This window comes from Alligator mississippiensis, chromosome 15 (genome assembly GCF_030867095.1).
Source record: "Alligator mississippiensis isolate rAllMis1 chromosome 15, rAllMis1, whole genome shotgun sequence".
Lineage (NCBI taxonomy): Eukaryota > Metazoa > Chordata > Crocodylia > Alligatoridae > Alligator > Alligator mississippiensis.
The window spans coordinates 29,756,676-29,822,764 of NC_081838.1; the positions used below are offsets into that span (position 1 = coordinate 29,756,676).

A 66,089-nucleotide genomic window follows, 5' to 3' on the forward strand; every position below is an offset into this window, starting at 1 on the left:
CTGGCTCATCATCCATCCATCCATCCATCCATCCATCCATCCATCCATCCATCCCAGCCTTCCAGCTCTCCCTCCCTTCCCTTGATCACCACTCCCATCCATCCATCTCACCCCAGTTGAGCATCACCGGTTTGGAGGCCGACTGACTCAGAGGGGAATAGGCAACAACCTATTGCATCTTAGCAGGGGTGAATGCTAGGAAGGGCTGTGTGGAAAAGGGGAAAGGATGGGGGTGATGCTTCCAAGAGATGATGAGTGGGTCCATTCAATCTGTTACCAAATTTGCCCATTACTTTGGGGTGTGCTCATTTATTAGGGATAGTTTCTAGGGTCTTGGTGATTCTGTCAATGTACTGCTTGTGTTACTATATGGAGCTGTATTTCTCCCTTCTGCAAGCCCTCACCCCCAGTGGAGCTATCTTGCAGGACTCAATCTCAATGGGACTGGGTTCCTCCAGTCACCAAATCAGTCATACACACAAACACACACAAATTAACGTGACACGCCTGATCTGGCCGGGCTGATCAGCATGGACAGGCTGACACCCTCATATGCCAAGAATCAGTTCATCAGAGCAACAATAAAATGCAGTCAGGCACAAGCACACAGGTAAACAGAATCCCTCTGAATCCGGCTGGGTGTCCAGCTGACACCCTCATGGGCCAGCATTCAGTTCATGAGGGCACGTCTGAGTCAAACTGGGTCAATCAGCCTATACAAGCTGATCCCCTTATGTGTTTCAAACTCAGCACGTCCCAATCTTTGGCCTCTTGATGAGCAGACCCCACAATAATTTAGGCTTCACAGGGATCTTTAGCATAGGTAAAAGAAGCGTTGCTGCAGAGCACAGAAGGAAAAAGAAGCAGAGAAGGAAAAATATACCCAATTACTACCAGTTTGCCTATAAAAGTTATTTATTGCTAAGCATATGAAATATATAATAGTACTAGTAGTAATAGACATGCAAAAGAAAAACAAACACAAACAATGACAATACTACCCTGGTTTCACTAAGTATTTGGGGAAACTTAGCTCAAGCTTAACTGATACAGGTCAGGTTCAGAAGTTTATGCCTAGAAAGAAGAGACAGAACGCTGGGAATCTCACCAGTCCAAGGTACTCAGGCTGCAAAGCTGACAGGCACAGTCCGTAGCACAATCCTTGAAGAGAGAGACGATCTGTTCTTCCAGCGTCCCAAGAACAACAGGGGATGGTGTCAGCACAGGAGTTTTCTTCTTCTTCTTTCTTTCTCCCTCTTTCCTCCTGCTTCTTCTTTTTCTTTCTCTTTCTCCTTCTTTTTTAAGCACACACACTTACAGATTTTTATACCCTCAGTTCAGCTGCTTTGAAGCACCCTCAGTAGTGTAAATCATTGTCTTTTCTATTGACAAGGGGTTATCTGGTTTGGACCATCTCAGGAAACTGATAGATAATCAGGAAACACTTAAGATTAGGGAGTAACCCAAATACTTGGGAGCCAGCTTGAGATTCCTATGGATGGCAGATATCCTGATGGGATATCTCGTGGTTTCTTCAGGAACAATAGATAGCTTGCAGCATCAGGATTTTGGATTTTTACTTGTTGTGCACAAGCCTGAGCTTAGCATGACTTTTCCAGATTTTACTATAGTCTTTTAACAGACTTAAAGCAATTATTGGGGTGCTCATAACCTTTTGTGGAGAGGACTCCCACCAGTCGTCTCGGGAAAGATACGACAACACCTGGGATTAGGGCTCCAGCAGGCTGGATGCTGTGATGAACCCTTAACCATTGTTCAAATGTTGCCCGTACCCCCTCGGACTCGGTCTCTTGCCTCAGCATTCCCTAACCCGGCAACCGAGTTTTAGTCAATCAAGTTTAAATAGGCCTCCCATAGTGGGACCGGGGAATGTACGGCCCGAGATGCCTATTAAACTTAGAGCTGTGTGTGTGTGTGTGTCTGGGGGGAGAAAAGTCCTTAGCAAATCCAGATTAGAACTGGTCTGATAAATGCTGAGCTGGGTGTGTGTGAACATGGGTTAATTAACATTGGAAGCACAGATTCCCCATCATGCAGCGCTCTCCTGCTTCTCTGGTCCCAGAATTCACTGCAGTCTCTGCTTCAGGCTTTCTGTTTTCCATCTCTCATGTAAATGAATGGTCATCTGGTTCCATCTCGGATGTAAATGAGACCTAGGGCAGTTGTTTCACTCTTATCACCCTTATCTGGAGAGTTTTAGGTCCGTCTCTCACTGCATCTTAATCAGTTTCGTTTATGTAGAGGAGGGGAGGGAGGGGGTGGGGGGGAGTCCTTTGTGAGTCAGACAGACTGCATCCTGTGCCAGGGTTGCCCAAGAATACAGAGCTGAGGTGTAACAATCCATGGAGATGAATGAGGTGGTTAACACCTGGAAGTGGCTCCATCATGAATCCATCACCCCTATTGAGACCACAGTTGGTACAATCCATCTTTGACATGTAAAGATGTCCGTGACCAAAACTCCCGTTAATGACCAATTGGAACACAAAAAAACCACTAAGAGGCTGGTTTGGGATAGGCACATATCAGATCATCTGCAGCACAACTTCACAGGTCCCTGGAAGCAACAGAGCTGTTGACACAACAGTTTCCCCCATATTACACCTCCCTCCATCCCCCACCTATGGCTTCATCTTCAGTGAAAGATGGAGAATCTCCACTTCCAAGGTGTCTTCTTGTAGCTCTGGGTGCCCTTTAGTAGGAGAAGGAAGAGTTTCCACCATGACTTGGGAGGGAAGATTAATGAGGCAGACTAAAAGAACTAGGATGATTGAGTGTGGAGAACAGAAGACTGAGGTGGGGGTTGGATCACAGTCCTGCAGTCCCTGGAGGACAATTACAAAGAGGCTGGAGATGGGCTTTTCTCTGTGGATGTAGAGAACAGGATACAAACAACGGAGCCTCAATCTGAAGCAGGGGAAGCTGAGGCAAGACACAAGAAACAACTTTGTGAGGATGGTCTACCAAGGTGGACCAGGCCATCTAGAGAAGTGCTGGAGTCTCCATCCTTGGAGATCCTCAAGAGCAGGTTGGACAGACATGTGCCTAGGATGGTTGAGTCAGGGATGATTCTTCCCTGATCAAGAGGCTGGACTTTATGTGGTCTCATGAGGTCCCTTGTAGCCTGACTTTGCCATGATCATAGGTCTGAGACCCATGTGACTGAGCAATATACAGCCAAGACCATGCTATAGAGATTCTGTCTTGCTTCCCCACTCCCAGTCTCCCTCCCCCTTTTCTGGGTGTTTTATAAAACTCCACTACTCAGGGAAGGAGAGGAAGCCTAGTTTGGCTTCTGAGCACTGATGGAGGGACCTGGACACCTGCATTCCTCCCTGGGTCTGCTCCAGACACCAGTAAGGAACCACCATGAGTTATGCGATTTCCATGGAAACTAGTAGCATGCCAGTCAGCTGGCCAATTACTTGAGACTCCTGATAAAAGGGAAGGACTGGGGGTCATTGGAGGCCAGCCATGACCATCCCAATTCTGCCTTTGCTGTAACTACCCTGTGGAATTCCTCTCCCCAACCGGAGGGTAGAACCCAGGAGTCCTGACTCCCAGTCTCTCACCTACTACACACCAGGTCCATCTTGGTAAGGGGTCTTCCCTTTCCCACCACACATTAGAGCCTACTCCCCTCCCAGAGCTGGGAGAGAACCCAGACATCCTCATTCACAACACTCCCCATGCTTTAACTGCCCTCAAGGTAAGGTTAGAACCCAAGCGTCCAGGCTCCCAGCCTCCCCTGTTGTAACCCATCAGACCCTGCTTCCCAGCCTCCATTTTCCTGAATGACTGGTGCCTCCCAAGACTTGGGGGGCACCATTTGTAGGCAGCAGCATCTGCAGTAAGCAGCAGGCAGGGACCCCCTACAGATGCCAATTGTGGTGTCAGTGGTGGTGAGTGGACAGTGGGGACCACCTGCAGACACCAGCAGCGGTGTTGGTGGTGGTGAGTGGTGAGCAGGGACCACCCGCAGAAGCCAGCGGTGGTGGCGGGGGGGGGTGGACGATGGGTGAGTGATGACTGCCTGTAGAAGCCACCGCTGGCTTTGGCTGTAGCCAACCTTGGGGGAGCATGTGTCCCCTCCCCCCCCCCCCATACCTACCCATGCATCTTCTATGTCCATTTCCATCTATATCACCTCTTGAGTGATATCCCTTTGCTGACCCTGACAGAAAAACCTCACTTCTATTGAACTAAATTTTCCTCATTATGGACAATTCTGCTTCTAATAACTCCATCCATCCCACCAGAGAAGGTTCTTTGTGACATCACAAGAATCCCATGGCTTCAGTCCATTCTATTTTCTTGGCTACTTGGCTCCACCAAACAGATACATCTGCAAGGAACTCATCAAAATTGGCTAATTTTGTTCCATCAGTGCTTATCAAGATTTGGTAGATCCCAAAACCATCTCAAGGAGGAAGGAAACAAGGCCTTCAAAGAGGCTCTCCAAAGATTTATCTTCCTGGTAGAAGTTGCCTGTGCTGAGACTGACCCAAGAAGGGTCATTATGGGAGAAACCATTGGCCAACAAGCTTCATGAAAGTGTATGAACAAAAACATGGTGAGTTGAAAGCAAGGGCGATTGCCAAAACACAGCTTAAAAACGTGCCACAGTTCATCCTCCTCTCCCCACACTTTCTTGTCTGAAGCTCGTCGCACCATCCCTAAAAGTTCCAGTAGCTATTTTGCAGGGGGAGAGGTGTGCATTGTATGAGAGTGTGACCGTCGGGTCTCAAGCAGCTTTACCCCATATTGTGGGTATTGTTCTCCTTGCCCGCTGTGGTTGCTGCTCGAGTAGCTGTTCTCTCCCGAGGTGGACCACCCGTATCTCTCCTGCCATGACTGAATATTCCCAGTGGGGGCTGCCTCCTCGGGGTCACTAGGTCGGGTGCGGTCTACTCGATGGTCACTTACAGGGCTCCGCCACCCCTACACCCCATCCTTACTCCTCCTCTCCGGCTAGATGGACCACATTGCTCCTCCTTGGTGGTGTCGAAGATACCAGTACAATCCCTGGTCAGGATCTATTCTTTTATGCCCACCTGAATATCCTGAGTGATTAATGCCCTCTCCTTAACTTCCCCAACCCCTTCCTTCAGGGAAAAATAATGAAACCACCACCGCCACACTACTATCCTGAGGTCTTAAGCTCCTCCTTTCCTTATAATTCTTCTCCCACTCTCCACCCCTTCGCTCGGGGAAAATCAAAACTAAACTCACAAAGGAAAAGTTAATTATCTTGTAGGCCTTCTTGGGGATCCCTAGTAGTCCCCTATCTATATTTCTGGGACTCTCACGCCCTTGAGGCTCCTCCCTTTAAACACGGCTCCACCGTCGTTCCCCACTGTCTCCTCTCTCTGGGCTGTCCTGAGCCGATTGCCTCGGGTATTCCCCACCGGGTTTTATTCCTCTTCTAACTTCAGGGCCCCTGCCCCCTTCTACCCAGGTTTTCCCTGTTGTTCCCCTCAAAGTCTTCTCCACAGGGCCAGCTCTTCCTCCTCCCTGTCATTCCTCCCCAGCTGCCACCTGGTATCCTGTGTATTGCTGTGGGCTTGCTCCTCTTTCCCTTGTTTGTAGTGCCTCTGCCATCTCCAGAGGCTGTTTTAATTTTCTTCTGTCCCTGCCAACGTGTGCTTCCCCGTCGTCAGCACATCCCTCTTCAGGAGCTTCTTCTGGCTCCCTCTCTGAAGCCCCACACTCCCTGGGCTTCTCCATGGGATTGTTTACCTCCCACACACTTCTCTCTCTCTCTCTCTCTCCTCCCTTCCTCGCTGTTGGTCACCATATTTATCTTCACTGGCTGGTGTTTGTTGCTGACATCATCAGCCGGTCTTAATTGAATAAAGATGTGGCTGATGAGCCATGCGGGTTCCCCTTCTTGCTCCCGCTCTGCTGCTGATCTCGCTGTGGGTAAGTGTTTTCCATTTATTTCCTTCTTTTGTTTTATGGTGTCCCTTCCTTGCTCCTCCCTGTGACAGAGAGGAAATACAGTAACTTCTTCACCTGTCCTGAGGCAGAACACTGTATCTCATTAAGGTAATGGATGAACTTTGTGGTAATGAAGGGGTATTTGTAGAGGCTCTATGGTCCCAGTGTCTGAGGAGTTGGTAGGGCTTAGGGTCTCCTCCATGCTGGTGGGAACTCTCCATGGTCCTGTCTTACCCTGAAGATGACTGACCATTCACCATGTGCCTCCAGGCCCCAAGGGGGAATCATAGAGTCACTGAGCTAGAAGGGGCTAGGTGCCAGAACACCTGGTCTGTCTCCTCATTTCGGGTGAGGTGTGAAGGTTGGGAGTGAGAACACAGCTGTGGCATGAAGGAGGAGGACGGGGGCAAGGGGAAGTAGAGGCCAGCTCAGCCAAACCAATTTGTGATTCCTCTTTTGTGAAGGGGGCAATGTGAATAGTTTCCCCTTTCATCCTTTGCCCTGTGAGAATAGGACCCAGGTGTCTGGGCTGCCTCACTCTAGGGATCACCTACCAGGCCTTATTCTCCTCCCAGAGCTGGGGGGGAACCCAAGCCTCTGGGCTCCCACTCTGCTCCAACTAAACAGATGCCACCTCCCTGCCCCAATATCAGAGAGAACCCAGGTGTCCGAGCACCCTGCTCTACCCCATCAGACCTGCTGCCCTCCCAGGCCCACTGCTCTAACTTCCTCCAAGATCCCACCCCCATACCTCCACCCCCCTGACCACTCGTAGAACCCAAGTATCCTGGCACCTTTAGCCCATGCAGTCCTGACCCCCTACCTGATATACGATCAAACCCCTGGGGCTCTTGTACACAGGATGGGGGTTTAGATTTCATAGATTTAATAGATTTTTAGGGTCAGAAGGGACCTCAGTAGATCATCAAGTCCGACCCTCTGCTCTGGGCAGGAAAGAGCGCTGGGGTCAGATGAATCAGCTAGGTGCTTGTCTAGTCTCCTCTTAAAGATCTCCCAAGGTAGGGAAGAGCACCACCTCCTGTGGAAGCCCATTCCAGATTTTGGCAACCCTCACCATAAAGAAAATTTTCCTAATGTCTAATCTAAATCTGCTCCCAGTCAGTTTAGTGCCATTGTTCCTAGTAACCCAAAGGGACACCCTGGTAAACAGAGTGTCCCCTATTCCTTGCTGACCCTCCCTGATGAATTTGTAGATGGCCACAAGATCCCCTCTCAGCCTTCTTTTGCAGAGGCTGAAGAGATTCAGATCCCTCAATCTCTCCTTGTAGGATTTAACCTGCAGGCCCTTAACCACACAAGTAGCCCTCCTCTGGACCCTCTTTAGGTTATCTACATCCCTCTAATCTCCTGAGCTAATTGAAGTTAGCCTTTCTGAAGTCTAGCACTTCTGCCCTACTACTTATGTTTCCCATCTTTCATCGGTCATCGGATAGTGAATTCTAACAATTGGTGGTTGCTATCCCCTAGGTTACCTTTTATCTGCAGATCATCCACCAGGCCATCCCCTGTAGCAAGCACTAGGCCCAGTAAGGCATTTCCCCAAGTGGGATCATATACCTTCTGCGTTAAGTGAAGGTCCTGTATGCTGGTTAGGAACCTACATGAATGGGCAGATCTAGCTGATTGCTCCTCCCAGCATATGTCACGGTAGTTTAGGTCACCCATGACAACCATGTCCCTTGAGTGTAATGCCTCTGAGAGCTGCCTCGAGAAATCCAGGTCTAACTCATCCTCCTGGTGTGGCAGTCTGTAATAGACCCCCAGAACTGGACACAGTACTCCAGCTGCGGTCTCACCAATACCTCATAGAGGGGAAGTATTACCTCCCTAGACCTGCTCGTGATGCACCTTCTAATGCATGAAAGAGTGCAGTTGACTTTACTTATCACTTTGTTACATTGATGTCTCATGTTCATTTTGGAGTCAACTCTCAGATCCCTTTCTGCTGCTGCGCTGCTTAGAAAGTCACCTCCCAGCCTGTAGGTATGTTGGTGATGCAGCACTTTGCACTTATCTTTGTTAAACTGCATGCTATTCTGTTCTGCCCACTTTCCCAACCTGTCCAAATCTGCCTGAATCTGTTCCCTGGCCTCCAGTGTGTTTATTTTGCCCCATAATTTGGTGTCATCCATGAGTTTGGACAGAGTGCTTTCCATGCCCAAGTCACTGATGAAGATATTGAACAGCTCTGGTCCAAGGACCAAACCTTGGGGAACTCCACTGCCCACATCTTTCCAGGTTGAAAACGACTTATCCACCACCACTCTCTGGGTGCATCCCATAAGCCAATTCTCCACCAACCTGACCGTGTAATCATCTATGTCACAATCACTTAATTTATTTGTAAGAATGGGATGCAACACTGTATCAAAGGCCTTTTTAAAATTCAAGTAGATGACATCTACCTCAACTCCTGCATCTAAGCATTTTGTGACCTGGTCATAAAAAAGAAACAAGGTTAGTCAGGCAGGACCTACCTGCTATGAAGCTATACTGGTAACCCTTCAGCATTATTTTTCCTACTGGACTCCCAAAAATGAGATCCTTAATAATTTTTCAAAGGTTTTACCACAGATAGAGGTGAGGCTAACTGGCCTATAGTTACCCAGATAATCCTTTCTCCACTTCTTGAAAATAGGGGCCACATTGACCCTTTTCCAGTCCTCTGGGACCCATTCTGAGTGCCACGAGTGCTCAAACAGCCTCACCAGTGGGTCTGCTATGACACCGGCCGATTCCTTCAGCATGCTTGGAAGAAGATCATCTGGGCCTGCTGACTTAAACACATCCAGCCCCTCCAAATGCCCCTTCATTAGGTCAGAGCTCACTGTTGGTGGGCTGGAGTCCCTTTTGTGCCTGTCTATAGCTCCTTTCAGAGATATGTCTTTATGCATGTTTAGGTATACAAATGCAAAGAACTCATGTAGGAGCTCAGCTTTGTCCCTCCTATCTGTTACCAATTGCCCTAGTCTGACCTATAGGGGCCCTATGTTACCCTGTGCCTACTTTTTGCTCCCTATATACCAAAGAAGGACTTTTTGTTGTCTTTAATTTTTGTAGCCAGCCTGAGTTCCATGTCTGCTTTGGCCTTACTAACTGATTCCCTGCAAGCGCGAGCCAAGCAAGTGAACTCCTCCTTGGTGGCTGCCCCCAGCTTCCACAGTCTGGATGTCTCCCTTTTCCCCTGCAGGCTCTCCTGGATTTCTCTGCTCAGACAAGTGGGTTTCTTGGCTCTTTTGCCTTCCTTTATGTACACTGGGATGGTTCCCTTTTGTTCCTGAAGGATCATTCCCTTGAGGAATACCCACCCTTCCTGGACTCCCATCTCACTTCCTGGACTCCTGCCCTTCAGTGCCTCACTTACTAATCTCCTGAGCTAATTGAAGTTAGCCTTTCTGAAGTCTAGCACTTCTGCCCTACTAGTTATGTTTCCCATCTTTCATCGGTCATCGGATAATGAATTCTAACAATTGGTGGTTGCTATCCCCTAGGTTACCTTTTATCTGCAGATCATCCACCAGGCCATCCCCTGTAGCAAGCACTAGGCCCAGTAAGGCATTTCCCCAAGTGGGATCATATACCTTCTGCGTTAAGTGAAGGTCCTGTATGCTGGTTAGGAACCTACATGAATGGGCAGATCTAGCTGATTGCTCCTCCCAGCATATGTCACGGTATTTTAGGTCACCCATGACAACCATGTCCCTTGAGTGTAATGCCTCTGAGAGCTGCCTCGAGAAATCCAGGTCTAACTCATCCTCCTGGTGTGGCAGTCTGTAATAGACCCCCACGACCAAGTCCTTTTCACCCCGATGCCCTTGTATTCTGACCCACTGTTCCTCAATTTGCCCCTCTTCCAATCCCATCTTGTTTATTGAAGACATGTATTGCTCCTTAACATAAAGAGCAATGCCCCCCTCCCTTTTTCCCCACTCTGTCTCATCTGTGCAGCCTATAGCCCTCATTGCCCACTGCCCAATCATGGGTAGGGTCCCACCAGGTTTCTGTTAACCCAACCAGGTCAAACTCTTTGTTTGCAAGCAGGAGCGTGAGTTCCTCCTGCTTTTTCCCTATGCTTCTGGCATTAGTTCAGAGACACCTAAGCCCTCCAAAGGGTGCCCTTGGTGCCCCCCTGTCCTGATGCCTAATGGGCTCCTTAGTGGGCTGTTCCAGCACGTGGCTCATGGATCATTGTTCCTAGGTTCACCCTGTCTTCAGCATCTCTGTCCCCCGACAAAACTAGTTTAAAGCTCTGCGTAGGAGATCAGCCAACCTGCAAGAGAACAGACGCTTATCTTTTGAAGAGAGATGTAGTCCACCACATCCCAGCATGCCCCCTAAATTGAAATGTTGTGTGTTATTTTTGTGTCAATCAATCATTCTCATGAAATGCTCAGTGCACTATTTGTAGTAAATCACTGCACGGGGTGCTGCCTTGCAATCCACTGTGCTGATCTCTTCGTACTAAATTACAGCAGAGGGCGCCACACACTACTAATCCTTGTTATAAACCATTCATATCTGTAATTTACAGCTATATTAATTAATTAATTAAATTAATTTTTATACATATTTTTATTATTTGTTTGCATTTTTTCCACCAATAGTTTTTAATCTTTGTATTCTTATTTTATTCTTATTCTTTTCATTTCTATCTTTATTTTTATTCTTGTTATTTTTTATGTTCCTATTTCTATGTCATCAAGTAAACTTATTTTCCTGTGTAAATCCACTTAAAAAAAAATTCATTCAAACATCTACCCCGATGAACAGGGCACTGAAATTCTCCACTTATAATATGCTCACCAATCTGCACCCCATGAATTTCTTATATATATCTCTGTGTGTGCATATCAGAGCGAGTCGTGTGGTCTCTGTTCACCTGCATATTGGTGTCGCGGAAACACACGCAGCATACTTTTGTGTCAGGTCAGCAGAAGCTTTTATTTAAATGAAATTACAGCTGTAGGGGGGACCCCGAAGTGACATGGATTTCCCAAGCACTTGGAAGGGGTCCCCCCCAAGAGCAAAATCAGGAGGCTTATATACTTTTTAACAAGTCGCTACAACTCACATGATCATATAGTGGAGTTTGCTAGAAAAAGCAGCTACAAACACTAGCTCATTGCTGCTTTGTTGTTATCAGGATGGGAATTACGGGGGAGACAAGGTTAGTTCACAAAGCGAGAACTAACACTCCCTTCTTGCCCCTGGAAATCAGAGTTTGTACATACTTTTTTCTGCTATCTTAAGGCCGCGGTGAGCGAAGCAGTTGCAGAGGAGTTACAAAGAACAAACACTTTCCCTTATCTGCTCTACTATGCAGAGCCAGCAATTCTCCACAAAGCGGTTATGTCATCTTATAACTCGTATGATCAAAGTTTAAGGCATTTATTTTTTTTCTGATTCCACATTGGGGTCCACATACCAAGCACATACCACATACCAAATCCACATACCAACCAGCCAAGCTCCCCCCACCCCACATTAACAAGAGATCCTGGCCTTCTGACTGGACATACCCCATCCCAGACAGGAGCAGAGAGCTGCTTCATGACCACCTCCCCTCTTTCCAAGCAGGGTGCTGAAGTTCTCCGAGCACTTATAATATATGCATGAGTCAGCACCCTGTGAATTTCTTCATTTTTCTGGGTGCTGAGTGAATGTGATCAGTGATAGGAAATGCATTTTAATATCCTTGCTGCATTACACCCCCCATAAACACAAAGCAAAGGAAAACCTGTAGACTTCAGCCCTCTCTGGCTCCTACCCCCTCCCCACCACCTGCTTGCGCCAAGGGGGTTGAATAGGTAGGGCTTTTAAATAGGGTCATTAGTATTATAACAGCCCTGCTCTTTACATTTCAATTCCTACAAACCCCAGGTTCCTGGAAACACCCTTCCTGCAAAAGCTTGGGGTTTTAGGTTTGAAATCCGTCAAGCACTCAGTGGATAAAAAGCAGGCACTGAGCAGAAGACTGAATGGACGAACCCCAAATTTCCCCTCCCTCAAACCCAATAGATCCCCCAGGAGTGTTGGTGATGCATAAGAGGTGCACGCAGGTGCATGTGCACCTCCTGAGATTGGCCACCGCTGACACTACTGGCAGCGCCTCCAGACAGTCAGTGCTCGTCACCACCCCCCCTCACCACCAGCACAGCTGTTGGCATGTGTGGGTGGTAGCCGATCACCGGTTGGCACTCACTGTCCCCCAACCCTTGCTGCCAACAACTCTGTGGCCACCTGCGGGAGCTTCCTACTCGACATGTGGTCCATATGCAGTTGCCGTGCCCCCCCAGCCTCATGAGGCCCCATGATGTTCATGCCCAGGAGCACAGCTGAGTGACTGATAGGTCAATTGATAGGTCAGACAGTGTGAGTGGGGGAAGGTGTTTGGTGGCATGTACTTGGCAGTGGTCAAGAACAAAACAACTTCAAAACCAGTCAGGTAAAAGTTTGACTAATGGTAATTGCCCCTAATGCTCCAAGCCAGCAAACCCCCCTGCCCACCAACACTGAGCTGTCTGAGCAGTTGAGACATAGCAAGTGAGGGAATGAATGGTGACAAAACTCACCCACTATTTATAAAGCAAGTGCACTTAAGGCTCATGATTGGGTTCACAGAACTCCACTCATCAGGTTCACATAAAGCCAGCGTGGAAATTAATGGTGTTGGGGGAAGAATTACTCTGCAGGCAGCTGAAAAGTGATGCTTTAGAGGTACAGGGCACAGGGCCATAGGGGTTCCTTATGGTTCTGGGTGGGAAAAGTCTGGGGACTTTTGCTGCCAGCTGTCTGGACAGCAAGGGAACGTTGGGGACCCATTAAACTCCTAATAGGTATTGAATGCTCAAAGCAGAACCCACCCAACTTGGCAGGCAGGGTCAGGCTTCTCTACACCAGGCATGGCACAGCAGCTGTGGGGGAAACACTGCTCTGCCATCCCTGCTCCTCAAAAAATCCCTGGCATGGCACAACTCCACTCACAGCACTAATCCCAAGTGAGGTGAGCAGCATTCAACAGCATGCTTCATTGTGCAGTATTTCTATAATGCTGCTGTGGTTGTCAGCGTACACCATGCACATCACTACCCTCGATAATGGAGAAGGGAGCACATACAGCAAACTCTGACTGACCTCCAGGGTCAGGGCTGGGACCCAGACACCTGGATTCTCTCCAGCTCTGGGAGAGGAGTGGGGGATGGTGTGTGAGAGCAGGGGGAGCAGGAAACCTGGACACCTGGGCTCTCTCCAGCTCTGGGAGGGGAGTGGGAGCTGGAGGCATAGGGCAGTGGGGCTGGGAGCTGGGATGCCTGGGTTCTCTCCCAGCTGGGAAATGAGTGAGTGGGTTTATAACAATGTGGAGGAGGGGAGGAGGGGGTTGGGAGCCTGAACACCTGGCTCCTTTCCCAGCACTGGGAAGTAAGGGGGTTTAGGACAGATCGGCTTGGGAGAGAGAACCCAGGTGTTTGGGATCTGAGCTAATCTTGAGATCCCGCTGACATCCTACTCCCCAACTCTGCCCTGAGCCACAGCCCCAGAGGAATCTCCTGGGTTCTCTTCTCCCAGAGCTTTGGCACGCACCCGGAGGGCATCAGCATAAAGCTCATCCACAACCTGGAAGAACCGGAAGACGGTGATGATGAAAGAGCACACGGTGAATGCTAGCATACCAATCGGACCTAACGACTTTCCAAGTATATAACTTGCTGTGTGGATCCAGGCTTGCACTATAAAGCTAAACGTTATGTCTTCAATTTTTGGTGATCTCATCACTCCCCTCAGCTCATCCACAGGCAGGTTGACCCACCTGGCTGTACGGCTCAGGGACTCTTCATCCAGGCCCAAGTGCTTGTAGAAGGCAATTGTGGAGACCAGCAGGAGCTGGATATTGCATTTCAGGGAGACACTGGAAACAGCAATGGCAATGGCACCGGCACCACCTGAGGCCAGGGCTATGAGAAAGGTCAACTTCTTCAGTTCAGCTCTCTTCTTCTTCAAGATTTCCTCAGAGAAGTTGGGCAGGCTCAGCAGCAACACCAGCCTCTTCAGATGGGGAAGATCCTGTTCTAGGGTGTCCTCAAGTTGGTGAAAATCAAACTTCTCTATTTCCCAGTTGGAGAGAAGAAAAACCTTTGGACTGGAGACCCCCAAGGCTTCCAGCTGCCTCCTGCAGTCCTCCCGGATCGTCTGGAGAGTGTCACCTTCACTGTAGGTATTACCATGGGTTTTTCTTTCATTCTCTAAATCTTGGTCGACTTTGGCCCGCACAAAATAGAACTTCTTCTTCATCCTCTGGATCTCCCGGGCCAGGTCAGCGTGGCTGGATCAAAACCGCTCTGAGCTAATAATGATGAAGAAGTCATAGGTATTGAAATTCACATTAGTCAGGTAGGTCTTTGGCTTGAAATTCATGGATCTGATACCAGGCAGGTCATAGAACGTGACGTTAGGGTAGCGGGGACAGGCATAAGGTGTGGGTTTCTTTGTTGTTTCCTTCACCCCAGTTTCAGCTGCTCCTGTCTCTCCAGGTCTCACCCCCCGGATGGCATTGATGAAAGAGGATTTCCCAGCACCAGTTTCCCCCGTGACAGCAATCCTCAGTGTGGTTTTTTCCAATGACTCCAACTCGTTTTGCGCTTGACTGGTTGCTTCTTGGAAATCCCAGGAGCAGAAAAATGACTCGACTGACTCATAGATCTTGAAAGCTGTGGCCAGCTCCTGGTCCAAGTTTAAACATTGAAACTGACTCATGGTCTGCAGGAAATCTTTCAGTAGTGTCCATTTCTGAAAGGTATCGGGACAGGAGAGCTATGGTGGGTGCATGTTTAGGGGGCAGGGAAAAAAATACCAATTACAGCACAATCTCTCCCCTCCTCTCCCCCTGGTCCTGCCCTGCCCCACACACAACATACTTGTGTTTCCTGCACAGGCTTTGTCAGGGCTCCAAGCACTGGCCAGGACAGCTGGGTTCTTCCCAGGTCCAGGTTTGAGGGAACATGGCGGGGAGTGTCTAACCTGATGCACCCCATTCCCCTCCCAAGACTGGGGAGGGAACCCAGGCATCCTGTCTCCCTGCAGCCCTGCTCTAACCACCTGCACCCCTCTCTCCTCCCACGTCTCCCTCTGGGTGCCCAGACACCTGGGTTCCATCCCTTACTCTGGGAAGGGACTGAAGTCTGGTGGATTAGATAAGGGGTCTGGGAGCCTGAACACCTGTCCCAGCTGGGAGGAAGAAGCTGTGGGCCAGGACTCCTGGGTCCTCTATGGACCCTGGGAGTGGGCCGGGGTATGGCTGATAAGAGCAGGGGGGCCTTGGAGAGGAAAAGCCACACAGAGCAGCTGTAGCTCAGCTTCACTGCTACTGCCATGGTCTCACACAACATCTCTGCATCCGAGAGGCTGAAGTTGGTTCCTTATTCCAGTTCCCAGTTTCTCTCCCAAAGCCAGTCCTTACACCATTAAAGATAGAGAGTAGTGAATGACACGGGCTAAAGAGTTCAGGAAAAATGCTTATTAATATAACAACAAATATCAAGTACAAAGCCCCCTAAGAGACCTGAAATATGCGGTATTTATGGGGTAAAATCCTTTTCAGATTGCCCCAAAATCAATGTCTACAACAGAGGGGGACACTTCTGAATAAGTCTGAGCAGGACGCTGTCCCACCTGAAGTTTGCTTTCTGCATGCCAGTCCGTGGTCGGACCCAGAAAGTGATAGTCGATGGAACCGAGTCAACGTGGCGCATGGTGACCAGTGGCATCCCTCAACGCTCAGTACTCAGACCAGTCCTCTTTAATATATTCATAAATTATCTGGATTCATGTGTCAGAAGCAGATCGGCTAAGTTTGCATACAACACCAAATTATGGGGAAGTGTGGTCACGCTAGAGGATAGGTTGGCAATTCAGGTCAACCTGGGCAGGCTTGCAAGGTGGGCAAATCAAAACCTGATGACATTCAACAAGGAGAAATGCAAGGTGCTGCACCTCGGCAGAAAGAACCTACATCACACTTAAAGGCTTAGCAGTGCTGCACTCACTAGCACCACGATCAAAAGAGACTTGGGGGTCATGGCTGATCACAAGATGAATATGAGCCACCAACGCGATGCTGCATCCAGCACAGCAAATAAAACTCTGGCTTGCATCAACCGATGCATCTCAAGCAAGACCCAAGAAGTCATCCTCGCACAGTACTTCGTCCACTCAGTCTTGGTGAGGCCGCAGCTGCAGTGCTGTATCCAATTCTGGGCTCCACGTTTTAGAAAGGATTTGAAGAAGCTTGAGAGAATCCGGGGGAGAGTCATACACATGATTAGAGGTCAAGAGAACAGGCCTTATGTGGAGAGACTGAGAGACATGGGACTCTTCAACCTGGAGAAGCAGAAGCTTAGGGGTGACTTGGTGGCAGCCTATAAGTATATAAGTGGTGTGCATGGGTAACTGGGAGAATGCCTATTCACCAGGGCAGTCCAAGGGAAGACACGGCCCAATTGTCACAAACTGCTGGAAGAACACTTTAGACATAAGGAAAAACTTCTTTACCGTCCAATTCTCCAGAGTCTGGAATAGACTCCTCCCTCGTGGGTGACTGGTGCCTCTTGAGTCGGGGGGGCACGTGTCATCAATCAGTGACTGGGGGTGGGATCCGGCAGCCAATCTTACTCACCAAAAAGCAGCGGCATTGGTTCTGGAAGTCCTGCAGCCACTTCTGGAAGAGGTGCGGCTGCTTTTGCTGGTGGCCCCGCTCCCTGGCCAGCCCTTGCAGGGTGGGCACTGGTGATCCTGCCTGCCCCCCTGCCTGCCGGCTAAACAGGGAGTGTGTCCTGATGGGGTGCACTGGTGCTTTCAGGGGGGTGCACGTCCTACATGTCACCACTGCCGCCAGTGGTGGTGTAAGCTCCTACTCTGGATACCTTTAAGAAATGCTTGGATGCATATCTTGCTGGGGTGATCTGACCCCAGGTGCCTTCCTGCTCCTTGGGCAGGGGGCTGGACCCTATGATCTCATGAGGTCCCTTCCTGCCCTGATGTCTATGAAATCTATCCCTGAGTTGGCAGCCTGGCACACAAAAACTGAGCTCCAGGTCAGGCAAGACTCTGTCAAGGCTTCTACAGAAGATTCCTCTTATGACAGAGCCATGTGTTTTGGGGGTGACCCAAAAGGATTTCCACCTGTAATTTTAGCCTAAACACAGCTCCTTATTCAGTGCTATATACTTTGCTGGGGCATGTTTGTGACCCAGGGTTAGCCGTGATGCCCCTTGGCAGTTGCAGACTCTTCTCTGGCTCAGTCTCTATCAACCCCTCCCTCCCCCCCCCTTTAATTGCTCACCCATCAAGTCCTGTTCTTACTATAGGTTGAATAAGGGAGGGTTGCTATGGGCCTTAGTCCATTTGCAGCACTACAGGGTCTCTCTTAGACTCCCAACAGCTTTGATTTGATCAGGTGAGTCTCACATTAGCCCACTGTGCCACCTCTAAGCAGCCTATCAGACTACTTGCACCCGTAAAGGAGCAGGCACCACCAGGTGCCCTGCTACCTTAGCAGATAGGCCTGGAGGCCATCAGTGGGCAGACTGGCACACAAAAACCAAGCTCTGGGTGGGGCAGCACCCTGCTGAGACTTATTCATAGATTCATAGATGTTAGGGTCGGAAGGGACCTCAACAGATCATCGAGTCCGACCCCCTGCATAAGCAGGAAAGAGTGCTGGGTCTAGATGACCCCAGCTAGATGCTTATCTAACCTCCTCTTGAAGACCCCCAGGGTAGGGGAGAGCACCACCTCCCTTGGGAGCCCGTTCCAGACCTTGGTCACTCGAACTGCGAAGAAGTTCTTCCTAATGTCCAATCTAAATCTGCTCTCTGCTAGCTTGTGGCCATTATTTCTTGTAACCCCCGGGGGTGCCTTGGTGAATAAATACTCACCAATTCCCTTCTGTGCCCCCGTGATGAACTTATAGGCAGCCACAAGGTCACCTCTCAACCTTCTCTTGCGGAGGCTGTAAAGGTCCAGTTTCTCTAGTCTCTCCTCGTAGGGCTTGGTTTGCAGGCCCTTAACCATACAAGTGGCCCTTCTCTGGACCCTCTCCAGGTTATCCGCATCCTTCTTGAAGTGCGGTGCCCAGAATTGCATGCAGTACTCCAACTGCGGTCTGACCAGCGCCCGATAGAGGGGAAGTATCACCTCCTTGGACCTATTCGTCATGCATCTGCTGATGCACGATAAAGTGCCATTGGCTTTTCTGATGGCTTCGTCACACTGCCGGCTCATGTTCATCTTGGAGTCCACTAGGACTCCAAGATCCCTTTCCACTTCCGTGCCACCCAGCAGGTCATTCCCTAGGCTGTAGGTGTGCTGGACATTTTTCCTCCCTAGGTGCAGCACTTTGCATTTCTCCTTGTTGAACTGCATACTGTTGTTTTCTGCCCACTTGTCCAACCTGTCCAGGTCTGCTTGCAGCTGTTCCCTGCCCTCCGGCGTGTCCACTTCTCCCCAGAAGTGTATCTGGTGGCACAGACGTGTGTCTTGGGGTTTCCTGAAAAGGATTGCTCCCCGTAATCCCAGCCTACTCTCAGGTCTTTTTTTCAGGGCTAGCTATGTAGTTGACACTTTACTAGTAAATCTGCATTTTGGATGAAACTCTTGAGTCCACGTCATTCATTACTGACACCCTTTAACTGTGTAAGGAATTGCTTTGGAAATGAACCTGGAATAAGGAACCAATGTCAGACACCTAAAGAAGGCTTGAATGGAGTCCCAGACCCCAGGCAGGAACCCCCAAGTCCTCTATTCACCCCCAAAGCCCTCAATCCACCCCCCTCACTTCCTTTTGCTGCTACAGACACTTCCAGCTCAGACTGGAGGCGCAAGATGCAGGCTGGAATGCAGGACAGCTCAGGACACCCCAGCCTACCTGCCCCCTCCAATCACCCCCATGCCCTCTGTCTAGGCACCTACCTTATCTCCAGCCTTTTGAGACTGGCTGTTTCCCATGGCTGCGGCAGCTGGAGGAAGTGTTTGGGGCAAAAGTCAGGCCCAGGACCTGAAATTAAAATGAATAAGATAACATGATCACTGTTAGACCCTGACTGCATGTGGCGCCCAACGGCTATGGAGACAACAGTCCAATTACCCATGGATCCTTTTACTCATTAGCCAGAGCAGAGCAGGACCAAACACCAGCACACATTGCTTGCTACAGCTTTATTCAGAATGGAGACAGCTTCGGGCCAGCTCCCTCACCGATAGAATAGAGGGAGCCGCAATGAACAATAGTTTTTTCCCATATTTATACACTTTGGTTTATACTTATTAACATTTATTCGACCTCCGTCCCACCTTTTGTTCCACCCATTACTCCTCCCATCTCAAGCTCTGCCTCTGTTTACTGTTTGCTTCATTAGCATGGCATTGCGTATGCATTTCACTCATTTACATGTCTTGCTATGTCAAAAGGTGAGCACTTATAGACCACTGAGGGTACTACTGCAACCTATGCCCATTGTGAGGGAACCATTTGCACAGGTTGCTTTAGACGTAATAGCTCCACTACCATGGAGCTCTGCAGGCCATCAGTTAATTTTAGTATCGATAGATTATGCATCCAGGTTCCTGGATGCCATACCTCTGTGGGTGGTCATGGGGCTAAGGTAGCAGAGGAGCTTATGAAATGTGTGGCAAGGGTTGGTATTCCGAAGGAGATAGTGACCGACCAAGGGTCGAATTCTATGTCTCTAGTGATAAGCACCATGTGTAAGGTTCTCCAGATCTGTCATTTAAAAACCACAGTATATCACCCTTACACAATTGGGTTAGTTGAATGGTTTAATGGGACCTTGAAGGGGATGTCATGTAGATGTACTCAAGCTGAACCCCGGAGGTGGAACCTGTTGGTACCCACCTTGCTATTTGCAATAAGAGATGCCCCACAGGCATCTTTAGGGTATTTGCCATTCAAGCTGGTATATGGGCCCAGGCCTTGAAGTGTATTTGACATGCTGAGAGAAGGATGGGAGGCAGAACCAGAGCCAGGGAAAATTGCATCAGATCATTTGAAGGACTTAAAATGTCACCTGCAGATAGGGAGGAACGTAACATGCAAAAATTTGGGGCGGGTACAGCACAAGCAGAGAGAAAGATATGATGTTAATTCAAAAGAAAGGGAACTCCAGGCGGACCAAAAGGTGTTGGTATTAGTACTGAGCTCAACTAGCAAGTTTTTGACATGTAGGCAGGGCCCTTTTGAGGTGACAAGAAGAGTAGGGCCGGTAGATTATGAGATATTGCACCCAGGGGCCAAGAAGGAAAAGCGTGGAATGAACCTGAGGGCTTGTTTATCTCCCCTGACTCAGATTCAGAGGAGTATGGGAGCCAGATGGGGGAAAGCCCTGGGGAAATAGGAACCATCAACAAGGTTCCCATGGGGAGCCAATTAGATGAGAGTCAGCAAAAACAACTCTGGCAGGTGATTAAAGACTTTGATGATGTTTTCAGCAAAAACCCAGGGAAAGCCTTAGGGGTAAAACATTAAATTATCATGCAAGAGACACAAATAACCTGGGAGAAATGGAGGAGGATTCCTCATCATCATTGTCAACTGATTAAGAAAGAATTAGAAAGGATGTTAGCTCAGGGGATTGTTACCCCGTCGCTCAGCCCATGGCGTAGCCCATTGGTCATGGTTCCTAAGCCAGATGGAACCTTACGTTTGTGTATAGGCTTTCAGAAATTGAATGTGAAGACCCAGTTTGACGCGTTCCCTATGCCTCAGGTTAGTGAACTAGTGGAACGTATAGGACAGGTGAAATTTATATCCACACTAGATTTGGCAAAAGGATACTGGCAGGAACCTCTTAGAGCAGAGGACCAACCTAAAATAGCCTTCAGGACACCCTGAGGGCTATCTGAGTTTAAAAGGATGCCATTTGGACTTAATGGGGTGGCAGCCACATTTCAAAGGTTAGTGGATTGGTTGTTAGCTCCCCATATGGGTTATGCATCGGCCTATATTGATGATATAGTAATTTATACAGAGAGCTGGGAGCAGCATTTGAGGGCGTTAAGAGCAGTCTTACAAATTTGACAGCCAACCCTAAGAAATGCATGCTGGGAAAAACTGAAACTAAATATTTAGGATTCCTGGTTGGGCAGAGATGTGTGAGGCAACTGGCGGACAAAGTTCAAGCCATTAGAAAATATCAGAAGAATATCAGAATAAGAAACAGATGAGGGCCTTTCTGGGGCTCGCCAGTTATTATAGCCATTTTATACCACATTTCGTGGAGATAGCAACACCCCTAGTTAATGCTACCAAGGGCAAGAGAGCCTACCAGATTGAATGGCATGATGTTCTTCATGAGGCCTTTGAAGACCTCAAGCAAGCATTGTGCAAGGATGTGTTACTTCATACCCCCAATTTCTTGCTACCTTTCACCTTGCAAAGAGACGCATCAGCGTTAGCTTTGAGACCTGTTTTGTCCCAGGAGGTTGACGGAGTGGAATGACCAGTGGCATACACCAGCAGGAAGCTGAGCGAGCATGAAACAGAGTACTGCACAGTTGAATGTGAGTGTCTCGCCATTCATGGGGGGGATGACTACTTCCATTACTATTTGTTGGACCGTGAATTTAAATTAATAACTGATCATGTCATTCACCCTTCAGATGGCTGAACACAACAAAGACGGACAACGCTCACATTATGCGGTGGGCATTACCACTCCAACCATTTCAGTTCTGTGTTGCGTACAGGCCAGGGAGATTGAACATGGTGGCTGACTTCCTGTCCTGATGTGAAATGTATAGCGGAAAGAAGGTGAGCGAAGAAGAGGGGAGAGCTGTCAAAAGCCCGGATGTGAACCAAGAAAGAAGAAAGATACAAGCACCTAGCAGCGTCTTGAGGAGCGGGATGAGTGAGGAAAGAGAAGAGCCCCAGAGAAGTAAAATGGACCCACCTGAGTTGCAAAGAACTCCGCAGGGCTCCTTCTTCACCCGGTGCTTCAGGAGGGGAGGAGCAGTCAGCCAGAACTCCAGGAAAAAAGGAGACCAGGGACCGGCAAAACGGTGACACCAATAACCAGAAGGGACTGACTCAGGCAGAGAGATGGCAGGGATAGCCGCAAGCACTGAGAAAGCAACAGAGACTGGGTTTAAGAGAAGCAACTCTGTGGAGGGAGCTGCCAGGGGAGGGAACCTTGAAGGAAACACCCAGAGAGAAACTGAAACTTCCCCAGGCAGTTAGAAGACACTGTAAAGATCCAAACAGCAGGGCTGAAGAAACAGGGTACCTTAAACTTGTGAATATAAGGGCAGTAGAAGTGCCAGTGTGTTTTCATTCTCCGTTTGTTATAGGGAAAGGGAAGTCATCTCAGATCGATAGTGCATTTGCAACTATCAGGACAACAGACTAGTAGAGGAACTGGCTAGGATTAATGGCAGGTCTGTGCCAGGCTCCAAGCGAGATGAAGTGCAACCAGGCCCATCGGGGCTATTGATTGGCCAGATCTAGAGATCCACAGAGCATTTTGTATAGCTTGAAGGCAGATTTCCGAAGAAACTGAACTAACACCCGGTGGGTTGGGTGAGGGTGTAGGGGCTGGTGGAGCCCTCACTACACTAAGACAGAGTGCAAGAGCGAAAGTGTCAAAATCCACACGCTCCAGCATTCTATTTACTCTCGTAACAACAAGTCGTGGCAGACGAGAGTGTGGACGTGTAGGGGAGTCCAGCAAGACGTCACGGTGGACTTTGGCCTGTTAGCCAAGGTGTAAAAACTTTCTTGGTGCAGAAGACAGAGTAAGAAAGAAAAAAAAGGAAAAAACCACTCAGACAGGCGATGAGCACCAGAGACTGACGACACATAGAATGATAGAGACAAGCCCCTACCACAGATAGGGGTGGGCTTTGGGGGTGAAAGCCCGTCATTTGACACTTATCTCGTTCCTCACTGTAGCTGGTTCACAGCACACAAACTCACACAGATTCACTTGCAGTTTTTCCCTCAGAAAATGGTTGACACAGTTAAAATGGTTACTTAGCATAAGCAAATGGCTGGCTTAGATATCATTCTGCCTTGTGGTCAGCAGCTCTGACACAGGTAAAGCCTTTGTATTCAGCTGCAAATCCAGTGCTTCTTAATAATCCAAATTATTGTCACCCTAACAATCACTTTCAAGAAATAGGAGAGGAGGAGCCCCTGGCCAGGAGCCAGGGCTGGTCAAGAGCTTTGCCTCACTACCATTTGGCTGGAATAGGCAGAGAAGTCAGAGGGGGAACTTTTGGGAGGAACCAACACAGAGGGCAGAAGTAACTCGACACCTACAAGGTTCCCTTCTATGATGGAGGAGGATGGGCTGGAAGAAATGGAATGGTTTCATTTGGAGAAGAGAAGACCAGGGAGAAGATTTGTCCCCAGTCTATTGCGACCCTTGCGGGCCTCACTCCCCTCCCAGAGCTGGAGGGAACCCAGGCATCCAGGATCCAGTCCCCTCCTCCCACTGCCTCATGGTCCACAGCCAGGAATAGAACCCAGGTATCCTCAGTGGTGTCATGCATATCATGGACCTGGAATGCATCATGTGCACTGCCTTGGGCACTGAGTGTCACAACTGGGGATGAAGGATGTTCCTGTCCATGTGATGTCCTGCAGTGGGACCAGTGGGGTGGAGGGTGACTGATGTGCTAGCATGACTCAGCCTGAGCCCATTCACCCCTTCCTCTATCCCCAAATCCATACATCCCCCTCAACCCTGAGCTCATCATCCATCCATCCATCCAACATTCCCCTTATAACCTATATCCTCACACATGCATCCATTTTCCCACCCATTCAGTACACGATCCTCGATTCATCCCACTATCCCCATATAAAATCTACATACTTTTGTCCATCCCTCCATCCAACTGCCCACATCCTAGCTCATCAGCCATCCATCCATCCATCCATCCATCCATCCACCCACCCACCCACAGACTCTTCCACCTGCCCATCCAAGCAACCACCCACCCATCCCATCCCACCTGAGTTGAGAGAGCATCACTGGTTTGCAGACCAGCTGCCACAGGGGGGACAGGACAGGCACTTCTGTTAGCAAGAACCTACTGCATCTGATGCTGGGAAGGGTGGGAAGAAAGGAAGAGCTCTAAGGAGGAGGGGAATGGATGGGGGTGATGCTGGTAAGAGCTGATGAGTGGTCTATTAGGCCCCTGGAGATGAACGAGGTAGTTGACACCTGGAGCTGAGGCCATCATGAATCCACCACCCCTGCTGCATCCACAGATGGTACAATTAATCGTTCATCTCCGAGAAGCCTTCCCTGACAAAAAACCCCTTCAACCTCCAACTGAAACATGAAAAAGACACCAAGATACTGGGCTGGGGTAGGCACATATCAGCTTACCTGTAGCACAACTTCATGCTTCATTGACACAAGGGTCTCCCCATATTACACCTCCCTCCATCCCCCACCTGAAGCCCATGGCTTCATTTTCAGTGGAAGATGGAGAATCTCCTCCCCCAAGGCATTTTCTTGCCACCACTTTGTGGAATGCCCTCTCTGACCTGAGGGTGTTACCCTGGAGTCTGGTGTAGTCCTAACATACTATACACCTCTCCCCACCCACAAGTAGGAAAGAACTCAGGTGTCCTAGTTTCCCAACACTCCCTCTGCTCAAGCCCACTATGTCCCACTCAAGCTGGGAGATAACCCAAGTGTCCCAGCTCTTCCAGCTTTATCCCACCAGACCACAGTCCCTGGCCTCTGGTTCCATCTGTACCACCTCTTATTTGAGTGACATTCCTTTGCTGACCATGGCAGTGAACTACAAGTGGGATTTTTTTTCTAAATTTCTCACATTATGGATAATTCTTCATCCAACAACTCCATCCACCCCCAACAGAGAGGGTTCTTTGTGATGTCGCAAGACTCCTATAGCTTCACCCTATCCTATTGTCTTGACTACTTTGCTCCAACAAACAGGCACATCCACCAGGAACTCTCCAAGATTGGTTAGTTTTATTCCATTAACACATGATGAGACTTGGTGGATCCCAAAACCCATCTCAAGAAAAAAGGAAACAAGGCCTCCAAAGAGGTTTCTCCAAAGGTTCCTCTGTCTGGTAGAAGATGCCTCTGATTGGACTGACCCCAGGATGGGTTGTTACAAGAGAAACCACCAGGTAATGAAGCCCATGAAAGGGCTGAAATAAATTCACAATGAGTTGAAAGCAAGGGGGCTTGCTAAAGATGCCCCCATTCACCCTCTGTTCCTCTACCTGGGAGCCAGGAAGAAGATGAAGATGAGGAAGGACCCACTCATCTCTGGCATCAACTTTCTGAAATGGAAGGATGTGAGTGGTCCATGGGGCCACAATTCTTGGAGGCAGTTCCTCTAATCCCTTTAATGATGCTCTTCTCCCAAAGCATTGGCCTGCCCCTGGAGGGCATCAGCAGAACCATGGGCTCATCCAGAACTATGGTGAGCCAGTAGACAGAGAAGATATAGGAACATGCTGCATTTCCTAGTACACTAATCAGATGCCTCCCAATCTCTTTGTGTATATGACCTGCTGCCCAGGCCCAGGGTACCTGTACAATGGGAAGCTGTATGTTTTGGATTTGCAGTAATCTCATCACCCGCTTCAACTCGGCCATGGGCAGGTCAGCCTGCCTGGTCATGCATCTCAAGGACTCATCATCCAGGCCCAAGTGTAGAAGTCAATTGTGGAGATCTGCAGGAACTGGATATTGCATTGCAGAGATACACCAGGGACAGGAATGGCACTGGTGCTAGATGAGGTCAGGGCTGTGAGCCAAGTCAACTTCTTCAGTGCAATTAGCTTCTTCTCCAGGATTTCCTTGGAAAAGATGGTCAGGCTCAGCAGAAACACCAGCCTATGCAAATGGAGATGATCCTGTTCTAGGGTGTCTTCCAGGAGGTGGAAAATCAAACTTTGCTATATCTCAATTGGAGAGAAGAAAAACTTTTGGACTGAGACCCCTAAGTCTTTCAGCTCTCTCCTGCACTTGTCCTGGATCATCTGGAGAATGTTGTCTTCATTGTGGGCTTCACCATGGGCTCTTTTTTTCATTTTCTAAGTTGTGGTCCTCTTTGGCTCTCACAAAATAGAACTTCTTCTCCATCCTCTGGACCTCCTGGGCTAGGTCAGCACCATTGGATCAGAAATGCTCAGAGCCCATGATGATGAAGTAGTAGCTATTGGAGTTGACGAACTTCAGGTTGGTCTTTGGCTGGAAATGCATGGATCTGATGCCCAGCAGGTCATAGAATGTGATGTTGGGGTAGCAGGGACAGTTGTAAGAGGTGGAATCCATTGTTGTTTCATTTGCCCCAATTTCAGCAGCACTTTTCTCTCCGTGTCTCACCCCGTGGATGGCATTGATGAAGGAGGATTTCCCAGAGCCCATTTGACCCATTACAGCAATCCACAGTGGGAAGGTTTCCAATGACTCCAGCTCCTCCTGCACTTGACTGGCTGTTTTTTGGTAATCCTGGGAGTGGAAGAATGACTCAAATGACTTGTAGATGTCAAAAGCAGTGGCCAGCTGCTGCTATGAGGTTAAACCTTGAAAGGAATTCATGGTTTTCTGAAAAACTTTCAGAGATTGCCTCCATTTCTGAAAAGGATGAGATGGGAAAGCTATGGTGGGTGCACACTTAGAGGACAGCAAAAAGATACCAATCACACTACAACCACTCTCCCACCTCCAGCCCTGCCCCCTCCACCACACACAACAGCCTCATGTTTCCTGAATGGACCTTGCCAGGGTTCCAAACAGTGGCCCAGATGCCTGGGTCTTCCCCCAGGTCCAGGGCGAGACTGGTTTGTGGGGACTCACAAGCTAAGCTTTGGGTTGGGCAATACTTTTCCCAGGCTTCTTCAGGAGATACCCACATGTCAGAGACAGAATTTCCACCCATAATCCCAGTCCAACCCCAGCTATTTATTCAGTGCTATATACATAGCACACAGGCCTGGAGGGGACTTTGGTTGGCAGCCTGGCATGCAAAAACTAAACTTCAGGTGGGGTTGGGCCCTACTCAGACTTATTCAGAAGTGTCCACTGGTGAGACAGATATAAGCTTTGGGGTGTCCTAAAAGGCATTGTGCCCTGAAATCCCAGCCTAATTACAGGTCTTTTTTCAGGGGTATGCATTTGATACAGTATATTACTTCAGGGCTGTGCACTTGATACAGGATATTATTTTTACATTTCACTCAAATGTGAATGAAACTCTTGAGCCTGAGTCATTCATCACTGACACCACTTAATTGTGTCTTAATTGTGAACGAGGAAGTGGAATAAAGAATCAATATCAATCCCATTGAGAAGGCTTAAATGGAGTCCCAGATACCAGGCAGGACCCCCCACCCCCAACCCCAGTGCCTCTATTCACCCCTAAACCCCTTGATCCACCCTCCTACCCTTCCTTTTGCTGCTACAGACACTTCCAGACCAGACCAGAGCCCTGATTTGGGACCTGGGTTGCAGGGCATCCCAGGACACTCCAGACTGCCTGCCCCCTCCCAGCTTCTCCATGGCTTCTGTCTAGGCACTTACCTTATGTCCAGCCTCAGTTTCCCCATGGCTATTACTTGCTGTGGCTTGATACTGGTGGTTCCCCATGGCTGCAGCATCTGGAGGTGATGCCAGGGGGCAAAAGTCAGTCTTAGGCTTCACACAGTCCCAGGACCTGAAACCGAAAGCAACAGGCCAACCTGAGCAGGCCAACCAAACACAACAGGCTGCCCCTCTCCCAGAGATAGGACATGAGGTCCACTGGCCAGAAGCCAGGGCTGGGTAAGACATGCTGGATTTGTAATGATATCATCACTACCCTCAGGGAGTCACCATGCAGGCCCAAGTGCTTGTAGGATCCAGGGCTGGGCAGGCTTGCTGCCCCCTGTCTGGGAAGGGCCAAAAAGAGAAGTCAGCCAGGGAATTTTTAGGAGGCACTGATGCAGAGGGAAGAAGTAACTCAACACCTACCATGTTTCCTCCCATGATGGAGGAGGACAGGCTGGAAGAACTGGAATGGTTTATTTTGGAGAAGAGAAGACCAGGGAGAAGATTTGCTCCCCAGTCTATCCCAGTTTCACATGACCCTCAGGCCCCACCCCTGTCCCAGAGCTGGAGGGAACCCAGGCATCCAGCCTCCCAGCCCTGCCATGTTCTCACTGATGAGATGTCCTTTCATCCCTCCAAGTATGTGGCCTGCTATTTGGGTGCAGGTTAGCTGCACAGTGGGTAGCTGTATGTTTTGAATCTGTGACCACCCTGCTCAGCTCGGCCATGGGTAAGTTGGCCTGACTGGTCACGCAGCTCAGATATTCATCAAGAGATTCGTCATCCAGGCCCAAGTGCTGGTAGAAGCCAATTGTGGAGACCAGCAGAAACCGAATATTGCATTGCAGAGATGCTGGGGATAGGAAAAGCACTGGTGCCAACTGAGGCCAGGGCCATCAGCCAGGCCAGCTTCTTCAGTGTGGATCTTTTCTTCTCCAGGATTTCCTTGGAGAAGCTGGGCAGGGTCAGCAGAAACACCAGCCTCTGCAGAAAGGGAAGATCCTGTTCTAGTGTGCTCTTCAGTTGGTGGAAATCCCAGATCCCAGTTGGAGAGAAGAAAAACCTGTGAACTGGAGACCCCTAGGGCTTCCAGCCATGTCCTGAAGTCTTCCCGGATCATCTGGAGAACATCATCTTCATTGTAGGCTTCACCACAGCTGCAGCACCAGGAGGCGGAAGGTGCTCATGCCCCGCACAGGCACTGCTGCCCAGCGGCGCACAGCTCCAGCTAGAACTGCACATGGGGGTGAGGAGTGCAGCCAGGCCAGTCAAACTGTATTTTGTGGGGCTCTGCACAGTGTACGTGCAGCTCCCACACTCATGCACCATCAGGGAAAGCCCCATGTGATGGATCTGGCTGCTTTCATAGTTTCATAGTTGGTAGAGTCGGAAGGGACCTGAGGAGATAATCTAATCTGACCCCCTGCCGTGGCAGGAAAGAGTACGGGGGTCAAACAACCCTGGACAGATGTTTGTCCAGGCTTTTTTTAAAGACCCCCAGGGTAGGAGCCAGCACCACTTCTTTTGGATGTTGGTTCCAGGTCCTAGCCACCCTGAAGGTGAAATAGCGCCTCCTAATGTCTAGCCTGAAACTACTCTCCGCTAGCTTGTGGCCGTTGTTTCTTGTAAGTCCCAGGAGTGCTAGGGGGAACAGGGACTCTCCCAAAGCCTGCTCGTCCCCCTTGATAAGTTTATAGACTGCCACTAGAACCCCTCACAGTCTTCTCTTTTGGAAGCTGAACAGGTTCAGGTCTCTAAGCCTCTCCTCACAGGGCCTGTCCTGCTGCCCCCGATCATACGGGTAGCCCTCCTTTGGACCCTCTCCATGTTGGCCACATCCCTCCTGAAGTGCGGCACCCAGAACTGGACGCAGTACTCCAGGTGCTGCCTGACCAGTGTCGCATAGAGGGGGAGGATCACCTCCTTGGACCTGCTCGAGATGCATCTGTGGATGCACGACAAGGTACGGTTGGCCTTCCTGACCGCATCCCCGCTTTGTCGTCCCATGTTCATTGTGGCATCAATGATGACTCCAAGATCCTTTTCTGTCTCAATACTGGTGAGAAGGGAGTTCCCCAGCCTGTAGGTGTGCCGCTGGTTCTTCCTCCCCAGGTGCATTACTCTGAACCATTTGAAGACCTGCCACATGGCTCTAGGTTTGGGAGTCCATGAGAAGATCTATGTTTTGGATTTGTGATGATATCATCACTACCTTCAGGCAGGCCTGTGTGGCTGTATGGCTCAGGGAGTCATCATCCAGGCCCATGTGGTTGTGGAAGGCAATCATGGAGACCAGCAGGAGCTGGATATTGCATTGCAGAGGGATGCCAGGGACAGTGAACAGCACCAGCACCAACTGAGACCAGGGCTATGAGCCAAGTCAACCACTTCAGTTTGGTTAGCTTCTTCTCCAGGATTTCCCGGAAGAAGTTGGGTAGGATCAACAGAAACAGCAGCCTGTACAGATGGGAAAGATCCTGTTCTAGGGTGTCCTCCAGTTGGTGAAAATGGGAAGTGGGGAAAGGGGGCAGGGTGAAAGCAGGGGGTCTGGGAACCCGGACACCAGCTCTGAGACAAGAAAGAGGGCTGGAGGCTTAGGGCAGTGGGGCTAGGAACTAGGATGCCTGGGTTCTCTCCCAACTGGGAAATGAGTAAGTGGAGGTAGAACAAACTGGAGGAGGAGAGCAGTGGTTGGGGACCTGAATACCTGGATTCTCTCCCAGCTCTGGGAGCCAAGCCAGGTTAGGACAAGCTGGTTTGGGAGCCTGGACTCCTGGGCTTTCTCTCAGAGGGGATGGAACTGAGGCATTCAGGCTCAGAGCTACCCTTGAGGTCCCACTGCTCTCCCCTCCCCTGATGTCTTCCATGAGCCACAGCCCCAGTAATGATTCTCATCTCCCAAAGCTCTGGCACACACCCAGAGGGTGACGGCATAAAGCTCCTCTAGAAGCTGGGAGAGCTGGATGACAGTGATGATGAAAGAGCACCCTGCATTTGTTAGCATACCTATCAGAAGTGCTTCGAACCCAAACCCTCCAGGTACACAACCTGCCACCTGGGCCCAGGTTAGCTGTACAATGGGAAGCCGTATGCTTTGGCTTTGCGGTGATTCCTTCACTGCGCACAGAGGTAGGTTGGCCTGTCTGGCCATGCAGCTCAGGGACTCATCATCCAGGCCCAAGGTCTTGTAGAACCCAAATTGTGGATAGTAGCAGGAACTGGATATTGCAAGGCAGGGAGACACCAGAAACAGGAATGGCACCAGTGCCAGCTGAGGCCAGGGCTATGAGCTAGGTCAACTTCTTCAGTGCAGCTCTTTTCTTGTCCAGGATTTCCTTGGAGAAATTGGGCAGGCTGAGCAGAAACACCACCCTCTTCGAACAGGGAAGATCCTGTTCTAGGGTGTCCTCCGGTTGGTGGAAATCCAACTGGGCTATATCCCAGTTGGTGAGAAGAAAAACCTTTGGCCTGAAAACTCCTATTCCTTCCATTTCTGTCCTGCACTTGTCCTGGATCATCTGGAGAACATTGCCTTCATTATAGGCTTTGCCACAAGCTTTTCTTTCATTCTCTATGTCTATGTCCACTTTGGCCAGCGCAAAACAGAACTTCTTCTCCGTCCCCTGGACCTTCTAGACTAGGTCGGCATCACTAGATCAGAACTGCTCAGAGGCCACGATGATGAAGTCGTAGATGCTGGAGTTCAAGTCCCTCAGATAGATCTCTGGCTTGTAATTCATGGATCCAATGTCTGGCAGCTCATAGAATGTGACGCTGAGGTAGTGGAGACAGTGATAAGGTGTAGGTTTCATCATTGTTTCATTTACCCCAATTTCAGCCACGTCTTTTTCTCTAGGTCTCAGTCCCCGAATGGTATTGATGAAAGAGGATTTCCCAGCGCCTGTTTCCCCCGGGACAGCAATCCTCAGCTCAGCACTTTCCAGTGACTGAAGCTCCTCCCGTGCTTGACTGGCTGCTACTTGGTAATCCTGGGAGGAAAAGAACAAGGCAAATGACTCAAAGATTTTGAAAGCTGTGGCCAGCTCCTGCTCTGAGGTTAAACCTTGATATACATCCATGGCCTGATGGAAAGCTTTCAGTAGTGTCCATTTCTGAAAGGCATGGGGACAGAAGAGCTATAGCAGATGCATGTTTGGAGGCTGGCAAATAAAATACCAATCACATTACAATCTCTTCCCCCACCCCTCTCCCCCCAGTCCTGCCCCACCATGCACACAACAGGCTTGTGTTTCATGAACGGGTTTTCCAGGGTTCCTGGCACTGGTCAGGACACCTGGGTTCTTCCCCAGGGCCAGGTTGGGAGGAGGAGAACAAGAACACAATGCAGCCCACTCCACACAATGCACCCTCACCTCCCTCCCCGCTCAGATCTCCCCGTGGGTGCCCAGACACCTGGCTTTTATCCCTCACTCTGGGAAGGAAGTGGAGTCTGGTGGATTGGACCAGGGTGGCTGGGAGTCTAGTTATCTGGTCCCAGCGGGGAGGAGGCAGAGGGTTAGAGCACAGGAGCTGTGGACCAGGACTGCTGGGTTCTTAATGAACTCTGGGAGCAGGCTGGGGACTGATGGATATAAGTAGGGGGAGTTGGGGAGAAGAAAAGCCACGTAGGGCAGCTGTAGCCCAGCGGCACTGCTGCTGCCATGGGCTCACACAACATGTCTGGATCTCCAAGAAGCCTTTAACGACCCCACCTTGCTGGGTTCATTTGACCTCAGTACTTTTTGCTGCCATGGCAGGGGGTCAGAATTCATGATCTGCTCAGGTCCCTTCCAACCCTATGAAACTATGAAACTACTAAGTTAGAGACCCTAGTCAGGACCCTCCCCCCAGTACACGATCCACTCCCCTAACATCCCTCCAGTCACCCCCACCCTTCTTTTTCCTGCTATAGCCCCTTACAGCCAAGACTGGAGCCCTGAAGCGGGAGCTGAGATGCAGGACAGCTCAGGACACCCCAGACTGCCTGCCCCCTCCCATCACCACCATGCCCATTGTTTAGGCACCTACCTTATCTCCAGCCTCCGTTTCCCCATGGCTCTTACTTGCTTTGGATCAAAACTGGCAGTACCCCATGGCTGCAGCTGCTGGGGGAGCTGCAACAGGGAAAAAGTCAGTTCCAGGCAAATGCACCCAAAGCAAAGCATATATTTCCCCCAAATAAAAGAGGAACAGCCACTGGCAAGGAACCAGGGCTGAGATAAACCATTGCTTCACTGCAGCCTTGCTGCAAAGGGCAGGGAAGTGAAGACAGGGGGGAAACTTTTGTGGGGCACTGATACAGAGGGAAGAAGTAACTCAACACCTACCATATTGGAGGAGGAGGAGGAGGAAGGATTGGAAGAACAGGAATGGCTTCACCTGGAGAAGACCAGGGAGAAGATTTGTTCCCCAGTCAATCTAGTTTAGGGATTTGTTCCCCAGTACCCATTCCCCTCCCAGAGCTGGAGGGAACCCAGGCATCCAGGCTTGTAACCCACCCTGTTCTCACTCCCCCAGCCCCCACTCCCCTCCCAGAGCTAGAGACATGCCAGGTGAGTGGATTTACAATCCATGGCTCTCAGCCAACAGACCCCATACTGTTCCTGGAGCTCAGGGCAGAACCAAGGCTCCAGGCCCCTCCTCCCCTCCACACCCTCTCTCACCCACTACTCCCACATCTCAGTCCATAGCCAGGAACAGAACTCACATGTCCTGCGTGGCATCACGCATCTCAGAAATGGGATGCAGCATGTGCAGTGGTTCATCTGCTGCATGTCACAACTGCGGATTGAGCAAGTTCCTGGGCACATAATGCCCTGCAGTGAGACCAGGGGGCGGGGAACAGGGCAGATGGGCCGGGGTGGCCCAGCTTGAGCACTGCCACCCCTCCCTCTATCTCCACACCCACACATCCAGCCATACCCACAGCCTTCCACCCCTCCCTTGTCTCCATCCACCCACACATCCTTTCGCCTTTCAATCCACCCTTCTTCCATTAATCCCATTCCATCATTCCAGCCTTCCATCCATGCATTCCCCTTCTCACTGCTCCCATCCATCCATCTCACCTCAGCTGAGCACCACTAGTTAGTTTGGAGACCAACTGGCTTGGGGGACGGAGTGGGCAGGAGATTCTGTCAGCAACAATCTACTGCATGTGGTGCCAGGAAGGGTGGGCAGAAAGGAAGGGTTTTGTGGACTAAAGGAAGGGATGGGGGTGATGCTGCTAAAAGCTGATGAGTGGGTCTGTTAGGGTAATGAAATGGATTTTAGATGTTGGGGCTAGGATATGAAATCTGGGGGTGCTAAATGTAAAGCTGAATGAAGGTTTTTTTCCTGTGTCTCAGCAAAAAGCTGCTGGTCACAAGGCTGGATGCTATATGAAAAGTAACTAACTTTGTAAATGTTTAAGGAAGTGATTTTCTAAACAAGGTAGTGTTAGAGTCCATTATGTAAGAAGAACAAGATGCAACCCACCAGCTAGTATCAGGAGATAAGACAGAAGCCAAACCTTGGAGATGGTGCTGAAATCAGGAAAGAACAAGAAAGAACCAGCAAGTGACTGAGAGTGCCCGAGTTCATGGTCTTACATGTGCGCTTTTAGTAGAGGCGCATGTAAATGAAGGAAATGCATAAGCAATTCCATGTTAATGAAGTAAAGAGAGGTGGAGCTTGAGATGGGAGGAAAAATGGGTGGACCAGAGGTGGAACAAGGCAGGGTAAATGTAAATATGTATAAACCAAAGTGCATAAATATTGCAAAGAACTGTTGTTCAGGGCGGCTCCACGTATTCTATCAGTGAGGGAGCTGGCCCGAAGCTGTGTCCATTCTGAATATATTTCAAAGATTTCATAGACATTTGGGCTGGAAGGGACCCCGGAGGATCACCGAGTCCAGCCCCCTGCCCCAGGGGCAGGAAGTCTGCAGGGATCATAGGATCCCAGCAAACTAAACATCCAAAAGTGTTTTGAAGGCGTTCAAAGTGGGTGCTTGAACCACCTCTGGCGGCAGTCTATTCCAAACCTTGGGGGCTTGGACAGTAAAGGAGTTCTTCTTTATGTACAGCCTGAAACAGTCGCAGAAGAGTTTGTGACCGTTCGACCTTGTCATCCCTTGGGGCGCTCCAGTGAACAGATGTTTCCCCAGATCCTGCTGAGCACCCCTAATAAACTTATTCGCAGCCACCAGATCACCCCTGAGCCTGTGCTTTTCCAGGCTGAAGAGTCCCATAGCTCTCAGCCTGCCATCATAAAGTCTGTTATCCGGACCTCTGATCATATGCGTGGTTCTTCTCTGCACTCTGTCAAACTTCTCCACATCCTTTTTGAATTGTGGAGCCCAAAACTGGACGCAGTACTCCAGCTGAAGCCTCACCAAGGCTGGGTACAAGGGGAGATTGACGTCCCGGGATTTGCTTGAGAAGCATCGATGGATGCAAGCCCGCGTTTTCCTCGCCTTACAAGCTGCAGCATCACATTTAGGGCTCATGTTCATCTTGTGGTCAATCATGACCCCCAAGTCCCTTTCATGCATAGTGCTAACCAGCGTAGCACTGCCGAGCCTATAAGCATGCTGCAGGTTTTTCCTTCCAAGGTGAAGAACCTTGCATTTTTCGGTGTTAAACACCGTCAGGTTCTCATCCGCCCATTTCCTGAGCCTTTCAAGATCTGGCTGGATCACCCTCCTGTCCTCAGGTGTGGATGCTTTACCCCAGAGTTTGGTGTCATTGGCGAACTTGACCAGCCCACTTCTGACACCATGGTCTACCTTATTAATGAAGATGTTAAAAAGTAAGGGCCCCAGGACAGAGCCCTGAGGGACCCCACTGGTTACTGGGCACCACGACGATTGACTTCCATCAACCACCACCCTCTGGTTCCTGCCATGGAGCTAATTCCCCAGCCAGCGGATCGTGGTGAGGTTGAGGCCGCAGTTAGCCAGGTTTGCCAAGAGGTGATCATGGGATACCGGACTGAAGGCTTTTTAAAAGTCAAGATATACAACATCAATCTCTTCCCCCTTGTCCAGGTGACAGGTCAACTGGTCACCTGGTCATAAATGGAAATGAGATTGGTCAAGCAAGACCTACCCACAACAAACCCATGCTGGGTATCCCTCAGGATATTGCTGTCAGCTAGCCTGTATAGGATGGCCTCTTTGATAATCTTTTACAAGACCTTGCCCAGGATAAAGGACAGTTTGGTGTGTCTGTAGCTTGCTGGATCGACTTTCCACCCTTTTTTGAAGATAGGCACCACATTGGCCTTCTTCCGATTGTTGGGCACTTCACCAGAGCACCAAGAGTGCTCAAAGATCCGTGCCAGGGGTTGAGCTATGATTCCTGCCAGCTCTTTGAGTACCCTTGGGTGTAAATGGTCAGGACCGGCTGACTTGAAGGTATCCATCCTCTCAAGGTGTTCCTTTACAAGGTCAGCTTTGATGGATGGTAAGTAATCTCCCTCACTCGGGCCTCCCTGTCTCGCAGTGGGCAGGGTTGTCCCATGGGACTGGTGAAAAACTGATGCACAGTACCCATTTAGTACCCAAAAAGCTGTTGCGAGCAATGTGTGCTGTGTTTGCTCCCTGCTCTGCTCTGGCTAATGAGCAACAGGATCCATGGGCAATTGGACCATTGTCTTTCTAGTTGTTGGGTGCTGCATGGAGTCGGGGTCTAACAGGGTCCATTAGATTCATGGAGAAGAACAAGTCAGCTGACACCTGGAGATGACTCCATCATGAATCCCTCACCTCTGCTGAGACCACAGTTGGTACAATCCATTTTTGACCTCTGAGGATCTGTCCTTGTCCAAACCCCCTCACAACAACCATCTAAAACATGAAAAAAATCACCCAGAGACTGGGCTGAGTAGCCAGGTATCAGATCACCTGTAGCACAACTTCACTGATCCCTGGAAGCAACAGGGCTGATGAGACAAGGGTCTCCCCATATTACACCTCCCTCCACCCTTCCACTCCAAGTTGCCTTCTTGCAGATGTGGGCACCTTTCAGTAGGAGAAGAGTTTCCACCATGCTTTGAAAGGGACAATTGATGAAGCCAGGCTGAAAGAACTAGGGTCACTGAATGTGGAGAAGAGAAGAGAAGACTGAGGTGGGGATTGGATTGCGGTCTTCCAATCCCTGAAAGGCAATGACAGAGAGGATGGAGATGGGCTTTTCTCTATGACCATAGGGGACAGGACTTGGAGCAACAGGGCTTCAAGCTGCAGCAGGGGAAACTGAGGCAGGAGATGGGAAGGAACTCCCTGAAGTGGACCAGATTACCTAGAGATGTGGTGGAATCTGCATCCTTAGAGATCTTGATGAGCAGGTTGGATGGACACATGGCTGGGATTGTTGAGTTAGGGGTGATCCTGCTGTGAGCAAGGGGCTGCACTAGATGTAACCTCATAAGGTTCCTTGTAGCTCAGATTTCCCATGATCCTATGGTCTGTTACATTGCTGAGACCCATGTGACTGAGCAACATATGGCCAAGACCATGGCATGGAGATTCTCTCTCACTTCCCCACTTGCATCATCTCCTCCCTCTTTTCCTTGGTGTCTCCTAAAACTCTTCTGCTCAGAGAAGAAGAGGAAGCCTGATTTGGCTTCTGACTAATGCTGGAGGGACCTGGATGCTTGGGTTCCTCCCTGAGTCTGCTCCAGACACCAATAAGCAATCACCACGGGTAATGGGAATTCCCTGCGTTTTCCCTAAAACTGAAAAAGGGGAAGTGACTCCTTGGCTGCTGAGACTTGGATGGTGTTGGGGGATTGGCCCAACTGGGTTGTAATGGGAGCACGGATGACCCTACCCAGCCAACTGGGAGGCTGAGGGGTGTGGCTATCTGGACTCATCCCAGCTGGCCAATGATTTAGGGCTGATAAGAGGCAAGGACTGTGAGTCATTGGGATCCAGGCATCCCCATCCCCATAACTATGGATTCCCTGCACCTTCCTTATTGTCTTAGCCACTTGGTTGCATGAACAGACATCCATCAGAAACTCACTGTTATTGACTGCTTTTATTCCATCAACAGTTAACAAGACTTAATGGATCCCAAACCCATCTCAAGGAAAAAGGAAACAAGGCTTCCAAAGAGGCTTCTCCACAAAGTTCCTTTGCCTGGTAGAATACACCTCTGATGGGGCTGATCCCAGGATGGGTCATTACATGAGAAACCATTGGCCAGTAAAGCCCATGAAATATGCAAGCAAATGCACCACGAGTAGCTAATTTTGAGGGACAGTTGCAGGTCATATGTCAGGAAATATGGAAATCACTTCACCTAATACAGAACATGGGGGTCTCATCAAACTAGTGAACAAAACATTGGAATAACATCAAAGGGGCATATGTAGAGGCTGGAAGTAGCTTGAAAGGGCTGGGGCTGGAAGAAACATCCAATAGTAGTAAGAAATTCCATCAGCATTCAGATGGAGCCCATTGGTCAACTGAAAAGGTTCAACACCAAAGTTTCTTCCTGGAAAAGCAAGGATGAGACCTAGGACAATTCCTACCAGGCCACTGTTACTATCTCCATGGAGATGAAGCTGCAGGAGAAGGTCTATTGGTTGACAACTTCTCTTCCTACTCCAGAGATAGTGGGAATGGGAGAGGCCTGGAGGAGGAGTCTATAAGGCCTGGGAGTCTGACTTCATGGTGGACTGAGTCTGGACAGCCACTATGGGGGCATCCTCAGTGAAGGCCTTCTCAAAGGCCAAGAACAGGGAGTGTCGTAGCTTCTCTTTGAAGTCATGAGCCATGAAAACGTAGAGGATGGGGTTGAGGCAGCTGTTGACGAAGGCCAGGCTGGAAACCAATGGCATGCCGATGTGGACGGCTGTCCTAAACTTAGGCAGGTCATCCATCTCAAGGAAGGAGAAGACATGTAAGGGGAACCAGCAGAGGAAGAAGACCACGATCACCACAGCAATGATCTTGAAGGGCTTGCTGGAGAGTGCCAGTTGGCTGGTGAGGAGCTTGACCACGATGACCCCGTAGCAGATGACAATGATGTAGAAGGGGATGATGAAGCTAAAGATGAAGCGGCTGATGACTGTGGCTCGGCTGTTGGAGGTGCTCACCCACTTCCACTCCTCCTCCGTGGCCTCCTCACCAGTTGTGCCAAACTCCTTATAGCAGTAGGTGACATTCTTGGAGTCATCGTAATCTATCTCCCGGAAGTACCAGTAGGGAATGCAAAGGATCAAGGACAGGATCCAGATGCCCAAGGCCACAAGTGAGGCTAGGCGGGGCTGACGATGGTTCTGTGTCCACACAGGAGACACCACGCAGACACAACGGTCCAGGCTGATGACCGTGAGGAAGAAGACACTGGCATAAAGGTTGAGGGAAGCCAATCCCCCGTTGAGTTTGCAGAGGGCTCTCCCAAATGGCCAGTGGAAGTTCATAGCTATGCTGGTGATGTTCAAGGGGAGGAAGAAGGTGAAGATAAAATCCGCGATGGCCAAGTTGAGGAACCACACAGTGTTGACTGTTCGCTTCATGTGGAAGCCTGTGACCCAAATCACCAGCCCATTTCCCGTCACACCCAGCAGGAAGGCAATGCTGTAGATGATCATGCTGAAGATATGAATGCCCCTCGTAAGCTTGTCATGGTTGCCAGTGCCTGGGGAGCTTGTAGGGCTTGAGGTCTCCATGCCGGTGGGAGCTGTCCCTGGCTCTGTCCTCACCTGAAGAAGACGGATTGTTCACCACATGTCTCCAGGCCCCAAGGGGGCATCATAGAAATTTGGGGATAGTAGGTCCCTCAGGGGGGCCCAGCCCCCTGCTCCAGGAAGGCACAGCCCCCTAGTCCAGCCCCCTAGTGCAGCCCCCTGCTCCAGCCCCCTGCTCCAGGAAGGCACAGTACCTTCTGAAGCAAACCAGACAGCAGGGTGGCCAGCCTAAGGATCCATTTCTCACTCAGTGATCATACCCATTGCCAAGCCATGAACACCACTGTTGGACTTGCCCTTGGTCAAGCTGGGGGCTGAGGCCTCCACCCAGGTCCTGCCCCTGCCAGGCCAGGAAGGCACACGTTCAAATCCCCTCCAGGGATCCATGTTCTCCACTCCAAAGGCAAGTGAAGGCCTCCCAGGTCCATGGGGGTCCAACCCATCAAGGTGTCAGACTGAGCAGAGGGGCAAGACCCTCTAGCCAGGAGCCTCCAGGTTTTCTATGTCCATTGGCTATGGGAAAACAGGACACCTGGGTTCTCAGCCCTTTGTACTGAGCTTGAGAGATGGTTGCTTGATCCTTCCATGCCTGCGGGTCACAATATCTTCAGCCCCATCCTCCATACCTCAGCAAGTAACTTGAGTATGGGACATCTGAGATCTGCATCCAGGTGCAGGCCCAGGTGAAGGGGGAGGGTTGGGTGCCAGGACACTTGGGTTCTCCCCTTGCTCGGGGTGGGGTGTGAGAACTGGCAGTTAGAAAGCAGCTGTGGTGTGAAGGGGGAGAGGCAGAGGAGGGGAAGTAGGGGCCAGCTCAGCCCAACCAGCCAGCAGTTCCTCTTTTGCGAAGGAGGCAACGTGAATAGCTTTACCTTTTCAGCCACGGCCCCATGAGAATAGGACCCAGGTGTCTGTGCTGCCTCACTCTAGGGAGCACTCACCAAGCCCTATTCACTTCCCAGAGCTGAGGGAGAACCCAGGCATCCAGGATCCTAGCCCCACTCTGCTTTGCCCAAACAGGTGCCACTCCCCTGCCCAATCTCAGAGAGAACCCAGGTGTCCGAGCACCGTGCTCTACCTCACCAGACCTCTGCCCTCCCAGAGCTGGTATAGGACCCAGGGGTTCCTATCCCACCAGTCTCATGCCCTATAAGGCCTGCCCCCCATACCTTCTCCCCCCTCTGAGCTGTCATAGGACCCAGGTCTCTGGCACCTTTAGCCCATGGAGTCCCTATTCCCTGACCTGATGTAGGAGAGAACCCAGGTGTCCTGGATCCCTGCTCTCTCCCCCCAGTCCCCACACCCCTCCCAGAGCTGGAGACAACCCAGGCTTCCAGGCTCCCAGGCTCCCCTTGCTCACACTCCGCAGCCCGCCCCCCACAAGGGAAAACCCAGGTGTCCAGGCTCCCAGCCCCACTTCCTCTAACCCCCCAGCCCTCACTCCCCTCCCAGAGTGGGGAGAGAACCCCGGTGTCCAGAGCCCCCTTGCCCTCAGCCATTACCTACTAGGTGCCCCTGGTCCTCTCTGCTCGCACTGGGCTCTGAGTTCCTGGGAGGCTGAAGATTGGCCAACACAGGAAGAACAGTTTTATTTTTCCACTCCACAGCCCCTTGAGACAGGAAACAGGAGTGAAGTAACCCAAGAGGCACACAGCTGGGGATTGTAACCCAGCAGGCAGGGGCAGGGGCTGGGAGCCCGACGCCTGGTTTCTGCCCCAATTCTGGAAGGTAAGTGGGGTCCTGGGTAACAGCAGTGAGACTGGAAGCCTGGATGCCTGGGTTCTTTGGGAGCAGAGTAGGGTCAGGGGGAGGTTGTGAGAGCTGAGGGGGCTGGGAGCCTGGACGCCTGGGTTCTCTGGGAGGGGAATGAGGGCCAGGGGCTGGAGGGAATGCAGGCGCCAGGAGTCCCTCCCAATCTTCTTAGGCAGCTAGTCAGGGTGGGTGAGCCCGGAGGCTTGGGTTCCCTTCAGCAGCCCGGAAGGTACCTCAAGCCTGACTCCAGGCTTCCAGAAAAGGTGGGATGCCTGGCAGGCTGTTGTCTCTCCTCCCCAAGGATTCTGGGTGTGTGGGAACGGAGCTGGGCACCTGCTGGAGGTCCAGGAAGGCTGGAGATGGGGTGCTCAATGAGGGTGGAGGTAGAAAGGGCGAAGCCACAGTGGCTCCTACCCTGCCCCAGGGAAGAAGAAGATATTTTGGAGACTCTGAGCATGGTGTGAAGGGAGTGTGCCTGACTGGCAGGGGATGAACATGACCAGAGACATCCACCAGCCCAGTGGGGAGAGGTGTAAGGCAGGGCGGATGGCCAATAGGGCGTGTTTGGTACCGCCCCACCAGTTTCAACACACAAAAACTGCATCAGCTAAACAATTAAATAAAAGTAATAGTATCGTTAATTGGAAGGATCCAAAACAGCACCAGTGGAATTAACAATGTAAACACAAGTGATCGTATTTATTTCTTGCCTACATCTGTTTGTAACATAATCAATGATTATACTCGCCCACTACGCATACACAACAACAAGTTGTGTATGTGCAGTAAGCACCTTGGGGTGAGCTCCTTACTGCCCAAGTGGCACATGAGCAGTAGAAACACCTGAACAGTTTGAATGGATGGCAATAACCACTTGTTTAAGCAGGCAGTGGGGTGCCTGTTCTGATGCCCCGGCCTGGGCAAAGACCAGTTTCCCAGGAACCCATGGGAAACCACAACCCTGCCCGGAGGGGAAAGGGTGGGGCCTGACGCCCTCAGTCATCCAATGCTAGTCTTCAGCTCGCTTTCCTTCTGGAGCCTGTGAGGTGAGTGGTGCTTGCAGGGGCCTGGGCACAGGGCGGGAAGCGGGGCAGGAGACGAAGCTGGCTGGGTGCTGAGGGCATGGAGAAGTTTGCAACTGGCTGGGCACTCTGGCTGGGAGCCAGGAAGCTGGGGGGAGGTTATGGTTTTGAGAAACATAAACAACCTATGTTGTGCTTTATAGCATTGTTGTCATAACCAAACAAAAACTGAACAGATAAAATAAAATTTTAAAAGATGTGAAACTGGATGATACAGTGTGATGGTCCACCTGCCCCACAGTTCACCAGTCGCACCTGAGGCAGAGTCTGCTCCAAGCCCACAGCCCCCGGCCCGGGGAGAGAACCCAGGTGTCCGGGCTCCTGCTCTCCCTGATCCACCCACACCCCACTCCCCTCAGCCTGCAGATAGCACCCAGGCAACCAAGCTCCCAGCTCTCACCCCCAGCCACCACTTGCTCTGCAGGGCAGGGAGAGATCTCCTCCGTCCATCCATCCTACACCTTCCATCCATCTCCTCACATCCCTCCTCTATCCATCCATGCATCTCTCCATGGATCTTGCTATATCCCCCATTTATCCATCAGTCCATCCCCACACACCCTGCCCATCCATCTATGACCATGGATGGATGGATGGATGGATGCACGGATGAATGGATGGGTGGATGGATGGATATCTCCCTTGTGCTTCTTCTATCCATCCATTCATGCATCCATACTTACACCCTCTATCCATCCATCTAACCATCTGTCTGTATATACGCTGATATCTACACATTCCTCCATCCCACACCCTTTCTACCCATCTATCCCCATGTACCTTTCTATCCCTTCACCCCTTCCCATACATTCCCTCCATCCACTCATCCCAACATACACCAACATCTATCCATCCTTCCACCTCAAACCCTCTGTAACTGTGAGCGTGATACTACTCGCGCTCTCACCTGAATAGTGGGTACCCAGTAGCCAGTGGCCCCGCTCAGCTCCCTGGGTAGCTGCTGCAGGGTCCCCAAGCGGAGAGCCTCCCCTTACAATTAAACAACCTTGCAGACTGTTATAAAACTATTTACAGGATTCAACTATTTACAAGGTAACATATAACCAATACAATAGAACAAATGTTACACTGCACGACCTGGTGATGGTGGCTTGAGGGTTAATGCTTCTTGGATAGACTTTACACTAGACAAAGGTATGCAAATTACCCATGATAAATAAGGAACCAATATATAAATACATTGATGCTCCAAGTAATAAACCATCAATAACTTATTTACACAGTCTATAACTCGTACAGTGAGTGCTGAGGACCCCATGTGCACTGCTCCTGGTGGGGCGACTCAGGGACTAGGACTGTCTGTGTCCCTGCACAGGATCTGAAGGTGGTCCCTGGTGCTGGTGATCCTCGCACAAGCTCCGGGAGTGTTGGTGCAGCAGGCGGTGGCTCCTCCCCAGCAGTCCCTGCAAGGGAGCTGATTCCTGCCCAGACCCCGGTCCTGGCTCAGCAGGGAGCAGTGTCTGGGTTGCAGGTTGTAACAGTTTCCCCTGCCCAGCACAGCCTCACAGCACCCAGGAAATGCAGCCCCTTCCCAGTGCCTTCCCACTCACAGGGGAAAAACCTGGGCAGTCTCCAGCCTCTTGCCCTGGCCCTGCATCCCTCTCCCCTGCTGCACTCACCCAGCCACACAGGGGCTTGCAGGAGGGTTTTCCCAGGCTTGGAGTCTCCTCACAGGCAGCTCCTCTCTTGTCCTGCCCCGGTGCGGCTCCGAGGAGAAGGGAGGGAGAACAGGACACAGTGCAGCGCTCTTCTCCAATGCTTCTTGCTGCTACTTCTGCAGGACTCTGCCAGGAGCTCTCGGAGGGATGGCCGTGGGGAGATCCTTTCCCTGGTCTCCAGCCTGTCTCTCACCGCCCCTCTCTCCTTCGTTCTCTTCCCGGGAAAACTGCTCCCCTCTTTTAACCAAGGCTCTCAGCCAATCCCAGGCCAGGGCTCTTCTTGGCCTGTTGCTACTGTCTCTCATTCTAACCCTGCTGGGGTTACATCACCCTTCCCACTTCCAAGAGAGTTACCTTCAAAGCGGCTTCAGTCGCCACCAGGGCAAACGGTATCCCTACTGGGGCAAACTCTGTCTCTTCGTGCTCTGTCTCTTTGGTGTCCCTCTGCAGGGCAGCCCTTCCTATTCCTTCAGGTGGGTCCATTTTTAATGCTGCTGCCCCTCTACCTATCCATCCCTATATAGTTTCTCCATCTATCTATCCCCAAATACACCCACATACCTTTCTATCTCTGCATTCCTTCCCACTCATACCCTCCATCCATCCATGCCCCCATACCCCATCCATCTCTCCATCCATCTACCCATCCTCACATACACGTATATCAATCTACCCATCCATTTGCACATCCTCTCTATCTATAACCTCATCCCTAAATACCACATTTAGCCATATACAGCCAAGTACCTGTCTATCTACCCATCCCTTTCCACATTTCCTCCATCCATCTACCCACCATCCATCCCCAGATACTCCCCTCCATCCATCCACCAACCCCACACTTCATCCATCCCCATATACACCCACCTACCCATTTATCCTCAGACTTTCCATCCATCCATCCATCCATCCATCCAACCTTGACCCACCCACAGTCCATTCATCCACCAATACTCCATCCTAGTTTCATCTGCTCCCACTGCAAAAGTCTCCCAAACCCCACCCAGAAGCTGACACTTGCTCACCTACACCATAGAGCTGCTGGAAACGTGAGGAAGACAAGGATGCAAAAGGACCTTCTGGCCTCTGGCCTAAGCTACTCCAAGCTGGGTGGACCTGAGTGGTGCATAGGGACCAGGGACTTTTATAACCCTGAGGGTAGTGGGAGGGGGAAAGGGGAGAGGTTGGAGGTGGCCTAGTTTCCTGTCATGAACCAAGTTGGGGAGGGGAGAGGAGAGGAGGTCCTTATTGGTGGGGAGATGCTTCTGGGGCAGGAAGTGGGCAGGGAGTGGCAAGAACTCTGGAGCGCAGAGGAAACCACCTTGCTAACCACATGCACTGTGGCTTTGCTTAGGGGGCAAAAGAAACAGGCATCCAGGCTCTCAGCTCATGGCCAAGCCCTGTTGCTCTTTGGTGGCCACAGACAAGAGCACCACGCACGTGAGCCCCTGTGGAGCCTGGGCATGCCATGACCTGGTCTGAGTGTGTGGGGAAATCACCCATGACGGGGAGATCCCTTCCAGCTCCAGTGTCCCCATGATCCTGTGGGTCCCTGGTAGATCTCTTCTGGCCCCTGTCACCATGATCCTCGTAGATCCCTGTGATACCCCCTCCAGCCTCATGGTCATCATGATCCTGGGAGATCCCTGGTGCGTTTCTTCCAACTCCTCTGTCCCCATGATCCTGGTAGATCCCTGTGATATCCCTTTCAGCCTGTCAGTTCTCATGATCCCCGTAGATTCCTAGGATATGGGATATACCTTCCACCCTCATTGTCTCCATGATCCTGTGGATCCCTGTGATATTCCTTCCAGCCCAGCAGTCCCCATGATGCTGGGAGATCCCTGCTGGACCCCTTCAAGCGCCACTGTTCCCACAATCCGGGGAGATCCCTTCAAACACCATGATCCTAATAAATCTCCAGTGGGTCCTTTCCAGCCCTGCTGTCCCAGTGCTCCTGGGATCCAGCTGCTTTGGATGCTGCCTTCAGCACCATGGACACAGCCACTGGACAAGGCCAGGGCAGATGGACAGGGGCTGGAGGTCCTCGAGCAGGGCCGGGGACGTTGGGGCAGCACTTATGACCTACCAGCTGCCAGCACAGGGAGAGAACCCAGGATTCCCGGCTCCCAGGAGCCCTGCATCCCCCCTGCCCCAGTCCCCAGTCCCTCCCACAACTGGAGAGAACCCAGGAGCCCGGGCTCCCGGACCCCTCCCTACCAAACCGCCAGGGCCCATTTCCCTCCTAAGGCTGGGATAGAGGCCGGGTGTCTGGGCTCCTCGCCCCCCATCTCTTTCCCTTTCCCAATCAGGGAGAGATGGGAGGGGGGGGGCGCAGAACAGTGGAGACCGGGTGCCCGGTAGGGGGAATCCGTCCACCCCGAGGTGCCCAAGCAGTATTCCCCGGGGCAGCCACTAGGGGACAGCAGAAGGCCACGCTTAAGACAAGCTGCTGCCTTTCACAGCTACTGGCCTGGAAAAGAGCCCAGGGGTCCGAGGCAGGGAGGAGGGCGGTATGGACCCAGGCAATCTGAAAGGCTGGGGGAGGAAGGGAGGGACGCAGGCATCCTGGGTGGGGGGAGGAAGGGGAAGGAAGCAGGCATCCTGCCTCCCAGCCTCACCGCGCTTCCTAGCCTAGAGCTGGAGGCAGAACCCAGGGGTCCTGGCTCCCAACCTCGCCTCCAACCCCTCTCCCCATGAACCCAGAAATTCCCACTCCACTCAGGAGAACCCAAGGGTCCTGGGAGATTTCCCCCCAGCCCCCACTTCCCAGAAGTGACACCAACCCAGTAGTCCCGAGTCTCAAGCCCCTTCCTCTGATCCACTAGATCCCATCTCTCTCCCAAACCTGGGAGAGAACCAAGGTGTCTGGGCTCCCAGGCCCCCCTGCTGCAACCCCCACACCCCACACTGAACTCCCAGAGCTGGAGAGATGCCAGGTGTCTGGGTCTGAGCTTTCCAACCCTAGCTCCATAAACACCAATACCATTTCTCCATATCTCTGGGAGGGGACTGGGAGCTGGGACCTGGGGCTGCTGGCAGGCCAGATACCTGGGCTTTCCCCACAGTCCAGGGGGAAAGTGTGGGGCTTGGGGTATTAAAACATGGGTGCCTGAAGCCTAGACATTTGGGTTTAATCCCAGCTCTGGGAGAGAAGTGAGGCATGTGGGGCTGGAGGAGGGGGCTAAGATGCCCAAGTTTTCTCCCCAGCTACAGGAGAGGAGAAGGCACTGGTGGATTACAGTATGGGAAGTTGGGATCCCAGACACCTGGGTTCTCTATCCAGCTCTTGGGGAGGAGTGTGGATGGGGAGGAGGGGGGGTTGGAGAAAGGGGATTTGGGAGCTCGGATGCCTGGGTTCTATGTCCAGGTGTGGAGGGGGAGTGGGGTCTTGGGGGCCAGGATCCTGGGTGGATATAGGGTTTTGATGCTTCTTCAAGCCCCTTTTACCATATGTAAAAACACAATGCATCTTTTCCTCCAATTAAAGAGCATTTCAAACTCTACTGAGATTTCCAGAGCCTGGCCCTGCCTCAGTCCAGTTTTGTTTTAAAAAAAAAACTACCACAGACCTTGCTGGAATGGGCACAACTTCACTAGCTTCGTATATGAAAGGCTTAAAAAAAACCCAATGACTACCTGGGCCAAAATAGTCCAGAGAAATCATTTTGTTTACCCAAAAGTTAGTTTAATTAAATGTCTGTCACTTAGTCAGAAATCAGGAAAACAAAGCCTCGCCTTCTTGACAATGCCTCCAATATGTCACTGTCCATCATCACCATGCCTGCATCAGATAGGTCCACCCCTGCATCAAAGTATTTAGGTACAAGTAAAAACAGGTATGAAGGGCTACGGAATAGAAGAGAGACATTACTGGAAGTGGCCAACAGAGAGCAACAGGGCAGAAGAATGAAGAGCATGATTAGTGGAACATCAAGATTATTCAAAGGGTGGGGGTGGCATTAACACCTACAGAACAAAAGTATTAGCAGGGATTGGGTAAGCTATAATAAAACGGGAAATCAGTAGACCCCCCTCAGTCTAAAAAACAAGTTCTTGTTGTCTTTTACTTGGGTTGCCATCCTCAGCTCCATGGTAGCTTTGGCCCGTCTAACTGCCTCCCTACAAGCGCGAGCATTGGAGGTATATTCGTCTTTGGTGATCTCACCCTGTTTCCACTTTTTATGTGCTCCCCTTTTGGCCCTTAGGCTGCCCTGGATTTCTCTGGTCAGCCAGGGAAGCCTCCTGGCCCCTTTCCCTCTTTTGCCTCGCTCGGGGATCGTCTTGCTTTGTGCCCGAAGGATCGTTTCCTTTAGGCACAGCCACCCTTCTTGGGCTCCCATCCCATCAAAACTCCTACTCTGCAGTGCTTCCTTGACTAATCGCCTGAGTGCAATGAGATCAGCTTTCCTAAAGTCTAGCACTTTCACCCTACTAGTTACCTTACCCACTCGACGTCTTATGGTTTATTCAATTATTAGGTGATCACTGTCCCCCAGATGGCTACCGATCTGGAGGTCCCCTACCATGTCATCCCCCGTTGCCAATACCAGGTCCAGTATGGCATTCCCCCTAGTGGGACCGTGCACCTCCTGTGTCAGGTGGAGGTCCTGTACACAGGTTAGAAACCTGCGTGAGCGATGGGACTTTGCTGTCTGCGTCTCCCAGAAGATGTCCGGGTAGTTTAGGTCCCCCATGACTACAGCCTCTTTAGCTTTTATGGTCTCCGAGAGTTGCCTCAGGAATCCCGAATCTCTTTCTTCCCCTTGATGTGGGGGTCTGTAGCAGACCCCTACCACCAAATCCCTTTCTCTCTGCCCCCCACGTAGCCTAACCCACAATCCTTCTACTTCCTCAACCTCGGATTCTGTCTTGATGAGGGTTGATGTATATTGCTCACTGACATAGAGCGCAACCCCTCCCCCTTTCTTCCCCACCCTGTCCTTTCTGTACAATCCATAGCCCTCAATATGTACCGCCCAGTCATGGGATGAATCCCACCAGGTTTCCGGTAGCCCCACTAAGTCATAGATGTTTTGTGCAAGCAGGAGCACTAGTTCACCCACTCGCCGTGGGTGGCCCAGCTTGAGCACTGCCACCCCTGCCTCTATCTCCACACCCACACATCCAGCCATACCCACAGCCTTCCACCCCTCCCTTGTCTCCATCCACCCACACACCCTTTCGCCTTTCAATCCACCCTTCTTCCTTTAATCCCATTCCATCATTCCAGCCTTCCATTCATGCATTCCCCTTCTCACTGCTCCCATCCGTCCATCTCACCTCAGCTGAGCACCACTAGTTAGTTTGGAGACCAACTGGCTTGGGGGACGGAGTGGGCAGGAGATTCTGTCAGCAACAATCTACTGCATGTGGTGCCAGGAAGGGTGGGCAGAAAGGAAGGGTTTTGTGGACTAAAGGAAGGGATGGGGGTGATGCTGCTAAAAGCTGATGAGTGGGTCTGTTAGGGTAATGAAATGGATTTTAGATGTTGGGGCTAGGATATGAAATCTGGGGGTGCTAAATGTAAAGCTGAATGAAGGTTTTTTTCCTGTGTCTCAGCAAAAAGCTGCTGGTCACAAGGCTGGATGCTATATGAAAAGTAACTAACTTTGTAAATGTTTAAGGAAGTGATTTTCTAAACAAGGTAGTGTTAGAGTCCATTATGTAAGAAGAACAAGATGCAACCCACCAGCTAGTATCAGGAGATAAGACAGAAGCCAAACCTTGGAGATGGTGCTGAAATCAGGAAAGAACAAGAAAGAACCAGCAAGTGACTGAGAGTGCCCGAGTTCATGGTCTTACATGTGCGCTTTTAGTAGAGGCGCATGTAAATGAAGGAAATGCATAAGCAATTCCATGTTAATGAAGTAAAGAGAGGTGGAGCTTGAGATGGGAGGAAAAATGGGTGGACCAGAGGTGGAACAAGGCAGGGTAAATGTAAATATGTATAAACCAAAGTGCATAAATATTGCAAAGAACTGTTGTTCAGGGCGGCTCCACGTATTCTATCAGTGAGGGAGCTGGCCCGAAGCTGTGTCCATTCTGAATATATTTCAAAGATTTCATAGACATTTGGGCTGGAAGGGACCCCGGAGGATCACCGAGTCCAGCCCCCTGCCCCAGGGGCAGGAAGTCTGCAGGGATCATAGGATCCCAGCAAACTAAACATCCAAAAGTGTTTTGAAGGCGTTCAAAGTGGGTGCTTGAACCACCTCTGGCGGCAGTCTATTCCAAACCTTGGGGGCTTGGACAGTAAAGGAGTTCTTCTTTATGTACAGCCTGAAACAGTCGCAGAAGAGTTTGTGACCGTTCGACCTTGTCATCCCTTGGGGCGCTCCAGTGAACAGATGTTTCCCCAGATCCTGCTGAGCACCCCTAATAAACTTATTCGCAGCCACCAGATCACCCCTGAGCCTGTGCTTTTCCAGGCTGAAGAGTCCCATAGCTCTCAGCCTGCCATCATAAAGTCTGTTATCCGGACCTCTGATCATGCGCGTGGTTCTTCTCTGCACTCTGTCAAACTTCTCCACATCCTTTTTGAATTGTGGAGCCCAAAACTGGACGCAGTACTCCAGCTGAAGCCTCACCAAGGCTGGGTACAAGGGGAGATTGACGTCCCGGGATTTGCTTGAGAAGCATCGATGGATGCAAGCCCGCGTTTTCCTCGCCTTACAAGCTGCAGCATCACATTTAGGGCTCATGTTCATCTTGTGGTCAATCATGACCCCCAAGTCCCTTTCATGCATAGTGCTAACCAGCGTAGCACTGCCGAGCCTAGAAAAATGCTGCAGGTTTTTCCTTCCAAGGTGAAGAACCTTGCATTTTTCGGTGTTAAACACCGTCAGGTTCTCATCCGCCCATTTCCTGAGCCTTTCAAGATCTGGCTGGATCACCCTCCTGTCCTCAGGTGTGGATGCTTTACCCCAGAGTTTGGTGTCATTGGCGAACTTGACCAGCCCACTTCTGACACCATGGTCTACCTTATTAATGAAGATGTTAAAAAGTAAGGGCCCCAGGACAGAGCCCTGAGGGACCCCACTGGTTACTGGGCACCACGACGATTGACTTCCATCAACCACCACCCTCTGGTTCCTGCCATGGAGCTAATTCCCCAGCCAGCGGATCGTGGTGAGGTTGAGGCCGCAGTTAGCCAGGTTTGCCAAGAGGTGATCATGGGATACCGGACTGAAGGCTTTTTAAAAGTCAAGATATACAACATCAATCTCTTCCCCCTTGTCCAGGTGACAGGTCAACTGGTCACCTGGTCATAAATGGAAATGAGATTGGTCAAGCAAGACCTACCCACAACAAACCCATGCTGGGTATCCCTCAGGATATTGCTGTCAGCTAGCCTGTATAGGATGGCCTCTTTGATAATCTTTTACAAGACCTTGCCCAGGATAAAGGACAGTTTGGTGTGTCTGTAGCTTGCTGGATCGACTTTCCACCCTTTTTTGAAGATAGGCACCACATTGGCCTTCTTCCGATTGTTGGGCACTTCACCAGAGCACCAAGAGTGCTCAAAGATCCGTGCCAGGGGTTGAGCTATGATTCCTGCCAGCTCTTTGAGTACCCTTGGGTGTAAATGGTCAGGACCGGCTGACTTGAAGGTATCCATCCTCTCAAGGTGTTCCTTTACAAGGTCAGCTTTGATGGATGGTAAGTAATCTCCCTCACTCGGGCCTCCCTGTCTCGCAGTGGGCAGGGTTGTCCCATGGGACTGGTGAAAAACTGATGCACAGTACCCATTTAGTACCCAAAAAGCTGTTGCGAGCAATGTGTGCTGTGTTTGCTCCCTGCTCTGCTCTGGCTAATGAGCAACAGGATCCATGGGCAATTGGACCATTGTCTTTCTAGTTGTTGGGTGCTGCATGGAGTCGGGGTCTAACAGGGTCCATTAGATTCATGGAGAAGAACAAGTCAGCTGACACCTGGAGATGACTCCATCATGAATCCCTCACCTCTGCTGAGACCACAGTTGGTACAATCCATTTTTGACCTCTGAGGATCTGTCCTTGTCCAAACCCCCTCACAACAACCATCTAAAACATGAAAAAAATCACCCAGAGACTGGGCTGAGTAGCCAGGTATCAGATCACCTGTAGCACAACTTCACTGATCCCTGGAAGCAACAGGGCTGATGAGACAAGGGTCTCCCCATATTACACCTCCCTCCACCCTTCCACTCCAAGTTGCCTTCTTGCAGATGTGGGCACCTTTCAGTAGGAGAAGAGTTTCCACCATGCTTTGAAAGGGACAATTGATGAAGCCAGGCTGAAAGAACTAGGGTCACTGAATGTGGAGAAGAGAAGAGAAGACTGAGGTGGGGATTGGATTGCGGTCTTCCAATCCCTGAAAGGCAATGACAGAGAGGATGGAGATGGGCTTTTCTCTATGACCATAGGGGACAGGACTTGGAGCAACAGGGCTTCAAGCTGCAGCAGGGGAAACTGAGGCAGGAGATGGGAAGGAACTCCCTGAAGTGGACCAGATTACCTAGAGATGTGGTGGAATCTGCATCCTTAGAGATCTTGATGAGCAGGTTGGATGGACACATGGCTGGGATTGTTGAGTTAGGGGTGATCCTGCTGTGAGCAAGGGGCTGCACTAGATGTAACCTCATAAGGTTCCTTGTAGCTCAGATTTCCCATGATCCTATGGTCTGTTACATTGCTGAGACCCATGTGACTGAGCAACATATGGCCAAGACCATGGCATGGAGATTCTCTCTCACTTCCCCACTTGCATCATCTCCTCCCTCTTTTCCTTGGTGTCTCCTAAAACTCTTCTGCTCAGAGAAGAAGAGGAAGCCTGATTTGGCTTCTGACTAATGCTGGAGGGACCTGGATGCTTGGGTTCCTCCCTGAGTCTGCTCCAGACACCAATAAGCAATCACCACGGGTAATGGGAATTCCCTGCGTTTTCCCTAAAACTGAAAAAGGGGAAGTGACTCCTTGGCTGCTGAGACTTGGATGGTGTTGGGGGATTGGCCCAACTGGGTTGTAATGGGAGCACGGATGACCCTACCCAGCCAACTGGGAGGCTGAGGGGTGTGGCTATCTGGACTCATCCCAGCTGGCCAATGATTTAGGGCTGATAAGAGGCAAGGACTGTGAGTCATTGGGATCCAGGCATCCCCATCCCCATAACTATGGATTCCCTGCACCTTCCTTATTGTCTTAGCCACTTGGTTGCATGAACAGACATCCATCAGAAACTCACTGTTATTGACTGCTTTTATTCCATCAACAGTTAACAAGACTTAATGGATCCCAAACCCATCTCAAGGAAAAAGGAAACAAGGCTTCCAAAGAGGCTTCTCCACAAAGTTCCTTTGCCTGGTAGAATACACCTCTGATGGGGCTGATCCCAGGATGGGTCATTACATGAGAAACCATTGGCCAGTAAAGCCCATGAAATATGCAAGCAAATGCACCACGAGTAGCTAATTTTGAGGGACAGTTGCAGGTCATATGTCAGGAAATATGGAAATCACTTCACCTAATACAGAACATGGGGGTCTCATCAAACTAGTGAACAAAACATTGGAATAACATCAAAGGGGCATATGTAGAGGCTGGAAGTAGCTTGAAAGGGCTGGGGCTGGAAGAAACATCCAATAGTAGTAAGAAATTCCATCAGCATTCAGATGGAGCCCATTGGTCAACTGAAAAGGTTCAACACCAAAGTTTCTTCCTGGAAAAGCAAGGATGAGACCTAGGACAATTCCTACCAGGCCACTGTTACTATCTCCATGGAGATGAAGCTGCAGGAGAAGGTCTATTGGTTGACAACTTCTCTTCCTACTCCAGAGATAGTGGGAATGGGAGAGGCCTGGAGGAGGAGTCTATAAGGCCTGGGAGTCTGACTTCATGGTGGACTGAGTCTGGACAGCCACTATGGGGGCATCCTCAGTGAAGGCCTTCTCAAAGGCCAAGAACAGGGAGTGTCGTAGCTTCTCTTTGAAGTCATGAGCCATGAAAACGTAGAGGATGGGGTTGAGGCAGCTGTTGACGAAGGCCAGGCTGGAAACCAATGGCATGCCGATGTGGACGGCTGTCCTAAACTTAGGCAGGTCATCCATCTCAAGGAAGGAGAAGACATGTAAGGGGAACCAGCAGAGGAAGAAGACCACGATCACCACAGCAATGATCTTGAAGGGCTTGCTGGAGAGTGCCAGTTGGCTGGTGAGGAGCTTGACCACGATGACCCCGTAGCAGATGACAATGATGTAGAAGGGGATGATGAAGCTAAAGATGAAGCGGCTGATGACTGTGGCTCGGCTGTTGGAGGTGCTCACCCACTTCCACTCCTCCTCCGTGGCCTCCTCACCAGTTGTGCCAAACTCCTTATAGCAGTAGGTGACATTCTTGGAGTCATCGTAATCTATCTCCCGGAAGTACCAGTAGGGAATGCAAAGGATCAAGGACAGGATCCAGATGCCCAAGGCCACAAGTGAGGCTAGGCGGGGCTGACGATGGTTCTGTGTCCACACAGGAGACACCACGCAGACACAACGGTCCAGGCTGATGACCGTGAGGAAGAAGACACTGGCATAAAGGTTGAGGGAAGCCAATCCCCCGTTGAGTTTGCAGAGGGCTCTCCCAAATGGCCAGTGGAAGTTCATAGCTATGCTGGTGATGTTCAAGGGGAGGAAGAAGGTGAAGATAAAATCCGCGATGGCCAAGTTGAGGAACCACACAGTGTTGACTGTTCGCTTCATGTGGAAGCCTGTGACCCAAATCACCAGCCCATTTCCCGTCACACCCAGCAGGAAGGCAATGCTGTAGATGATCATGCTGAAGATATGAATGCCCCTCGTAAGCTTGTCATGGTTGCCAGTGCCTGGGGAGCTTGTAGGGCTTGAGGTCTCCATGCCGGTGGGAGCTGTCCCTGGCTCTGTCCTCACCTGAAGAAGACGGATTGTTCACCACATGTCTCCAGGCCCCAAGGGGGCATCATAGAAATTTGGGGATAGTAGGTCCCTCAGGGGGGCCCAGCCCCCTGCTCCAGGAAGGCACAGCCCCCTAGTCCAGCCCCCTAGTGCAGCCCCCTGCTCCAGCCCCCTGCTCCAGGAAGGCACAGTACCTTCTGAAGCAAACCAGACAGCAGGGTGGCCAGCCTAAGGATCCATTTCTCACTCAGTGATCATACCCATTGCCAAGCCATGAACACCACTGTTGGACTTGCCCTTGGTCAAGCTGGGGGCTGAGGCCTCCACCCAGGTCCTGCCCCTGCCAGGCCAGGAAGGCACACGTTCAAATCCCCTCCAGGGATCCATGTTCTCCACTCCAAAGGCAAGTGAAGGCCTCCCAGGTCCATGGGGGTCCAACCCATCAAGGTGTCAGACTGAGCAGAGGGGCAAGACCCTCTAGCCAGGAGCCTCCAGGTTTTCTATGTCCATTGGCTATGGGAAAACAGGACACCTGGGTTCTCAGCCCTTTGTACTGAGCTTGAGAGATGGTTGCTTGATCCTTCCATGCCTGCGGGTCACAATATCTTCAGCCCCATCCTCCATACCTCAGCAAGTAACTTGAGTATGGGACATCTGAGATCTGCATCCAGGTGCAGGCCCAGGTGAAGGGGGAGGGTTGGGTGCCAGGACACTTGGGTTCTCCCCTTGCTCGGGGTGGGGTGTGAGAACTGGCAGTTAGAAAGCAGCTGTGGTGTGAAGGGGGAGAGGCAGAGGAGGGGAAGTAGGGGCCAGCTCAGCCCAACCAGCCAGCAGTTCCTCTTTTGCGAAGGAGGCAACGTGAATAGCTTTACCTTTTCAGCCACGGCCCCATGAGAATAGGACCCAGGTGTCTGTGCTGCCTCACTCTAGGGAGCACTCACCAAGCCCTATTCACTTCCCAGAGCTGAGGGAGAACCCAGGCATCCAGGATCCTAGCCCCACTCTGCTTTGCCCAAACAGGTGCCACTCCCCTGCCCAATCTCAGAGAGAACCCAGGTGTCCGAGCACCGTGCTCTACCTCACCAGACCTCTGCCCTCCCAGAGCTGGTATAGGACCCAGGGGTTCCTATCCCACCAGTCTCATGCCCTATAAGGCCTGCCCCCCATACCTTCTCCCCCCTCTGAGCTGTCATAGGACCCAGGTCTCTGGCACCTTTAGCCCATGGAGTCCCTATTCCCTGACCTGATGTAGGAGAGAACCCAGGTGTCCTGGATCCCTGCTCTCTCCCCCCAGTCCCCACACCCCTCCCAGAGCTGGAGACAACCCAGGCTTCCAGGCTCCCAGGCTCCCCTTGCTCACACTCCGCAGCCCGCCCCCCACAAGGGAAAACCCAGGTGTCCAGGCTCCCAGCCCCACTTCCTCTAACCCCCCAGCCCTCACTCCCCTCCCAGAGTGGGGAGAGAACCCCGGTGTCCAGAGCCCCCTTGCCCTCAGCCATTACCTACTAGGTGCCCCTGGTCCTCTCTGCTCGCACTGGGCTCTGAGTTCCTGGGAGGCTGAAGATTGGCCAACACAGGAAGAACAGTTTTATTTTTCCACTCCACAGCCCCTTGAGACAGGAAACAGGAGTGAAGTAACCCAAGAGGCACACAGCTGGGGATTGTAACCCAGCAGGCAGGGGCAGGGGCTGGGAGCCCGACGCCTGGTTTCTGCCCCAATTCTGGAAGGTAAGTGGGGTCCTGGGTAACAGCAGTGAGACTGGAAGCCTGGATGCCTGGGTTCTTTGGGAGCAGAGTAGGGTCAGGGGGAGGTTGTGAGAGCTGAGGGGGCTGGGAGCCTGGATGCCTGGGTTCTCTGGGAGGGGAATGAGGGCCAGGGGCTGGAGGGAATGCAGGCGCCAGGAGTCCCTCCCAATCTTCTTAGGCAGCTAGTCAGGGTGGGTGAGCCCGGAGGCTTGGGTTCCCTTCAGCAGCCCGGAAGGTACCTCAAGCCTGACTCCAGGCTTCCAGAAAAGGTGGGATGCCTGGCAGGCTGTTGTCTCTCCTCCCCAAGGATTCTGGGTGTGTGGGAACGGAGCTGGGCACCTGCTGGAGGTCCAGGAAGGCTGGAGATGGGGTGCTCAATGAGGGTGGAGGTAGAAAGCGCGAAGCCACAGTGGCTCCTACCCTGCCCCAGGGAAGAAGATATTTTGGAGACACTGAGCATGGTGTGAAGGGAGTGTGCCTGACTGGCAGGGGATGAACATGACCAGAGACATCCACCAGCCCAGTGGGGAGAGGTGTAAGGCAGGGCGGATGGCCAATAGGGCGTGTTTGGTACCGCCCCACTAGTTTCAACACACAAAAACTGCATCAGCTAAACAATTAAATAAAAGTAATAGTATCGTTAATTGGAAGGATCCAAAACAGCACCAGTGGAATTAACAATGTAAACACAAGTGATCGTATTTATTTCTTGCCTACATCTTTTTGTAACATAATCAATGATTATACTCGCCCACTACGCATACACAACAACAAGTTGTGTATGTGCAGTAAGCACCTTGGGGTGATCTCCTTACTGCCCAAGTGGCACATGAGCAGTAGAAACACCTGAACAGTTTGAATGGATGGCAATAACCACTTGTTTAAGCAGGCAGTGGGGTGCCTGTTCTGATGCCCCGGCCTGGGCAAAGACCAGTTTCCCAGGAACCCATGGGAAACCACAACCCTGCCCGGAGGGGAAAGGGTGGGGCCTGACGCCCTCAGTCATCCAATGCTAGTCTTCAGCTCGCTTTCCTTCTGGAGCCTGTGAGGTGAGTGGTGCTTGCAGGGGCCTGGGCACAGGGCGGGAAGCGGGGCAGGAGACGAAGCTGGCTGGGTGCTGAGGGCATGGAGAAGTTTGCAACTGGCTGGGCACTCTGGCTGGGAGCCAGGAAGCTGGGGGGAGGTTATGGTTTTGAGAAACATAAACAACCTATGTTGTGCTTTATAGCATTGTTGTCATAACCAAACAAAAACTGAACAGATAAAATAAAATTTTAAAAGATGTGAAACTGGATGATACAGTGTGATGGTCCACCTGCCCCACCTGCCCCAGAGTTCACCAGTCGCACCTGAGGCAGAGTCTGCTCCAAGCCCACAGCCCCCGGCCCGGGGAGAGAACCCAGGTGTCCGGGCTCCTGCTCTCCCTGATCCACCCACACCCCACTCCCCTCAGCCTGCAGATAGCACCCAGGCAACCAAGCTCCCAGCTCTCACCCCCAGCCACCACTTGCTCTGCAGGGCAGGGAGAGATCTCCTCCGTCCATCCATCCTACACCTTCCATCCATCTCCTCACATCCCTCCTCTATCCATCCATGCATCTCTCCATGGATCTTGCTATATCCCCCATTTATCCATCAGTCCATCCCCACACACCCTGCCCATCCATCTATGACCATGGATGGATGCACGGATGAATGGATGGGTGGATGGATGGATATCTCCCTTGTGCTTCTTCTATCCATCCATTCATGCATCCATACTTACACCCTCTATCCATCCATCTAACCATCTGTCTGTATATACGCTGATATCTACACATTCCTCCATCCCACACCCTTTCTACCCATCTATCCCCATGTACCTTTCTATCCCTTCACCCCTTCCCATACATTCCCTCCATCCACTCATCCCAACATACACCAACATCTATCCATCCTTCCACCTCAAACCCTCTGTAACTGTGAGCGTGATACTACTCGCGCTCTCACCTGAATAGTGGGTACCCAGTAGCCAGTGGCCCCGCTCAGCTCCCTGGGTAGCTGCTGCAGGGTCCCCAAGCGGAGAGCCTCCCCTTACAATTAAACAACCTTGCAGACTGTTATAAAACTATTTACAGGATTCAACTATTTACAAGGTAACATATAACCAATACAATAGAACAAATGTTACACCGCATGACCTGGTGATGGTGGCTTGAGGGTTAATGCTTCTTGGATAGACTTTACACTAGACAAAGGTATGCAAATTACCCATGATAAATAAGGAACCAATATATAAATACATTGATGCTCCAAGTAATAAACCATCAATAACTTATTTACACAGTCTATAACTCGTACAGTGAGTGCTGAGGACCCCATGTGCACTGCTCCTGGTGGGGCGACTCAGGGACTAGGACTGTCTGTGTCCCTGCACAGGATCTGAAGGTGGTCCCTGGTGCTGGTGATCCTCGCACAAGCTCCGGGAGTGTTGGTGCAGCAGGCGGTGGCTCCTCCCCAGCAGTCCCTGCAAGGGAGCTGATTCCTGCCCAGACCCCGGTCCTGGCTCAGCAGGGAGCAGTGTCTGGGTTGCAGGTTGTAACAGTTTCCCCTGCCCAGCACAGCCTCACAGCACCCAGGAAATGCAGCCCCTTCCCAGTGCCTTCCCACTCACAGGGGAAAAAACCTGGGCAGTCTCCAGCCTCTTGCCCTGGCCCTGCATCCCTCTCCCCTGCTGCACTCACCCAGCCACACAGGGGCTTGCAGGAGGGTTTTCCCAGGCTTGGAGTCTCCTCACAGGCAGCTCCTCTCTTGTCCTGCCCCGGTGCGGCTCCGAGGAGAAGGGAGGGAGAACAGGACACAGTGCAGCGCTCTTCTCCAATGCTTCTTGCTGCTACTTCTGCAGGACTCTGCCAGGAGCTCTCGGAGGGATGGCCGTGGGGAGATCCTTTCCCTGGTCTCCAGCCTGTCTCTCACCGCCCCTCTCTCCTTCGTTCTCTTCCCGGGAAAACTGCTCCCCTCTTTTAACCAAGCCTCTCAGCCAATCCCAGGCCAGGGCTCTTCTTGGCCTGTTGCTACTGTCTCTCATTCTAACCCTGCTGGGGTTACATCACCCTTCCCACTTCCAAGAGAGTTACCTTCAAAGCGGCTTCAGTCGCCACCAGGGCAAACGGTATCCCTACTGGGGCAAACTCTGTCTCTTCGTGCTCTGTCTCTTTGGTGTCCCTCTGCAGGGCAGCCCTTCCTATTCCTTCAGGTGGGTCCATTTTTAATGCTGCTGCCCCTCTACCTATCCATCCCTATATAGTTTCTCCATCTATCTATCCCCATATACACCCACATACCTTTCTATCTCTGCATTCCTTCCCACTCATACCCTCCATCCATCCATGCCCCCATACCCCATCCATCTCTCCATCCATCTACCCATCCTCATATACACGTATATCAATCTACCCATCCACTTGCACATCCTCTCTATCTATAACCTCATCCCTAAATACCACATTTAGCCATATACAGCCAAGTACCTGTCTATCTACCCATCCCTTTCCACATTTCCTCCATCCATCTACCCACCATCCATCCCCAGATACTCCCCTCCATCCATCCACCAACCCCACACTTCATCCATCCCCATATACACCCACCTACCCATCTATCCTCAGACTTTCCATCCATCCATCCATCCATGCATCCATCCAACCTTGACCCACCCACAGTCCATTCATCCACCAATACTCCATCCTAGTTTCATCTGCTCCCACTGCAAAAGTCTCCCAAACCCCACCCAGAAGCTGACACTTGCTCACCTACACCATAGAGCTGCCGGAAACGTGAGGAAGACAAGGATGCAAAAGGACCTTCTGGCCTCTGGCCTAAGCTACTCCAAGCTGGGTGGACCTGAGTGGTGCATAGGGACCAGGGACTTTTATAACCCTGAGGGTAGTGGGAGGGGGAAAGGGGAGAGGTTGGAGGTGGCCTAGTTTCCTGTCATGAACCAAGTTGGGGAGGGGAGAGGAGAGGAGGTCCTTATTGGTGGGGAGATGCTTCTGGGGCAGGAAGTGGGCAGGGAGTGGCAAGAACTCTGGAGCGCAGAGGAAACCACCTTGCTAACCACATGCACTGTGGCTTTGCTTAGGGGGCAAAAGAAACAGGCATCCAGGCTCTCAGCTCATGGCCAAGCCCTGTTGCTCTTTGGTGGCCACAGACAAGAGCACCACGCACGTGAGCCCCTGTGGAGCCTGGGCATGCCATGACCTGGTCTGAGTGTGTGGGGAAATCACCCGTGACGGGGAGATCCCTTCCAGCTCCACTGTCCCCATGATCCTGTGGGTCCCTGGTAGATCTCTTCTGGCCCCTGTCACCGTGATCCTCGTAGATCCCTGTGATACCCCCTCCAGCCTCATGGTCATCATGATCCTGGGAGATCCCTGGTGCGTTTCTTCCAACTCCTCTGTCCCCATGATCCTGGTAGATCCCTGTGATATCCCTTTCAGCCTGTCAGTTCTCATGATCCCCGTAGATTCCTAGGATATGGGATATACCTTCCACCCTCATTGTCTCCATGATCCTGTGGATCCCTGTGATATTCCTTCCAGCCCAGCAGTCCCCACGATGCTGGGAGATCCCTGCTGGACCCCTTCAAGCGCCGCTGTTCCCACAATCCTGGGAGATCCCTTCAAACACCATGATCCTAATAAATCTCCAGTGGGTCCTTTCCAGCCCTGCTGTCCCAGTGCTCCTGGGATCCAGCTGCTTTGGATGCTGCCTTCAGCACCATGGACACAGCCACTGGACAAGGCCAGGGCAGATGGACAGAGGCTGGAGGTCCTCGAGCAGGGCCGGGGACGTTGGGGCAGCAGTAATGACCTACCAGCTGCCAGCACAGGGAGAGAACCCAGGATTCCCGGCTCCCAGGAGCCCTGCATCCCCCCTGCCCCAGTCCCCAGTCCCTCCCACAACTGGAGAGAACCCAGGAGCCCGGGCTCCCGGACCCCTCCCTACCAAACCGCCAGGGCCCATTTCCCTCCTAAGGCTGGGATAGAGGCCGGGTGTCTGGGCTCCTCGCCCCCCATCTCTTTCCCTTTCCCAATCAGGGAGAGATGGGAGGGGGGGGCGCAGAACAGTGGAGACCGGGTGCCCGGTAGGGGGAATCCGTCCACCCCGAGGTGCCCAAGCAGTATTCCCCGGGGCAGCCACTAGGGGACAGCAGAAGGCCACGCTTAAGACAAGCTGCTGCCTTTCACAGCTACTGGCCTGGAAAAGAGCCCAGGGGTCCGAGGCAGGGAGGAGGGCGGTATGGACCCAGGCAATCTGAAAGGCTGGGGGAGGAAGGGAGGGACGCAGGCATCCTGGGTGGGGGGAGGAAGGGGAAGGAAGCAGGCATCCTGCCTCCCAGCCTCACCGCACTTCCTAGCCTAGAGCTGGAGGCAGAACCCAGGGGTCCTGGCTCCCAACCTCGCCTCCAACCCCTCTCCCCATGAACCCAGAAATTCCCACTCCACTCAGGAGAACCCAAGGGTCCTGGGAGATTTCCCCCCAGCCCCCACTTCCCAGAAGTGACACCAACCCAGTAGTCCCGAGTCTCAAGCCCCTTCCTCTGATCCACTAGATCCCATCTCTCTCCCAAACCTGGGAGAGAACCAAGGTGTCTGGGCTCCCAGGCCCCCCTGCTGCAACCCCCACACCCCACACTGAACTCCCAGAGCTGGAGAGATGCCAGGTGTCTGGGTCTGAGCTTTCCAACCCTAGCTCCATAAACACCAATACCATTTCTCCATATCTCTGGGAGGGGACTGGGAGCTGGGACCTGGGGCTGCTGGCAGGCCAGATACCTGGGCTTTCCCCACAGTCCAGGGGGAAAGTGTGGGGCTTGGGGTATTAAAACATGGGTGCCTGAAGCCTAGACATTTGGGTTTAATCCCAGCTCTGGGAGAGAAGTGAGGCATGTGGGGCTGGAGGAGGGGGCTAAGATGCCCAAGTTTTCTCCCCAGCTACAGGAGAGGAGAAGGCACTGGTGGATTACAGTATGGGAAGTTGGGATCCCAGACACCTGGGTTCTCTATCCAGCTCTTGGGGAGGAGTGTGGATGGGGAGGAGCGGGGGTTGGAGAAAGGGGATTTGGGAGCTCGGATGCCTGGGTTCTATGTCCAGGTGTGGAGGGGGAGTGGGGTCTTGGGGGCCAGGATCCTGGGTGGATATAGGGTTTTGATGCTTCTTCAAGCCCCTTTTACCATATGTAAAAACACAATGCATCTTTTCCTCCAATTAAAGAGCATTTCAAACTCTACTGAGATTTCCAGAGCCTGGCCCTGCCTCAGTCCAGTTTTGTTTAAAAAAAACCAACCACAGACCTTGCTGGAATGGGCACAACTTCACTAGCTTCGTATATGAAAGGCTTAAAAAAAAACCCAATGACTACCTGGGCCAAAATAGTCCAGAGAAATCATTTTGTTTACCCAAAAGTTAGTTTAATTAAATGTCTGTCACTTAGTCAGAAATCAGGAAAACAAAGCCTCGCCTTCTTGACAATGCCTCCAATATGTCACTGTCCATCATCACCATGCCTGCATCAGATAGGTCCACCCCTGCATCAAGGTATTTAGGTACAAGTAAAAACAGGTATGAAGGGCTACGGAATAGAAGAGAGACATTACTGGAAGTGGCCAACAGAGAGCAACAGGGCAGAAGAATGAAGAGCATGATTAGTGGAACATCAAGATTATTCAAAGGGTGGGGGTGGCATTAACACCTACAGAATAAAAATATTAGCAGGGATTGGGTAAGCTATAATAAAACGGGAAATCAGTAGACCCCCCTCAGTCTAAAAAACAAGTTCTTGTTGTCTTTTACTTGGGTTGCCATCCTCAGCTCCATGGTAGCTTTGGCCCGTCTAACTGCCTCCCTACAAGCGCGAGCAGAGGAGGTATATTCGTCTTTGGTGATCTCTCCCTGTTTCCACTTTTTATGTGCTCCCCTTTTGTCCCTTAGGCTGCCCTGGATTTCTCTGGTCAGCCAGGGAAGCCTCCTGGCCCCTTTCCCTCTTTTGCCTCGCTCGGGGATCGTCTTGCTTTGTGCCCGAAGGATCGTTTCCTTTAGGCACAGCCACCCTTCTTGGGCTCCCATCCCATCAAAACTCCTACTCTGCAGTGCTTCCTTGACTAATCGCCTGAGTGCAATGAGATCAGCTTTCCTAAAGTCTAGCACTTTCACCCTACTAGTTACCTTACCCACTCGACGTCTTATGGTTTATTCAATTATTAGGTGATCACTGTCCCCCAGATGGCTACCGATCTGGAGGTCCCCTACCATGTCATTCCCCGTTGCCAATACCAGGTCCAGTATGGCATTCCCCCTAGTGGGACCGTGCACCTCCTGTGTCAGGTGGAGGTCCTGTACACAGGTTAGAAACCTGCGTGAGCGATGGGACTTTGCTGTCTGCGTCTCCCAGAAGATGTCCGGGTAGTTTAGGTCCCCCATGACTACCGCCTCTTTAGCTTTTATGGTCTCCGAGAGTTGCCTCAGGAATCCCGAATCTCTTTCTTCCCCTTGATGTGGGGGTCTGTAGCAGACCCCTACCACCAAATCCCTTTCTCTCTGCCCCCCACGTAGCCTAACCCACAATCCTTCTACTTCCTCATCCTCGGATTCTGTCTTGATGAGTGTTGATGTATATTGCTCACTGACATAGAGCGCAACCCCTCCCCCTTTCTTCCCCACCCTGTCCTTTCTGTACAATCTATAGCCCTCAATATGTACCGCCCAGTCATGGGATGAATCCCACCAGGTTTCCGGTAGCCCCACTAAGTCATAGATGTTTTGTGCAAGCAGGAGCACTAGTTCACCCACTCGCCGTGGGTGGCCCAGCTTGAGCACTGCCACCCCTGCCTCTATCTCCACACCCACACATCCAGCCATACCCACAGCCTTCCACCCCTCCCTTGTCTCCATCCACCCACACACCCTTTCGCCTTTCAATCCACCCTTCTTCCATTAATCCCATTCCATCATTCCAGCCTTCCATTCATGCATTCCCCTTCTCACTGCTCCCATCCATCCATCTCACCTCAGCTGAGCACCACTAGTTAGTTTGGAGACCAACTGGCTTGGGGGACGGAGTGGGCAGGAGATTCTGTCAGCAACAATCTACTGCATGTGGTGCCAGGAAGGGTGGGCAGAAAGGAAGGGTTTTGTGGACTAAAGGAAGGGATGGGGGTGATGCTGCTAAAAGCTGATGAGTGGGTCTGTTAGGGTAATGAAATGGATTTTAGATGTTGGGGCTAGGATATGAAATCTGGGGGTGCTAAATGTAAAGCTGAATGAAGGTTTTTTTCCTGTGTCTCAGCAAAAAGCTGCTGGTCACAAGGCTGGATGCTATATGAAAAGTAACTAACTTTGTAAATGTTTAAGGAAGTGATTTTCTAAACAAGGTAGTGTTAGAGTCCATTATGTAAGAAGAACAAGATGCAACCCACCAGCTAGTATCAGGAGATAAGACAGAAGCCAAACCTTGGAGATGGTGCTGAAATCAGGAAAGAACAAGAAAGAACCAGCAAGTGACTGAGAGTGCCCGAGTTCATGGTCTTACATGTGCGCTTTTAGTAGAGGCGCATGTAAATGAAGGAAATGCATAAGCAATTCCATGTTAATGAAGTAAAGAGAGGTGGAGCTTGAGATGGGAGGAAAAATGGGTGGACCAGAGGTGGAACAAGGCAGGGTAAATGTAAATATGTATAAACCAAAGTGCATAAATATTGCAAAGAACTGTTGTTCAGGGCGGCTCCACGTATTCTATCAGTGAGGGAGCTGGCCCGAAGCTGTGTCCATTCTGAATATATTTCAAAGATTTCATAGACATTTGGGCTGGAAGGGACCCCGGAGGATCACCGAGTCCAGCCCCCTGCCCCAGGGGCAGGAAGTCTGCAGGGATCATAGGATCCCAGCAAACTAAACATCCAAAAGTGTTTTGAAGGCGTTCAAAGTGGGTGCTTGAACCACCTCTGGCGGCAGTCTATTCCAGACCTTGGGGGCTTGGACAGTAAAGGAGTTCTTCTTTATGTACAGCCTGAAACAGTCGCAGAAGAGTTTGTGACCGTTCGACCTTGTCATCCCTTGGGGCGCTCCAGTGAACAGATGTTTCCCCAGATCCTGCTGAGCACCCCTAATAAACTTATTCGCAGCCACCAGATCACCCCTGAGCCTGTGCTTTTCCAGGCTGAAGAGTCCCATAGCTCTCAGCCTGCCATCATAAAGTCTGTTATCCGGACCTCTGATCATATGCGTGGTTCTTCTCTGCACTCTGTCAAACTTCTCCACATCCTTTTTGAATTGTGGAGCCCAAAACTGGACGCAGTACTCCAGCTGAAGCCTCACCAAGGCTGGGTACAAGGGGAGATTGACGTCCTGGGATTTGCTTGAGAAGCATCGATGGATGCAAGCCCGCGTTTTCCTCGCCTTACAAGCTGCAGCATCACATTTAGGGCTCATGTTCATCTTGTGGTCAATCATGACCCCCAAGTCCCTTTCATGCATAGTGCTAACCAGCGTAGCACTGCCGAGCCTAGAAAAATGCTGCAGGTTTTTCCTTCCAAGGTGAAGAACCTTGCATTTTTCGGTGTTAAACACCGTCAGGTTCTCATCCGCCCATTTCCTGAGCCTTTCAAGATCTGGCTGGATCACCCTCCTGTCCTCAGGT

The 66,089-nt window shown here is 51.2% G+C and overlaps 3 protein-coding genes, 1 long non-coding RNA gene and 1 pseudogene across 10 annotated transcripts; all 5 read right to left on the reverse strand.

The window, feature by feature from the left end:
- Positions 1–12,948: 12,948 nt before the first annotated feature.
- On the reverse strand, positions 12,949–14,741 carry LOC102563940 (interferon-inducible GTPase 5-like; annotated as a pseudogene).
- A 10,243-nt stretch (positions 14,742–24,984) lies between these two features.
- Positions 24,985–28,781, reverse strand: LOC109280442 (uncharacterized). The gene is made up of 2 exons (XR_002086763.2): positions 27,570–28,781; positions 24,985–26,624 (listed from the first exon to the last, which is right to left on the reverse strand). It is a non-coding gene; the product is annotated as an uncharacterized LOC109280442 (long non-coding RNA).
- Positions 28,782–31,113: 2,332 nt separating this feature from the next.
- On the reverse strand, positions 31,114–31,698 carry LOC109280441 (T-cell-specific guanine nucleotide triphosphate-binding protein 2-like). Its single transcript, XM_019476610.1, has one exon. It carries the CDS (start codon positions 31,652–31,654, stop codon positions 31,232–31,234), a length of 423 nt encoding a protein of 140 aa, XP_019332155.1. The 5' UTR covers positions 31,655–31,698; the 3' UTR covers positions 31,114–31,231.
- Positions 31,699–37,581: 5,883 nt separating this feature from the next.
- LOC106740299 (chemerin-like receptor 1) lies at positions 37,582–44,617 on the reverse strand. 4 transcript variants are annotated; one of them, XM_059718198.1, is made up of 2 exons: positions 43,732–44,617; positions 37,582–39,272 (listed from the first exon to the last, which is right to left on the reverse strand). In XM_059718198.1, the coding sequence occupies exon 2, from the start codon at positions 39,237–39,239 to the stop codon at positions 38,211–38,213; it is 1,029 nt and encodes a 342-aa protein (XP_059574181.1). In that variant the 5' UTR covers positions 39,240–39,272; positions 43,732–44,617; the 3' UTR covers positions 37,582–38,210. The 4 variants fall into 4 exon arrangements, with proteins under 4 accessions (XP_059574181.1, XP_059574180.1, XP_059574179.1 ...); XM_059718197.1 differs by lacking the exon at positions 43,732–44,617 and adding an exon at positions 40,764–40,937; XM_059718196.1 differs by lacking the exon at positions 43,732–44,617 and adding an exon at positions 40,760–40,936.
- An 8,374-nt stretch (positions 44,618–52,991) lies between these two features.
- On the reverse strand, positions 52,992–60,030 carry LOC132245581 (chemerin-like receptor 1). 4 transcript variants are annotated; one of them, XM_059718189.1, is made up of 2 exons: positions 59,137–60,030; positions 52,992–54,682 (listed from the first exon to the last, which is right to left on the reverse strand). In XM_059718189.1, the coding sequence occupies exon 2, from the start codon at positions 54,647–54,649 to the stop codon at positions 53,621–53,623; it is 1,029 nt and encodes a 342-aa protein (XP_059574172.1). In that variant the 5' UTR covers positions 54,650–54,682; positions 59,137–60,030; the 3' UTR covers positions 52,992–53,620. The 4 variants fall into 4 exon arrangements, with proteins under 4 accessions (XP_059574172.1, XP_059574173.1, XP_059574171.1 ...); XM_059718190.1 differs by lacking the exon at positions 59,137–60,030 and adding an exon at positions 56,174–56,350; XM_059718188.1 differs by lacking the exon at positions 59,137–60,030 and adding an exon at positions 56,170–56,349.
- Positions 60,031–66,089: the final 6,059 nt, after the last annotated feature.

Coding starts and splice junctions, on each gene's coding strand:
- LOC109280441 (XM_019476610.1), bottom strand. CDS start 31,654: ATGGATGTATATCAAGGTTTAACCTCAGAGCAGGAGCTGGCCACAGCT.
- LOC132245581 (XM_059718189.1), bottom strand. CDS start 54,649: ATGGAGACCTCAAGCCCTACAAGCTCCCCAGGCACTGGCAACCATGAC.
- LOC106740299 (XM_059718198.1), bottom strand. CDS start 39,239: ATGGAGACCTCAAGCCCTACAAGCTCCCCAGGCACTGGCAACCATGAC.